Source organism: Euphorbia lathyris, chromosome 7 (assembly GCF_963576675.1).
Source record: "Euphorbia lathyris chromosome 7, ddEupLath1.1, whole genome shotgun sequence".
In the NCBI taxonomy this organism is placed as follows: Eukaryota; Viridiplantae; Streptophyta; class Magnoliopsida; order Malpighiales; family Euphorbiaceae; genus Euphorbia; species Euphorbia lathyris.
The window spans coordinates 65,389,692-65,459,784 of record NC_088916.1 but is presented as its reverse complement, the minus strand read 5'-3'; the positions used below and the strand labels follow the sequence as shown (position 1 = coordinate 65,459,784).

Below are 70,093 nucleotides of genomic sequence, written 5' to 3'. Positions count from 1 at the left end.
GTATCAATTCAGTCCTCAAGTTTTTGACAACTTAGCCGAAATGCAATCAGTTTTCATACTTAAAATTTGGGCTAAATTTTCAAATATTGCAAACTTGAGGGCCAAATTGAGCTAAATTCATCCTGCCTGCCAACTTTAGGGGCCATTTTGTCCCTTAATTCGGTTTGTAATATGATATGTGCAAATGCATCTTGTTCCAGACTTTGACCCCTGCCATATTGGAAATGTTTCAGGTGGGAGACATGCTTGAGCTTGGGATTTGTGAAGCATTCAAGGTTAAGCAAGCCGTTCTACTCTCTGCAACTGAAGCTGCTGAGATGATTCTGAGAGTGGATGAAATCATTACTTGTGCCCCAAGAAGGAGAGAAGATAGAATGTGAGAGAGTAATTGGATTGATTTGTGTTGTACTTCTCTTTTTTCCTTGGTAATATATTGCACTGAGATTTAACTGCCAAAGATTCTGTCCAAATTTTGTTAGCAGCAGTTGTGTTTGGGAAATGAAGCCCTGTACTATATTGCAGGGTTCTAATCTGATTGTTTATGGTAATCTTTACTTGGTTTGGGTTGGTTTGGTTTATTTAGAAATATTGCACTCTGACACGATTTGATTTCACGGTTACGTATGACGGTTCATGTTAGCCGATCCCGAATCATTTCGGGACTAAAGCTTTATTGTTGTTGTTGTATAACACTGTCGGCTGATGTTTATTGATGAGCCTATATTGACCAACGGAGTTTTGGGTCATTTTAATTGCAAATTTCTTAAGAATGTTAAGCAATGAAATGAAATTTCAAGTTCAGAATTTAAAAAAGATGTGAAAGATATTTTACCAAGTATTATCTATAATGTTAAATTCCATTTAAATTGTATATTAATTGGTTAGTTTATTTTGATCAAATCAAGTCGTATGAATACAAATAAGGATAATGATAAATTTGATAATGTATTGTTGCCTTGTTTTTTGCTCCACTGCAAGAATTGTGTCTAACAGCATTCCAAAGCTAGCAACTAAGGATTGACCTAGGACTATCTAATTCGGTTAGGGAAAGAAAGCCTAAAGCTGCGGGACCGGGAGCCGGGGATGCAGAACACCCTATCAAACAAAGCAAGGATGTGATTAAGCGCAAGGTGCAGGTAATAGACTTTTTTAGAGAACTTCCCGGCTGGGGCCAAGACTTGATCGAAAAAATCGAAAAAACCCGGGTTTTAGCAACTTTTTTATCTAATAGCATCGATATTGGTTTAACTAATCAAGTCTTGTAAAAAAACATTTAATGACCGCTTTGAAGATTTGACTAATCTAAAAATTAGTAATTTAAAGTTTAAAATACAAATTCTAAAGAGTAACTTCAAGCTTTCTATATCTACTTTGTTCAGGGGCGGATTTAGGGGGGTCAAAGGGAGCATTTGCCCCCCTACCTCAAATCCTGGATTTGCCACTGACTTTGTCATCCACAGTTAACAACTATTGTTCATACGGTTGACAACAAAGATACCTGATCCATGAGTTTATCTTCTCTGGCATTAGTATCAACTAATTCTTGGGAGCTCAGACATGACAACGCTTGTCAAAGCTCCGTAAAAGCTGAACTCGGGGGTAATTAGCACCGGTGGTCATAAAAGTTTGGACAATGTTTCTAAAATGTCACAAAAGTTTAATTTGTCTTAATAAAATCACTTAAGTTTGTTTTTGTCCCAATAAAGTCACTTTGAATGTTTTTCGATCATCTTTTCACCGAAATTACTCACGTGACATCTCAACGTCACGTTAGTGCCACCTAGCATGTTAAAAAAATATAGCTAAAATATTTTAATTGATAATTCTACGTAGGTTAATTTATGATTAAAATTTTAATTAATAATCCTTATTTACTTATTTACTTGAGTTAATTTATGATTATTTTTTATTATTATGTCATATGGTATTGAAACATGTGATTAGATACCACGTGAGTAATTTTAGTGAAAAAATGATCGAAAAACGTCCAAGGTGACTTTATTGGGACAAAAAGAACTTAAGTGATTTTATTGAGACAAATTAAACTTTTATGATCTTTTGGGGACATTGTCCAAACTTTTGAGACCACCGATGCTAATTACCTCCGAACTCGGTTAAAAAATCGAGAATTAACATGGGTTGAACAAAAAAAACATAACATTCGATTTGTACACTTGTAGTTGTAGGTTGAAACTAAAGTCCTGTTTTGTTGCTTAGTTGAAACACAGGTAGACCACGGTTACTGGGTATGGGGTTTAGGAAGAAAATGGAAGAGCTAAAATGATTTGGACACATGGCAGAAATCCAATGGTTGCTAGAGTTCCACGCGATATAAAACTCTTTAACTCGAATATTGAACTGCCTTTAACTCGAGAACACAGTGTATTTATCTACTACTTCTTGCGCACTAGTATTTCTTTGAAGATATAGTTAATTAATGATTAAACATTTCTAGGGTTTTATCGGGGTACAAGCTTTGATGGAAAAAATTCACTTTTTCTAATCACTAAAATGGAGAATCCAGATTCAAAAACCACCACAATCCCACCACCACAAGACGAACCGGAGCTTAAAAGACCCAGAATGTCCACCACGACCACCGACGATGAAGCAACCGCCGCTGACGGTTCAACCACGACCAGGAAGGAAAGATACAAGCGTCGCAAAGTTGCGATATTCTTCGCGTACTGCGGTGTGGGTTACCAGGGAATGCAGAAAAATCCAGGCGCCAAAACTATCGAAGGTGAACTCGAAGAAGCCCTCTTTCACGCAGGTGCCGTCCCTGAACAGGACCGTGGCAACCCCAAACGGTATGATTGGGCTCGCTCTGCTCGTACTGACAAAGGCGTGAGCGCCGTGGGACAGGTAGTTTCCGGCCGCTTCTACATCGACCCTCCTGGACTTATTGAACGATTGAATTCGATCCTTCCGTCGCAGTTTAAGATGTTTGGGTACAAGCGAGTGACGGGGTCGTTTAATTCGAAGAAATTTTGCGATCGTAGGAGGTATGTGTATCTGATTCCTGTTTTTGCTCTTGATCCATCTTCCCATCCTGCTAGGGAGAGTGTTCTGGCTAGTTTAGGGTCTGATAGTGAGCTTGCGAAGTGTTTTGAGTGTTCGGAGAGAGGTCGGAAGGTGATTGGTGCGGTGGGAAAGCGCAGTTCTGAATCGAAGTTTGTGGTTTCTGGAACAGACATTTCGTCGAACAATGGAGATGCAACTTTACAATCTGGAATTAGTGAGGATATAGACAATGCTGTTGCTGATAGTATACATGCTGATTCCATATGTGATAGTAGAGAGGAAACTGCAGTTTGTGTGGACAATGAGGTAGATGGAACTTCAAAATCAGAAGCCATGGCCAAAGATTCGGAGGTTGTTGCTGTGGAAGATGAAATTAATGGAGAGCAAGTGAAGAAAGGGAATGCGTTCATTTATGGGGAAGAGCAGAAGGAGAGGTTCAATAGAATATTGAATTACTATGTAGGAAGTCACAACTTCCATAATTTCACTACTAGAACTAAGGCTGAAGACCCGGCTGGGGTCCGTTATATTATTTCCTTCAATGCGAAGACCATTGTCACAGTTGAAGGCATTGAGTTCGTCAAGTGTGAGATTATAGGGCAGAGTTTCATGCTTCATCAGATAAGAAAAATGATTGGTCTTGCTGTTGCAATTATGAGGAATTGCGCCCCCGAGTCGTTGATAACAACTGCATTACAGAAGTAAGCACACATTCATCTTTATTTCAGTTGCAATTTGTATATTTCTCTAATTCGTGTCTGATTGAAATCTGTAGGAATGTGAACATTACTGTACCTACAGCGCCTGAAGTTGGGTTATACTTGGATGAGTGCTTTTTCACATCATATAACAAGAAATGGAAAGACAGCCATGAAGAACTTTCAATGAAAGATTATGAAGAAGTGGCAGAGGACTTCAAAATGAAGTATATATACTCTCACATTGCATCAACAGAACATAAGGAAGGAGCTGTAGCCCTGTGGTTGCATTCCCTAAACCACCGCAATTACCCTGATCTGCGGATTGGCAACCAGGGAGATGTGGATTGCGAGATAAGTGCTCCAGTCGAGAACATGACTGAGCAGGGAGATAGTGAAGGCGAGAGGAGTGCTGGAGTGGAGAACATGACAGAACAGGGAGATAAAGATGGCGAGATAAGTGCTCGAGTGGAGAACATGACCCGCCAGGGAGATGCAAATGGCGAGATAAGTGCTACAGTGGAGAATATGACCGGCCAGGGAGATGCAAATGGCGAGAAAAGTGCTCGAGTGGAGAATATGACTGATCAAGGAGATGCCAATGACGAGAAATGTGCTTGAGTGGAGAACATGATGACTGAGCGGGGAGATGCCAATGGCGAGAAAAGTGCTCTGGTGGAGAACATGACTGGTCAGGAAGATGCTAATGGCGAGATAAGTGCTCAAGTGGAGAGCATGACTGACCAAGGAGATGCCAATGCCGAGATAAGTGCTTAAGTGGAGAACATTACTGAGCAGGGAGATGCTAATTGCAAGGTAAGTGGTCAAGTGGAGAACATAGCTGAGGAATGTAGAACACTGTAGTACATGTCTCACTACTATTTATTTTGATCTTCTGAATTAATTATTCACTTTCAGAAAAACCTTTCTGATTTAGATATCGTTACAGACATTTTATTGGTTAAATGTTACTACATGCTTTACTAAAATGAAAATGTGAAACCATGTATGATAAGCAGGCCCAAAGAGAGTAATAATTAATTTATATTTGACATTGAATCAACTTTTCATTTTGAAATTCTAATATTAGATTTTGACTTTGTAAATAAGTTATTAATTTTTTAAGGTTTTATTATGCATACCTTCAAACTTGACACAAATTGTCACTCTGAACTTTGTTGTGAGTAACTGTTTACACACTTCAACTTGGCAAATATTTTACGTGAATTGCTATTTACCGCTCTTTTATTACCACTTACCGTCCTCTTTTATATATGTACATTTTCATTGGCGTTGTCATCTATGGATTTCCCTGGTTGTGTGGGAAATTGCATATATTTTACTGATGATTACTCGGTTGCTAATTACGATGGCCATTTTGGTGAATATGATTTGGGCATTTTCAAGTTATGGGATGGAAGCTTTGAACCTTTCCCTTGTTATCTTCAGGCTTCTCATTCTCGGCTACAATGGCCTCCTCCTCTTTGGGTTTCTCCCAATCCATGCTGATTTCAGGTCTTTGGTATGTAAATCTATATCTCTTTCATCATTTGTATATATGTGTATGCAGTATTATCACCAAAAGCTTTAGCAGCTTGTTGCATAAACTTCTTTTCTTTTACCCATTTTTGGACTGTAAATGTTTGTGTTAATGTAATACTAGTCTGGTCCAATACCATAGATATTGTCCGGTTTGCTAGTTTGTGACATAAATGTTGATGATACTGATTTCCAAGACTTTTTGTGTGTTAGAATATTGTATTCATTCTAAAATTCCTTGTTTTATGCATATTGAATTGTTCTATTATTAAATTGGATTCCTGCAAATTCTTGAATGGTTTGAGGGTGAACGATAACTATAAAACACATTTCTAGAAAATCTTGAAAAATATGAGAAATGTACATTTTCATGTGGACATTGTTCAGGCTAATTTGTGATGCTGAATGTTGTTTCTGTGATGTGGGTGCCTAGTTTCAAACTGAGACTGAATGCAAGGATAGTCTATTATGGGGGCATTATTTTCTGCAGGGGTAATTTTCATCTGATTATATGCAATGGTGAATAGCAAAACTATCCATGATCTTCAGAAGTCCCAAGTTTAGATTTTGGGGATATGTTGTAGATCTTTTGTATTGAATTAGGGAGTTAGGCATCCAACTTTTCAAATTATGTCATAAGATGATTGAAGATTAAATTATTCTTAGTTCACAAATTTAAATCTAATTGGTTTCAAATAATGAATTTAATATATTTTTCAAATCTAAATTTTAAGATAAGGATAACTTGAAAAAGGAGTAATTTTTTTGAAAATCTAAAAATGACATAAATGAAATTTTGTTTTTGCTAAAAATTGACAAATAAAAATGAACTGTCTGTGACTTTTACAGTTTATATATAGTTCTTGAACCAAACATATTATACATGAAGATGAAGAGTTAGTTTTGATATAATTGTAATATAATAGTCTAATTTAACAATATCTACTTATTGGGACCACGGCTTTAAATGTGAATATGTTTATTGAAAGCACATCTTATTGATTGATAAATTATGAAAATAATTTATAGGCTTAATATATAGAGTCTTCTGAATTCGGTCGAGATGACTGATTGGTCACCTGAACTCGCAAAATGTCTTGTGAGGTCCATGAACTTCCTTAAAATGATATAAGTAAGAAAAGATTAGGACAAATTAAAATGTATATCATTTTAAACAAGTTTGAGTGATCAATACATTATTTTAAACAAGTTCAGGAGTGACATGTCACTTTTTACAAATTAGGTAACTTTAAACAAGTTCAAGCTACTAAGATATTTTTTAAACTATATGTTGAAGACCTGATTAAGACAATTTCAGGAGTTCCTGGTGAATTAAGGCATAAACTATATGTTGAAGACCTGATTAAGACGGGATGTCCTACGAGCACAACTGATTGAGACTTAAAAAAAGGCCCAAATAAAAGATTTATAGAGAATAAGTAAACAAGTTAAAAGTTTTTTTTTTTATGGGTAAAAAAGTTAAAAGTTAAAATTAAAAGATCAGTCTAGATCTCAATAGGAATAGAATAACATGAAGATATATCGTAAGTAATTATATATTTGAGGGTGTCCGCTATAGTTACTTTGTTTTTTTTAAAGTACCGTTATTTTATGTTGTGAATTAATTTTATGCTCCATCATCCAATGGTGAAAACACACAAAGTAACGGTACTTTGTAAAAAACAAAGTAACCATAGCGGGCACCTATATTTGAGGGTTAAAGGTTAAAGTAGGACTTGAAATTCCAATTAGAATAAGATTTAAACTCTTTGACAAAAAAATCTATAATAGGAGAATCCCTTTTGTTACAGGACACTTTATGATTTCCTCTATTTTTAGATCTCGATAGTTAGATATCACATTAACATTTATATATATATATATATATATATATATATATATATATTTTTTTTTTTTTTTTGAATGAATATTTTTTTTTTCTTTTGAAACAACAGAAGTTCCATTAAACATAGGAACAAAAATCCTTACAAATAATACTCTAATCAACTAGGAATAATTGAAGACGAAAACAAACTAGTAGTGGAGAGAGTATGCCGCGTTATAAAATGGACCGCGTCATTTGCTAATCTCGAAACAAACGTCACTTTGAAATATGGACGTTGAAGAAACAATTCTCTACATTCTTGAACAATGGTTCCAAACTCTGTTAAGTCACATGTAGATGAGCAAATATTATCAACTATATATTTGACATCGCTTCAAACCACACATCTCGAAGATCAAGTGTATAATCCATTGAATACTGCTTCTAAGAGCAATGGCTTCTGCAATCTTCAGAATTAAAACCCCGAACTCGTCACCCATATATGCCCTTCCTGCTGTTGTTCTGAACTACTGCCTCAACCCCACTCTTCCTTGCTGCGTTGAAAACCGATGCATCAACTTTACACTTCAAATGCCCCAGCTCAGGTGGACTCCACATAACCATTTCCCCGGCCCGTCCAGCAACAGACCTCCCTGGCCGTCCAGCTCCTGCCTGCAACAACATTTTATATTTATTGGTGGTTAATAATGCATCTTTATCAATATCGTTGTTAAAAAAGTGTTGTATTAAAGAAGAAAAGAATGTAGTTTATAATAAGAAAATGAGTAAGTTTTGTTGAGTTGACAATTTTTGTTCGGGTTTTCTTATAAGGATAATAGTCTGGAACTATTATGGGTCAGGTGACCCACGAATAGTAGGAGCTTTGATGGATGTTGTCCATCAATATAAGCATGATATTATTTTCCTTTTCAAGATTTGCATCTTTCTGAATTGTTTAGATGCACTTCGAATAAGAATTAAGTTACTGGATGTGTGAGTGCCGACTGCGAAGGAATGAGTGGCAGTTTAGTCTATTCTGATTTCTATTGGAGATGGTTAAACTTCTAAATTCCGATCTACATTTTGTAGATGTGGAATTCAGTTTGAGGGGTAGTATGCCCTGATGGTTTACTAGGTATATTTGAAAGACCTTGAGATGGTTAAAGGATAAAAGTTTGGATGTGATTGAGATTGAGTCGGATGTCACAGTTGTTGCTCATTTAGTTGAGTCAAGTTTCTGATCTTCATATGGTGTTCTCATTGTTGATTGTTTTTATGGAAACCCTAAAAGATCGAAAAAAACAGGAGTCCTGACATTTTTTTCGTCATCTTTCAATCCATCACGATTTTATATTATTTGACGAAAGATAGAGATGTTATGAGAATTATAGAAACTTTTAGTTGGCTCAAAAATTATAGTTTAAATAGTTGTTTCTTTCATATTGATACAACAATAATTATTGAGCATCTTAAACAATATCCTTTATGGTCTGGTCTTATTTTAAAGCACTACAATTCTTTTATTCATGTTCGTATCAAGTTTATTGATCGTTGTGCGCATAGTGACCCACAAACTAGCTAAACTGTTTATTAAATGGCAAGACGACTAAACTATTAAATTTTATTTGTCGACTAAACAAGCGGGGAACACTGAATGTGAGCGAATAAATGAATTCGTTTGCGCAATTGCAACCTTGGACGGAGAATATTACAGATTGTAGACGATAGAGATATGGGAATGGGGAATTTGGGAAAAAGCGAATCAGCTTTTTGAAATGGGAGCATAAGAAAAGACTCTCCATGTTTTATTTTAACGGTTAATTGGGGCAGATCATTCTAATCAGCCAATTTGACGGCTAGAATTCATAAGTAGGTGTAAATGGAGGGCAATTGCTAATTTCTGATCGGGAGAGAGAGATTGTGAGATAAGTATACTTTCATTTCACCGTAACAGGAAAACCTAACTTAACTACTAAGCGACTGCGCGGGAAAATATTGGGGCATGATGGCAGGTGGATATGCAATAAATTTAGGCATTTTGGGCCTCATTTATTTACTGGACAAATGGTATTTTGGAGACAATATAACCTTTTTTTTTTTGAAATAAGTAATTTTTCTGTGTTTGACTATAACATTCAAGAAAAATGGAAAAAAATTTAGGAGTAATTAATATTTTTAGATGGGTAAAAAACATGAAGTAAGAGTTTTAAAAATTTGGAAAAATATTCTCAATATAAAACATTTTTTTCATATATATTTTTGGTGACTAATCTAAAATAGTCCGTTAGATTTATTTTCCTAAACAAATAAACACTGAAAAATAAGTAAATATTTTTTTTTGTAGAAAAAAAGGCTGGAGCTCAATTTACTATTGTTAGCCCTCAAACTAGAGTGCAGTTTAAGACTCCAAGTTTGCCATTAGAGCAGCTCCAACACTAACTAGCTTATTGGTTCTCTAAAATAATATAAAATATTAGTTTAGCCAAATTTAGCTAGCCAAATTTATGTTTTGCTCCAATCATACTAGCTATTTGACTCTCTATTTGATTATTTTATTATTAAAAGTGATTAAATTTAAAGAAAAAAAAAGAAAAAGTAAAAAAAAAAGATACAAAGAGAAAAGAGAAAGAATGAATAAAAAAAGAAATAGCTAGCCAAAGAGACTAGCCAAATTTAGCTAGTGAAAATGAGTAGCTATTTATTTTAGAGAGCCATGTCACCTTGTTGGAGTGGTCAATCTCTAAATGGCTAGCTAAATTTAACAATTTAGAGAGTCATGTCACCCTATAGGAGATGCTCTTGAAACAACTTTAGAGTGCTAATGTCTTTGAACGATTTCTTTATAATAAAATGGCAATCGATTTTAATATGTTTTATCCTTTCATTAAATGTAGAATTGCTAGTAAGATAAATAATAGACAAATTATCATAGAATAAAGGAACATGTTAATGAAAAGATAGGTGCCGAGCTTGAAAAAGATACACAAGTTAATGTATTTAAGCTTCGATTGAAGCCATTGATGATATATTTTCCTTATGTGAATGATGTGGAGACCGACAATTGCTTACTTTTCTCTTTTTTAGGAAACTAAAGATTGTCCCAAGCTTAAAGCTTCAATTCAGATTTGGTAGAATAGAATAATCCTTTAGCAGATTGCAAAATCCGTCTGGCAGCTTGAAGATGGAGATCAACTGGCTTTGCTAGAAATTGACTTAAAGTGTTTACAGAGAATATGATATATGATTTTGTTGTTGTCAAGTAAAACAATTTGTCTATCAATCTTCTATATTTTATAAGTCTTCCAAAACACCCCTCTGATCCTCGGGCAGCATCAAAGTTACATCCATTGGTGTAGAAACATATTTTGCAGCCAGTAATCACGCATCATCTAAAGCTCCAACCCTTACTTCCTTGTTGTTACCTTTATTCCTTCACATGAACGAGCACTTTCAAGTCTAAAAATTTCTTTAAACAACCTAAAAATTTAATTTTAAACGCATCATCCAAAAGAACTTTAAGATGATTAATATCACCAACATTATTTCCTATTATAATGGTATCATTTACTAAACTAATAAAATAGTTAATAATGACCCATTAATTCTAGTAAAAAGAGAATGATCAGTATCACATTGTTTATACCCATAGTTAAAAAGAAAAGACATGCAACCTATCAAACCATTAGCTAATAGCCTCTTTTAAACCATACAAAGATTTTTGTAATCTGCATACTGATATCATGCAAAAATGACATGGCGTGGATGATGTCATTCTCGTCCTCCTTAAAGTTAAAAGACACGTGTAGGAACTAGCAGCCCAAACACAACGAAAGCGGCCCGAGTTCAAATGACAGCAGCTAAAGATCAACGATGGAGGCCCAAATATGCTTATAGAGGCCTAAACACGGCTAATGGAGATCTAACCTTCAATTACAAATGAATTCTATGAGATAAAGGATTCCTTCCAGCATTCAGACTCCTTGTGAGATAAGAAATCATAGTTCCATAAGGATTCCTAAACAAACATATAAATAAACATGTATTAACATAAGATACAGTACGTTAACTACTATCTCACAACTAAATTTTATTATACATTTTCATGCCACCTTATTTATGTGTCCGTTTTTATTTTTAACCATATCTAACGTATCAAAAAGTAAAAATTTATTGCTAATATTTCGAACTAAAATCAATTTTAACTCTATCCAATCGAAAATTTGTAGAAATTAATTTGAACGTTATTTGACTGTTATATCGAATTTAATTCTATCCCATTGAAAATTTGTACAAGTTAGTTTGAACATTATTTAAATGTCATATCGAATTTCCAAACAAATTTATCACCATACTAAAATTCTTTAGTGTGTTTTGACATTTTATCTATAATCGTGTTAATAATGCGGTAAGCATTCTAGACGTTTATAGTTTATAAATGTGTTTTTTTTTTTATGAAAGATAGAACTTGTATTAAACTAATTGGAAATTAGGATTGTTACAAGCAGAAATGAAATCTGGAAAGTTATCCAACAAGATACATGGGAACATTAAATCACTACCCCATTTAGCCATCCTATGGGCCAACTTGTTTTGTTCTCTCACAACACTATTAAAACTAAAGGCAAGCAAAGCAGATGCTGTATGCTTGATATTTTGCACTATAATGTCAAAGTAGCTTTTATCCCTAATGCAGCTAATTGCTTTGATAACTTCCAAACAGACAGAAACAAAGGCCACCTGCTGATAGCCACATTGTTTTGCAAAGGAGATGCCGTTTAAGATGGCGAGTAATGCAGCGTGAGTTGCTGACCAACAACGTCCAAGCGGACATGATCCACACATCACCACCACTCCATCATCTGACCTAGCCACGAAACCAGCGGTACTATACTGGTTCTGTCTATTAAACACAACATCACAATGTATCTTAATAAACCCAAGGGGTGGAGGGCTCCAAGGATCCATGCCAGTAAGACTTCGCTGAGCATTATGATGAGGGGGAGAAGACCATGAAGCAGTTGTGTTGATGCCAAGGAAGAAGGCAGATTCAGACAGCCTCACCCCTTCATTACTGTACTTGTTATGATCAAACCACACCATCCATAGGAATAAACAGAATTGACGAAACTCATAGCTGATAAGGGTGCGTCTAACTTGATCTATCCATTCCGCACAAGTATTCCCCTCAACTTTGTAAACTTTAACCATTAAGCCAAGTTCCTTCCATCTTAACTTAGCAATCCTACAAACTTTAAACAGGTGAAGGAGAGAGCCATCCGTTTTACCACACAGTAAACATCTGGCATCCTGTAACACCTTTTTATTTCTGAGATTTTCCATTGAAGGCAGAACATTATGGCAGACACCCCAAAGGAAGTGAATGACTTTTGGGGGAAGATGGAGGCGCCAAAGATGAGTCCACGGAATATTTTGGCCATGAGAGTTACCAGCCAAATTATCCAAAACACCATTTCTAGACCGAGCCGTGTAATACCCCTGCTTGACTGTGTAGCTGCCATTTTTCATATCCATCCAAACCAGAGAATCATCCCGAGCAATAGGACCAAGTGGGATGTTCAGAATCCATGCCGCATCCTCAAGGAAAAAGCAGTGTCTTACTAGTCGAACATTCCAAGAGCGGGTACCATGATCAATCAGAGAGGAAACATATTCTGAGGGAGGATCATGGCGGAGAGTAAGCGGTCGAGAGCAGGGGATACCAGGAACCCAACGTGAGCCGAGGATCTTAATATTTTCTCTTGTACCAACCCGCCACACTCCCCCTTCTAATAAGATTTTCCTTACCGAAAGTAAGCTCCTCCACACAGAGCTGTCATAAGCTCGCGCTGACACATTAAACAGAGAGTAAGATCTCAGGTATTTGCATCTGAATATAGTCGTACAAAGTGAATCCGGACGGTTCACAAGGCACCAAACCTGTTTAGCTAGCATGGCTTGATTAAAGGAAAAAAGATGACGAAACCCCAAACCACCATCCTTTTTATCAGCACACATCTTGGTCCACCTCATCCAGTGAATGCGTTTCCTACCCTCGTAAGAACCCCACCAGAAGGAAGCCATAAGAGCTTGGAGTTCATCACTGAACGACTTTGGCATGAGAAAACAACTCATTATGTAGAGAGGGATAGCTTGAGCTACAGCTTTTATAAGAACTTCTTTCCCAGCACGAGATAAACATCGTTCATTCCACCCCTTTAGCTTTTTCATAAGTCTATCCCGCAAAAAGGAGAATATGGCCTTTTTCGATCTCCCGATGACAGTTGGCAGCCCTAAGTACTTTGGGAAAGCATGAACTTCTTTGACTCCAAGGAGATTGGTTAGGCTCTGTCGAGTATCATTGCTCACGTTGGGACTGAAATTGATCTCAGACTTATCATAATTAACTTGTTGACCGAAAGCACGTTCGTAGATTTTCAAAATATTCCTGAAATTGCTACATTCCTCAGCCGTTGCCTTGAAGAATACCATAGAATCATCGGCGAAAAAGAGATAAGAGATGGCTGGAGCACTAGCACTAACCCTGAAACCATGTAAGGAACCGTCGACTACAGCTTTCTTAATCAATGCTGATAATCCTTCCGCACATATTAAAAACAAATAGGGTGAAAGTGGATCTCCCTGACGGAGACCGCGACTCGGTTTAACATAACCTTTAGGAACCCCATTTATAAGGAAAGAGAAAGAAGCTGACGACATGCACCTGACAATAGTATCAATGAATTGAGCAGGAAACCCTATAGTTCTCATCACAAGTTCGATAAAAGACCATTCAACCCGATCATAAGCTTTACTCATATCAATTTTCATAGCACTGACTCCATTATTACCTTGTCGCCTATTCTTCATAGAGTGGAACACCTCGAAGGCTATCAAAGCATTATCTGTGATAAGTCTACCCGGCACGAACGCAGATTGAGTTTGGCAAATCAATTCATCTAGAGTAGGTTTGATACGATTAGCTAGAACCTTAGAAACAAGTTTGTAGGTGACATTACAAAGGCTAATAGGGCGGAGGTCTTTCATGGAAGTCGGATTTTGGGTCTTTGGAATCAAGGTAATGTAAGTATGGTTCAGCCCTGGAGGGAAGTCATTACCTTGAAGGATGCCAAGAACTAATTCACATATCTCACTGCCAACAATGTCCCAGTAAGTGGAGAAGAAGATAGCTGGCATCCCATCTGGTCCCGGAGACTTTAATGGATGCATCTGATCAAGAGTTGCTTTTATCTCATCAACAGAAAATGGGGCAGCTATGACTTCAGCAGCTTCGGGAGTAAGCCGAGTATGAATGGCATCCAAGACTGAGGCAGGGCACTCAGGATTTGAAGAGGTGAATAGATCATCATAGAAGGAGACAATAATATCCTCAATTTCTGTTTCTGTTTCACACCACTCTCCTGCCCTGTTTTGTAGCCTAGAAAGACAATTTACTTTTCTCCTAGAGCTTGCCCTTGCATGGAAATACTTTGTGTTACGATCCCCCCTCAGCGAGCCATACTGCACGGGACCGTTGACGCCACATTATCTCTTCTTTTTCCTCCAGAACCAATATTTTACGAGTCACCATAGACATTTCATTGGTGATACGAGGGTCTGGGGCTAGGGACTGCAGAGTGGTAAGTCTTTCTGTAAGCTTTCGTAAATGGGAACCAATGTTTCCTACCACTTCCCGATTCCATCTTTGAAGGTTTTGGGCACATTGTTGCAACTTAGTAACTGCAGACGTGTTGAGTGTACTTGGAGCAGGAGCCCAAGAATGTTCAATGATCTGTTTACACCTTTCCTCATTGATCCACAAAGCTTCAAATCGGAATGGACGTCGCCCTTTTAATGTGATGCCATTTGAATCAAGCAACATGGGGGAATGATCAAAATTGATTCTAGCCAGATGATGAATGATAGAGTTTGGGAACATAACATCCCACTCAACTGTACGAACGAAGCGATCTAGTCTCTCCCAGATAGCATCGGCTCCGCTACGACCGTTAACCCAAGTGAATGAGGACCCTTTGAATCCCATATCAAATAATGCACAGTCTGAAAGACATTCCCGAAAGGCTTGCAACATTCGGTTGTTGACGTCCCTCCCCCCTTTTTTCTCAAAAGAATACATGATCTCGTTAAAGTCTCCAAAGCAGACCCACATAAGATGTTCTCTCTTGCACAATTCTCTGATCAGCTCCCATGTTCTATACTTATTGCAAGATTCAGGCCAACCGTAGATTCCAGAACCCCTCCAGACTAGTTGCCCATCTGTGTTAGATACCCCGAAGTGGACACAATGGTCAGAGAACCCCAAAATACTGATCTTCAACTCTTTGAGCCACATTAGAATCAGACCACCCGACCGGCCTACCGCAGCCACTAAGAACACATTGTAACCAGGGAATCTCCTTTTGATACCTTCTGTATGTTGGGGACCTAGTCGAGATTCCATGAGAAAGACTAGGTCCGGGCAATGCTGACTCACGGTGCGAGCCAATGTTGTGAATGTTCGGGGATTGCCCAGCCCCTGAACATTCCAGCTTAGGATTTTCATAATTCTGGGCGGAGCTGATCAACAGCTTCCGCCGAATCCGATGAGTGATGACGATCAATACCTCCACACTGTTTCTTCGGTAAAGATTTATCATCGTCTTCTGCCAACACATCTTGCTCATTATTGGAGAATTTCCTCTTCCCAGCTATAGCCTTGTTAGAATTAGACCCTTCAAGTTGTTCCGTTGAAGTTGCCTGTTTGAGATTTCCAGCCTTGACACCCTTGTATTTTTTAGGCTTTTCAGTATGGAGTTCCTCCACTCTTTTGGAGGAGCTATAAGAGAAGGGTATTTGTGTGCATGGGGTACAAAAGATTAGTGGAAATGACTATGTCATGCAAAGAATCTTTAAGGTAGGGGCAATTGACATTTTTATCACTAGTTGGTTTGGTAGAACGTACCTTTGGGACGTGGCCTTCTACAGATGATGAAGGGACAGCTGTCATATTTCCATCCGTAATTGCAAAGGTTGGAGGGGCCTGTTTTAACTTAAGCTAAACAAGTGTAGAGGGCTCATTAAAAACCTTTTGGCTCTTTGGGTAGGACATAGTTGGAACTTGTACCTTGTTCTGCTCATTACTGCTAAGGTCGGAAGTAGTCGCACCTCTAGCCTCCACATCTTGCTGTATTTGATGCTGACTTGGAAGAACAGAAGTGATCTGCATACACACTCTTTCACTAGATAAGTCAGGCCCAGTGATCTCATTTGTTGTCTTCCCGACACTATAGTGGGGCTGAGTAGTAAAACTTTGAAAAAGTTGTCCTCCTACACATTTCTCGGGATCAGCTGTCGCCTCAACAGTGCTTTTGACTTTTTGAACTCGGTTACTATTCCAAACTATTCCGGTGGCAGCACGGCGTAATTCATCACTAAACTCCAGCCTCTCACCGCCGTCCAGCTCCATATCTTGTGCCCCATTGATTGCTGAAGACGTTAGTTCGACGTTCAGATTCGGTCCGTCGGACCTAGGACCTTGAAAGAGTTGTCTGGCGACTCCTTTAGATGACCCGGTCTGCTCAGAAACGGTTTTACTCGAGTTAGCATCGACTTTAAAGGTCCTCAACTTGAGAGGAGTAGCCCTGAGCGCCTGACTGTATGGCCAATCTTCTTCCTCAAACTCTTCAGGGGCTTCTACACACTCCTCATGAACATGTCCCAACTTTCCACACCAGTAGCAGAAATTTGGCACTCGCTCATACTTGAATGAGACCCATGTAACTTCTCCTCGACCATTCTTGATCTTGACCCCCCGTAGAAGCGGTTTGTCAATCTCCACCAGCACCCTTGCACGAACGAAGTTACACCATGAGTCAATAGCTTCCTTGTCAACTTCCTGCACTATCCCTACACTGCTAGCCACTTTCACAATGGATTCTGCATCCCTTCTGTTAAGAGGTAAATTTGTGATACGCACCCAGAATGCACATTTGTTTAATAACATATCATCTAGATGTTCATTCCCTTAAATACAGTGCAAGATTACCAAGTTCCTCTCAAAGTGCCATGGTCCCTCCCGAAGCACCCTGTCCTTATCTCGTTTCGCCTCGAACTCACATAGGAACAAGCCGTTACCAAGCTCTTTTAACTGGAAAGCCTTAACCCTCCAAGCCACCATAAATGCTTGGGCCATTCCTCTAAGATTGAGAGGTTTATTCGCCATCACCCTCCCAACCAGACTCGGTTTCACAGAGGTGCCAGCATCCCGTTTCTGCTCCGAACATAGATCAACAATCTTATCCTCAGGATCTGTCAATTTAATTTTGGCCATTTGGGCTTCAATATGGGACTCTATGACTTAAGTGGAATCAGAAATTAAGGTAAGATCAATTTAGCTTTGGTAAAATTGGGAGGCGAAGATAGAAGGGAAAGGAAGGTAGTAAGATTCTGGAAGAGGTAAATGTCTGGAAGAAGAAGAGAAGAGGAATTAAAATGAAAAAGAAAATGAAGATTGAGGCCACCAGGGTAAGATCCTAACACACAGCAGAGCTGAGGGAAGGAGGAGAGAGTCCACAAGGGCAAAAATTAATATAGTTTATAAATGTGTTAGTAATACCTAAAACCAGCTGGTAAAAATTTCTCTTATAGGTAAGAATAAAATGTAATGTAAAAGTGGCGGGAAATTGGAAGCTGATGCATCTCCTCCCTCGAAGTCGCTCTTTCTACAATTCCCTTGTTGAATATACCCACCAAAAAAGCCTCGAGAAAGGCAGAGCAGTTCACGCTCAAATTATAAAGCTTGCTTCTTCTTCCTCTTGCATATACATTGCAAATAGTCTCGTCAATTTTTACGCCAAGTGCGGCCATCTAACCAAAGCAAGGCTTGTTTTTGATCGAATTTGCGACAGAGATGTGGTTTCATGGAATTGCCTAATCAATGGTTACTCAAAACAGGGTTCTTCAGGCTCCTTCTCCTTCATCATGGAACTTTTTCAGCGAATGAGAGCCGAAAATACTCTCCCAAATGCCCACACTTTTGCCGGTGTTTTCACTGCAGCTACCAACTCCTGCAGCATTTTGGGTGGCCTTCAGGGGCATGCTCTTGCCATCAAAATCGCCAATTTTCATGATGTGTTTGTCGGAAGTTCTCTTCTTAATTTTTATTGTAAGGCTGGATTGCTTGTGGATGCTCGCAAGGTGTTTGATAAAATGACTGAAAGAAACGCGGTTACTTGGTCTACTATGATTTCTGGTTATGCAATTCACCGGCTCTCCGGAGAGGCCTTGGAAGTTTTTGAATTGATGCGTGTTGAAAATGAGGATATGAATGAGTTTGTGTTTACTAGTGTTCTTAGTGCTGTGGCTGTTCCTGAATGTATTGATGGTGGGAAGAAGATACATGGCCTTGCAATTAAAAAGGGGCTTTTGTTATTTGTTTCTACTTTAAATGCACTTGTTACAATGTATGCTAAATGTGGGAGTTTAGATGATTCTCTTCAATTGTTTGAGATGTCAACTGATAAGAATTCTATTACATGGTCAGCTATGGTTACTGGTTATGCTCAATTTGGGGATTCTGATAAGGCTGTGAAGCTCTTCTCTAAGATGCACTCTGCTGGAATTTATCCCTCTGAGTTCACCCTTGTCGGAGTACTTAACGCTTGCAGTGATATGGCTGCTGTTCAAGAAGGAAAACAAGTGCATAACTATTTACTGAAGTTGGGATTTGAATCCCAAATGTACATCATGACAGCTTTGGTTGACATGTATGCAAAATGTGGTTGTACAGAACATGCTCGGAAAGGATTTGAGTATCTACGAGTAGCTGATATCGTCGTGTGGACGTCTATGATTGCTGGGTATGTACAGAATGGAGAGAGTGAAGAAGCTTTGAACTTGTATGGTAGAATGCAAATGGAAGGGGTTTTGCCTAATGAGCTGACAATGGCTTGTGTAATAAAAGCTTGTTCAGACATTGCTGCTTTAGAACAAGGCAGGCAAATACATGGTCATATGATTAAGTATGGATTGACTTTGGAAGTTCCGATTGGAAGTGCTCTTTCAACGTTTTATGCCAAATGTGGGAGTCTAGAAGAGGGGAATCACGTCTTTTCAAGGATGCCAGAGCGAGATGTACTCTCATGGAATGCAATGATATCTGGACTTTCTCAAAACGGGCATGGTATCGAAGCTCTAGACCTCTTTGAAGAAATGCGAGTTGAGGGAACAAAACCGGACAGTGTTACATTCCTGAATGTTCTCTCTGCGTGTAGTCACATGGGAATGGTGGAGAGGGGGTGGATGTATTTCAACGCGATGTTTGATGAATTCGGTATACTTCCAAGAGTAGAGCACTATGGTTGCATGGTTGATCTGTTGAGTCGTGCAGGGAAGCTCAATGAAGCAAAAGAATTTATAGAGTCAGTAACCATAGACCATGGCTTGTGCTTGTGGAGCATTTTGTTAAGTGCCTGTCGAAACTACCGTAGCTACGAGTTGGGAGCCTATGCAGGGGAAAAGTTAATGGAGTTAGGGTCAGAAGAATCGTCTGCTTATGTGTTATTGGCAAGTATATACTCTGCGTTGGGCAGGGCAGAAGATGTGAAACGGGTGAGGAGCATGATGAGAATTCGAGGAGTCAGTAAGGAGCCTGGGTGTAGCTGGATTGAACTTAAGAGCCATGTTCATGTTTTTGTTGTAGGAGACCAGAAGCACCCACAGATTGGGGAAATACGGGCGGAGATTAAGAGATTAAGCAAAGAAATGAAGGATGAAACTTACCCAGCTGCTTCTGATTTAGCTCTTATGTCTTCATGAAGTTGGTATGGTGCATTTCAAATAATTCAATTCATTTGCTAGTCAATAACGATTTCTTTTTTCCTTTTTTCCCCCTTTTTGATGCTATAGGCACTCATTATTCAATGATCATTCAATTTTGACCCTCATATATATACATCTTTGAGGAGCAGACTGCTGCTTCTTTTATTCGTGACTTTCTACTCAGGCCAAAATGACGTTGTTTTGGTCATCGAGATGGGCAAAACGACGAAACATCTTTCTCATGTGTTGGGGTGCAATTGCACCACTACAACAGATTTGCTCCAAGTGGTTTGGAACTCCTTTTAGAATGGTTCCTAAGATCCTGAATGTGACTTTCCGGAGAAGAGGATGGGTTGGCTGATGGTGGGGACCTCGGAGACTCCATGGAAGCGTGGCGGACGGTGGCTGGTCGAGGAGCATAATGTTGCTTCATTTCCATTTTGTCTTCCTACCCAAGCTAAAATAACGCCATTTTGGTACTGGCATGGGCAAAAGAATTATGAGTCGAACATCATCTTTCTCATGTGTTGGTTGCAATTGCAGCACCCTAATATATATGTTCCATGTACTCCTCTCATAATGGTTCCTCACGGCCTGTAACTCCTCTCGTAATGGTTTTTGACAGTCGGGAATGCAACGGTTCCATGTACTCATCATGTCTCTGTCTCTCTAGGTTTAGAAGCAGAGCAAATTTTGAACCATGCTGGTTTTTCATTGGAAATTTTCTTGTTGCAATGTTGACGCTAGGGGTGTTAATGAGTTAGGTTAGCTCCCATACTATTCGAACTTGCTCGAGTTCGGCATTGGCTTGGGACATTAATCAGTTATCGACTTTAAGCCTTTGTTTGGGAGTTGGGAGGTTAATGGAGGTGAGAGTTAATGGAGGTAATGGAAAGGGAAGGGAAGTGATGGAAAGGAAAGTTAAAAATTAACCTTGTTTGGGAGTTTATAGGATGTAAATGAGGTTAAATGTTTAACTTTGTTTGGGAGTTTAAATCTGGAGGGGAAGGAAGGTTAAATTTACTCTGCAGAGACAAGAAATTTTAAAAAAGTTTACGTTACTCCCGAGGTTAGAGTTTGGAGGTTAGAGGAAGTAAAGATTTAACCCCATTAACCTCCATTGATTCTAAAAAAATAACTCCCAAACAAAGGTTAACTTAATACTTAACCTTCCATTACTTCCATTTACTCCCATTAACCTCCTCCCAAACAAGGGCTAACTCTCAACTAATCAAGGCTTGTAAAAAACATTTAATGACCGCTTTGAAGATTTGACTAATCTAAAAATTAGTAATTTACTTTACTTGTAAAAAATTAGTAATCAAGTGATTCTGAATTTGGTTGACAAAGACCCCTCGTGCTATGAGTCATTTACTTTATGTGATAATTTGCTTACAGTTGCTGCGCTGCACAGGCTAGATCTTATGCCTTTTAAGAAAATCTACGTGCATGATAAATTGAATACAGTGCAGCTATTGGTGCTAGGAAATTGTTGGATGTCATCAATGGAGCTATCTTCTATGTATTATTTGAAGGAAATCTTAGCTTGAGTTATAATTTTAATCCATGCTTCAGATATTTCAAAAGTTCAAGATGATGAAGTTGGTGATGGAACAACTTCAGTTGTTGTTTTGGCTGGGGAGCTTTTGAGGGAGGCAGAAAAGCTAGTGGCAGCAAAGATTCACCCCATGACAATCATTGCTGGTTTGTTCTTAACTTTGGACTCCAGTTTCTATTTCTTCTACATCTTTCTCTTCTCCGCCCCCACTTTCTCTATCCCAATCCCATTATTATATCTCTTTGCTTTTCTCATCTTGGGTAGTTTGTGGTTTTGCATGAACTCATTATTTAGGTCAACGATTGTCTGGCAAAATCAGAATTTATTGGGTCTTCCAATTATTTTTTTTCTAAAAGGGTACTGTGGCTATGTCTTAGTCATGTCATGTTTTTGGAGTGATATATCTGGTAAATGTGTTAACCAAAAAGAAATATCGCCTGTTTTTGAAACTGCTTTGAACAAAAGAATAATAGGAGTTAGAAGGTCCTATATACTAATACGTGGTTGTGGCGGATATGAAGGCCAAAGTTAGTGAACCTATTTCTGTTTTTCTCTCACTCTGATGCTAACCTATCACATTGGATATCTTAAGTGCCATTTCTTGTCTTTTTATTTTCCTCTTTTTTCTTTTAGTGTAAAATGCCAAGTATTCGACCATGCTGTCTTAAGTGTCGTTTCTTGTCTCTCTTTTTTTCGCTTTTTTCTTTTAAGTGTAAATGCCAAATATTCAACCATGCTGTCTTAAATGCTGTTTATTGTTTTTTTTTTCTCTCTTTTTTCTTTTTAGTGTAAATGCCAAATATTCGGCCATGCTAAATAAGAATAAACCTTTGCTTGTGTGACATCATATATCACAATAATTTCTGTTTGATTGTCAGGTTTTCGAATGGCTTCAGAATGTGCTCGCAATGCTTTGTTGCAAAAAGTTATGGATAACAAAGAGAATGAAGGTCTTCTCAGTCACTCATGAAAATTGTTCTTTCTAGTGCCATTAACATATGCTGTTTTTGAGTTGATCTGAAATTATAGAGAAGTTTACTTCATTTTTTGTTGTTACATTTACATTATGACAAGCATATATGAATTGCATGTGTTTAACTACTGAAGTTTTGGCTTTAATTGTTCACTCACTTGGACTAATCCCTATCTGATGTATGTAATCATTGGAAAATGCAGAGAAATTCAAGACAGACTTGATGAAAATTGCAATGACTACCTTGAGTTCCAAAATTCTATCTCAGGATAAGGAACATTTTGGAAAGCTCGCTGTAGATGCTGTTTTGAGGCTAAAGGTGAGCAATGGATAATCATTTCTTACTTCTATGTAGTTTCGTTATTATTTTCTAACTTCAGAATTCATGTGAGGCAGTAGGGTGAATACTCCCTGTTTCTTTCTGTTTTCTTGTGTTTATTCCAAAATACTACCTGAATGCTTAATTTTATTCTTCCCTTGTAATTTATTGTGCATTGTTTTGTTTTAAATTGCCTGCATGGTGTCAGTTTGACAATGTAACATGCCCCTCCCCTCTCCACTTTCAACTACTGATCATTTGTATAAATTGGATATGCAGGGCAGCACAAATTTAGAGTCTATCCAAATCATCAAGAAGCCTGGGGGGTCACTTAAGGATTCTTTCTTGGATGAAGGGTCAGTCTATGAACTTAAACTTCCTAATTATTTATAGAGATTTTTCATGGGTTGTCAAATATACATCCTGGTTTTAGTCCATACTCCTGTTTGCTAATTGTCACAGATAATAACAAAAATTATTATCGAGCCACCTATTAAGCTTTTAGGTTAAATTGTTTTTTGACATGGTATCAAAGTGTTTTAGACCAAGTGGTTGAGGGTTCAAATCTTGACAATGACAACTCCATTTGTTACTGGAATTTCAACACATGACGCTTCAAGCCCAAGCTGTATTCATGTGTCTCAGAGATAGTAATAAAAGTATTATTGGGCGTTACCTGTCAGCTTCCTTCACACTAATATTCAATTTCAACTTCTTGTTTTAGTTATTTGGCAACTTTTGCTTGTAAATCTATCTCTTTCTTGTAAATGCTGTCTTATGATATAAGAAGTAAAATGAACCCTTCTATCTTCCCAAAACCTATTGATATCGTATATGATATTCAGTAACTTTAATTTTTTAATTTTTGCTCCAGATTTATTCTTGACAAGAAAATAGGTGTTGGGCAACCAAAGCGCATAGAAAATGCAAACATTCTGGTGGCAAATACTGCAATGGACACAGACAAAGTGAAGATATATGGTGCACGTGTTCGTGTTGATTCAATGTCTAAGGTTGCTGATATTGAAGCAGCTGAGAAAAACAAAATGAGAGAAAAGGTGGATAAAATAATAGCCCATGGGATTAATTGCTTTGTGAACAGACAGTTGATTTACAATTTCCCAGAGGAACTTTTTGCAAATGCCGGAATACTTGCAATTGAGCATGCAGATTTTGATGGAATTGAACGTTTGGGTTTAGTAACTGGTGGAGAAATTGCATCAACATTTGATAATCCAGAGTCAGTTAAGCTTGGGCACTGCAAGCTTATTGAAGAAATCATGATTGGTGAGGATAAATTGATCCACTTTTCAGGTGTTGCACTAGGTCAAGCATGCACAATAGTACTGAGAGGTGCAAGGTATTTTATCCAAGCTTTTCTTTCCAATATTTTTGTGCTGCTTATGTAAAGAATAAATGTATGATGTGAAACCTTTAGCTTAGTTGTAAGTGTAACTGCCAGTTTTGGGACCAGAAGGTCAAGGGTTTGAGTCAAGAAACCAGCACATGCTAAAGAAAGGAGAAAGGCTGCATATGCTTGGTGACACCCCCCAGTTGTTAACAAGTGGGATCTCATGTATTAGGGGGTGGCACGTCTTTTTTTTATATATTAAAAGATCAAAAGATATTATGCTAATAGACTTGGGTATTCTGATCATCTTGTGGTTGTGGCTCACCCAATATGTTCTGAAGATGTTAATTTTTTAGCATTAGTGCTTTTTTTTTGTTAGGACTAATAATTACTTCTGAGTTCTGATATTCTAACTTTATTTTCCTTTGCTTTTGTTATTTGTTCTGACTGATTTAGAACTGTCTTTCTTCTAGCAGAAAACATCTTTTTTCTTTTGTTTATTTGTTTACAGGAAGAGTAGGAAAAGCAAACTTCATAGGATGGGACAAATAAGTCCACACTTGCTTTTGCGGCCAAAAATTCCATTTTCTTTTCATTTGTTGGCTGATTTAGTTCAATTCGCGAGATAACCGTATTAACTCAATACTTGTTAAATATTGGTTCAGCTAGCAAGATGGACTATTTGGTCCAAAAATGAAAGGTGGAGGGGTATTTGGTCACAAGTTATTTTGAACTTATTATTCCCAGTTTGCTAAGTTTTAGAGTGTTTTTTGTACTATTGTCCCATCCTGTCTTTTTGAAATTCACATGTTGCTTATTTGCTTATAACTCGCCATGAAGCAAATGTTGGGCTTTGGAGACTTATAGATCTACTTCAGCGATCCAACTTGTCATAGTAAAATATCCGTATAAATATAGGGTTTCTTGAGGAGTAAAATATAGCCTCTTTCTTTGTAATCCGTATCTCTAAAATCATAGTAAAATATCCTGGCTTGGTAGTGCCCCCAGATGTAGTCATTCAAATTGAGTGGCGAACTGGGTAAACAATTCTTGTGTGTTTGTTTGTGTTTCGTGTATCGTAATTGCATTGGTTCCTAACAGCAAATATGATTCCTTTGATAAATTTTATTGGTTGTAATTTGAACTTGGTCAGTTTTTACTAGTGTGGATTATTCGTTACATTTAGCGATTTACTTTGATATGAATTTTTTTTGATGGTCTTTTAAACCTGATTTGTGATACTTCCCACTTGTCAAAGAGATCATATATTTTTTTTATTACAGTTGCATATCCATGCAAGTGTATGCATGAACTTTGAGATATTTCCATTTTCTTATGCCTTTTTTAACTTTATAATTGAATTTCCACTTATTTAATGCTTCCTCTGCTGTTAATGTCATTACATATTGCAGTCTCATGTCCTTGATGAGGCAGAAAGATCTCTGCATGATGCCTTATGTGTGCTGTCCCAGACAGTGAATGACAGTAGGGTTTTACTTGGAGGTGGATGGCCTGAGATGGTGATGGCAAAAGATGTTGATCAATTGGCCCGAGAAACTCCTGGAAAGAAGGCCCATGCTATTGAAGCTTTCTCAAGGGCACTTATTGCAATTCCAACAACTATCGCAGATAATGCTGGTTTAGACAGTGCTGAAATGATCTCACAACTCCGAGCAGAGCACCAGAAGGAGGGATCCAATGCTGGGATTGATGTCCTCATTTTTCTGTAAGTATAATTGGGCTTAAGCATGCATCTGCTTTATCTATATGCACTTTGTGATGGTGCAATGGCGGCACAGTTGCCACATGCATACTCAGGACTGTCCCATATAAAGTTGCACTTTCTTTTGACATTCTGAATGTTTAGACTTTAGCATAGGTTTACTTCTGCAAAGTAAATCTTTCAATGTTGGTATTGTGTAGAAATTTGATGGAAGCCAAAATACTTCATTACTGATCATTGGAGCATTCTAAGGCTATGTTTGTTTTAGAGGATGAAAAGGAGGGAGGATGAAGGTTGCAATATTTAAGGGTTGTATTTAGACACAAATTTGATGTAAATACATCCCTTGAAAATTGTCCCTTCTATCCTCCGTCCTTTTCATCCTTGAGAACAAACATAGGCTAAAATATTGAGGCAAAGGCTTATAATGAATTAATGGTTAAAATGACACCTAAACTCGGGAGATAGGATCGGTTCACCCCAAATCAAATTTTAGGTATCAACTCAGTCCTCAAGTTGTTGACAACTTAGCCGAAATGCAATCAGTTTTTCATACTTAAAATTTGGGCTAAATTTTCAAATATTGCAAACTTGAGGGCCAATTGATGCCTAAAATTCTATTTGAGCTAAATTCATCCTGCCTGCCAACTTTAGGGGCCATTTTGTCCCTTAATTCGGTTTGTAATATGATATGTGCAAATGCATCTTGTTCCAGACTTTGATCCCTGCCATATTGAAAATGTTTCAGGTGGGAGACATGCTTGAGCTTGGGATTTGTGAGGCATTCAAGGTTAAGCAAGCCGTTCTACTCTCTGCAACCGAAGCTGCTGAGATGATTCTGAGAGTGGACGAAATCATTACTTGTGCCCCAAGAAGATAGAATGTGAGAGAGTAATTGGATTGATTTGTGTTGTACTTCTCTTTTTTCCTTGGTAATATAGTACTGCACTGAGATTTAACTGCCAAAGATTCTGTCCAAATTTTGTTAGCAGCAGTTGTGTTTGGGAAATGAAGCCCTGTACTATATTGCAGGGTTCTAATCTGATTGTTTATGGTAATCTTTACTTGGTTTGGGTTGGTTTGGTTTATTTAGAAATATAACAGTCACTGACACGACTTTATTTCACGGTTTCATGTGATGGTTCATGTTAGCAGACTCCGAATCATTCCGGAATTAACGCTTTGTTGTTGTTGTATAACGCTGTTGGCTGATGTTTATTGATGAGTCTATATTAACCAATGGAGTTTTCGGTCATTTTTATTGCAACTTCATTTGAAGAATTTTTCATTTGAATGAAAATTTTAAGAATGTTAAGCAATGAAATGAAATTTCAAGTTCAGAATTTAGAAAAGATGTGAAAGATATTTTACCAAGAATTATCTATAATCTTAAATTCCATTTAAATTGTATTAATTGGCAAATTTATTTTGTTCAAATCAAGTCATATGAATACAAATAAGGATAAGGATTTATTTGATAATGAATTAAATTCATGATACTTTCTAATTATAAAATGTATGGTTTTCTTGTTTTATTGCTCCACTGCAGGAATTGTGGCTAATGGCAGAAAAATAATTTTTGGCATAAGGAATTGTTGCCATTTTTTATTTAATCCAGCTGAAATACTGAATCCTGTTGGTAATTCCGGACTTACAAGAGGAGAGAAAAGCATAGGAGATACTATGTACATTTGGTAAGAAGGAAAAATACAAAAATATATTTCGAATAAAACAATAATCAGATTTAACATATAGAGCAAATTCATGTGGACGTACTTATTGTCCAGGTACTATATTTATCAAGAAAAATAATTATCATTCCTATCAAAAAGACTATCGAAATTTAAGGGTTGTTATACACAGCCTCAAATTTCCACCCCTAGTCCCGTGAAAGGACGAAAATGCCCTTTCATGGGTTAAGGGTGGGAAAATGCTATTTCTTTTGCTCTTCCGACACGAGGGCGTGTGGCTATCACGCCTCACCTTGTGATCGGGCGTGTAGCTATCACGCCCGACCACACGGTGAGGCGTGGGGCTATCATGCCCGACCACACGGTGAGGCGTGATAGCCACACGCCCGCGTGTGGGGAGGGTAAAAAAAATTAGTCCGCTATTGAATTAAACCCGTAAATACATGTTACATGTTCAAACTACACAATTTTAATTAAAACCCGTAACAATAATATAAGTTCATGAATAAATATTAACTAAAATTAACAAAATAAAATTTACAACAACTAAACTTAACTAAAATTTACAACATAAAAAATTTAGTTAAACTAAATTAAACAAACAAAAAATTACAAAAATTTAATTAAATTTAACTAAAAATTACGGCATTTTAACTCGGATTACCCTTTAACAAATAAAATATAACAACATAAAACAAAAAGATAATAAATTAATAAACATAAGTACATATAATATCAAAAGTGTTAAAATGTAATAAGTTCTAATAAACTCATCGTCATCCTCACCCTCGCCATCACCACGAGCTGCAGACTGACGAGCTGCAGACTCTCGCAGTACTCGGGCTACCACATCCAAATAGTCCTCCTCAGAATCGCTATCACGATCTCGGTCATCATAATTCGTCGCCGCCTCTGCTCCACGAATATCGGGCTGATCCACAATCGGACCCCCTCCGCACCTGCTCCGCCGCAGCCCCTCTCCGCCTACGACCCGATATATCAATATCACGCATTCTCGTATGCCGTGGTGTATCCTCCTCCTCGTCTATATCTAGACGACGAGCAGATGACGGGACGGATTTCCCCCGATAGTAGGCCGCTCCGTCTACAAAATTACACTAAATTAATCTAAAAATTTAACATATAAATTATAATCAAATTAATATCAAAATTTCACATATAAATTAAACCCCAAATTAATCTAAACATTTAACAATTTAATTAAAATGTAAATATAATTTTTTTTTTAAAATATTTCAAAAACCCCTCGGGCGTATGAACATCACGCCCGAACCATAGGTCGGGCGTATGAACATCACGCCCGACCTACGGTTCCGGCGTATGAATATCACGCCCGACCTATGGTGCGGGCATGAGGCTATCACGCCCGAACCACAGGTCGGGCGTGATATTCATACGCCGAAACCGTAGGTCGGGCGTGATGTTCATACGCCCGACTGCGATTCTGGCGTTTTTGAAAAATCGCCTACAGATTCCATTTTTAAGCTTAAATCAAAAAACAAAAACGGTAAATCTTATCATTTTTGCTTTCCCTTTACGGTTGTTGTTACGCTCCATGTTTTGGTTCACAAATTAGTCCGGATTTGATCAAAGAGTGTATAGGGTGTTTGAAAGGTTTTGTGTTTTTTCAAATTTTGGGTAAAAGGTAGTTCGGTCTTTTCACGGGACTAGAGGTGAGAATTCATGGCTGGGTATAGTAATTCACAAATTTAACTACACAATTATTTTAAAGGCAACACATTTTTATTTTATTAGATTTTATGTATTATATTTCATTATTTCTCGCCTTTCATTTAGTGTAACACCATTCATCCAGTGTAACGTTTATTTTTAGTTTTAAGAAAGGTAATTGTTTCATTTATAAATAAATTACACTCATTAGTATTATTTTTAGCACAATGGCTAAAAGAAAATGGGTAAATTACACTCATGAGAGTATTTCTAATGGTGAAAAAACAAGAGAGACTGATTTGCAAATAAAATAATGTTGTTGAGTGTCTAACCAGTGGAATGAATGAAAAAAGTTTGTATAATTTTGGAAGGTGTCCAAATTTAGATACGGACCTCTTTGCTGATTTCAGATGTTTCTAAGAATGACTTTGAATCACTTTATGATTTTTCTTTAAGCCTTGTTTGAGAGTTTGGAGGTTAATGGAGATGGAAGTTAAAGGAGGTAATGGAAAGGGAAGGGAAGTGATGGAAATGAAAGTTAAAAATTAAAATTGTTTGGGAGTTTATAAGATATAAATGAAGTTAAATTTTTAACTTCGTTTGGGAGTTTAAATCCAGAGGGAAAGGAAGGTTAAATTTACTTTGCAGAAACAAAAATTTTAAAAAAAGTTTATGTTACTTCCATTAACTCCCAATTCAGAGATTAAAATTTGAAAGTTAAAGAAAATAAACATTTAACCCCGATTAATCTACACTTACTCTAAAAAAAATTCCCAAACAAAATTAACTTAATACTTAACCTTTCACTACTTCTGTTTAGCAACTCCCAAACAAGAGCTAATAAAGATTAATATTGAATTATTATTTATATTTTTGGACAGAAAAAAAGTCTAGAGCTGCGAGTCGGTCACTGGACATGGTTTATTAAAGCGATCGTAATCGTCATAACACCTGACCTCGATAGTGCTTCCACGCCTAATCATCCAATCCACCCCATCGCATCCATTTCTACGTACACTACTCATAATTTGAAGTTCCATTTCTGATCTCTGATAGGTTTCTTCTTCCCAGAACGCCTCTAATGGTGCAGAGTTCTAAGTTCGATCCTGATCGTGCTCTTGCTCACAAGTATCCTGAGGTATTGTTTTCTATTCTCTATTATAGAAACAAAATATTGATTTTTCTCTATTCACAAGACTAAATACGAATTGTCTTTATTGGATTTGTGCCTTTCTGCACTTTCTTCCTGTTCTCTTGAACGTTGGAGCAGACGACGTACTCCTACACTGAAAGGTAGATCACTTATTTTATTTTTTTCTTTGTTCAATTTTCCGCAATTTCTTTCCAAATCGATGTGTCCGCTGGGCCTGATTTTGTTTTATTTTTCATGAATAGAGATGCAGTGATTTATGCCTTGGGTGTGGGAGCTTGTGGTAGGGACGCCATTGATGCTGATGAGCTTAAATTTGTGTATCATGAAAATGGGCAGCAACATATCCAGGTGCTTATTGCCTATTTAATTCTTTGGATTTTGTGTAAATTATAATTTCAGTGTTGATGATGTACAATAAACCATCAAAATAGAAATGATGTTGTCACATATTTCATTTTGCTCATCAATTTTTCATAATTTGAATTTATGAGCTTTCAACCATTACTTTCTTTGTACTTTGTGTAGTCGACCATTGAATCAGTTTCAGAACAACCATTCAATGAAGATGGCATAAGATGTAACAGATTTTCCTTATATAAGAACTAACTTTTATATCATTATATTTATGGATTTGTAGGTCTTGCCAACATTTGCTGCACTGTTTTCACTTGGATCAATGGAAGATGGATTAGATTTGCCAGGATTGCAGTAAGTGGTCATTCCCATTGGATAGTTAGGGTTTGGATTTGTTAATGCCCAGAGAGGTCAATTTAGGATGTTATGTTATCTCCACAAGAATTGCAGTGAACACCTTTATCATTTTTTATATATTATCGTAATGTACTGTACCGAAGTGTTGATTCATGTTCGTGTCAGGTTTGATCCGCGTCTTCTACTGCATGGACAGCAATACATAGAAGTTTACAAGCCATTTCCTTCAAATGCATCTGTGAGTGTTATTGTGTTGAAGTACATGTTAGCTTTAGCAATATAAGTCATAGTAGGCATGCTATATTGATATTGATTTTCCTAATTTTGTCATATTACTGGATAAAATATCTCCAAGTTAGTTTCAGTTCTTATTATTGTTTCCTTTTTATGTAGCTAATTAACAAAGTCAGCCTTGCTGGATTGCATGACAAAGGTCTGTACTCATTAGCTGAAACTTCCTATGAAAATCTTGTTTCTTTGTGCATTTAGTTTGATAGGAAGCTCATGGCAGCATAGGTGAAAATTGGGAACTCAACATTTTGTCCTGAACTTACATGTAGAAATAGCACGAGTAGTGGTGTATCCCTTTGTATTATCATGTTATGCAGTTCTATCAGGGCCTAATTATATTAAGAGATTCAAGTGAAACACAGATCTTGATGTACATCTGCATGGAAGTTCACACCAAATGTAGAAATACTGTTGACCTTAAATTGTGATAATGATTTCTCCTAATAATTCAGGTAAAGCAGCTATTCTCGAGATCGAAACAAAAAGTTATTTGAAAGAGTCTGGTGAATTGTTATGCATGAACAGGTCAGTTCATTCTTGAAATTTCTGATCTATTTACCATGTATTTGATCTCATATAAGATGGTATTCTTTTGTGCTCTGCAGGTTAACTGCTTTTCTTAGAGGTGCTGGTGGCTTCTCAAACTCAGGTCACCCGTTTTCTTACTCTAACTATCCAACCAACCAGGTCCCAGTGGTTAAAATCCCCAAAAAGCAACCTTTTGCAGTATTTGAAGATTCTGTTCAACCATCTCAGGCAAGCAGTACAGATCCAATAACTGCCAGAACTAGAATTGGGAACATGGATCTAGAGAGGAAATATGTTATTTCTAATTATAAAATTCATGATAATTGAGTGTGCTACTGAATATTTAGTGCAACGTTTGGTAGGCAGTAAGAATAAAAGTTTCTATGCGTGCTTGAAAAGCTTTGTTGCAGTATTTGAAGATTCTGTTTAACCATCTTAGGCAGGCAGTAGAGATCCAAAAACTACTGGATTGAGAAAATTCGGAACATGGATACTGAGAGGAATTGTATTATTTCTAAGAACAAAGATTCATGATCATTGAGTGTGCTACTGAATATTTAGCACAAAGTTCGGTAGGCAGTAAGAACTTAACTTTCTATGCTTGCATGAAAAGCTTAGTTGCTACCTGTGTTGTCTCTGCTGCTTTTGGCCTCTCATAGTTCAATCTCTTTAGCTTCTAAATTTTTTATGTGTCTTACCTGATAGAGTTGTATCTTATTCCTTATCCGTCTTAATAGAGTATAACATACTTATTGTTGAGTTTCATGCTTTTTTGTAGGCATTGTTGTATAGGCTTTCTGGTGACTACAATCCTCTGCATTCAGATCCTACAATTGCTAAAATTGCGGGGTAGGTGTACATGTCAATGTATTTTTTTTCTTGTTTATATTATGGTGGCTGTGATTTTGCTTCTACGGGTTATGATACAAAGGTCGGAAACTAAAGTCAAGATACGTGTTTATAGTCAGGAAAACATAAGAGGAAATAGAGTGAAATTTTAGGACAATCACTTCTACTGGTGATAGATGTTCACTAATATATCCTTTATTTCGTCCTGATTTCATCATCCTTTTTATTTCATATTCAGAGCTCATTAGCTCGAACCAAACATGCACAGTTTGATCACATCTTCTCGTGCTGATGAGGATCCACATTTTGATGTATTTAAATGGCTTCTATATGTAGCTATGCATATGTTATAAGGGTAAAACACACCCATGGCCCCTCAATTTTGGTGTTACTTGCATGATGACACTGAACTTCAAAATCAGACATAAAAGTCCAAATGATCGTTGACCACATGAAATGCTGATAAATCACACTCATTTTAGTAACATGATGGCCCTCAACTTTGAGGTTACTAATATGATGACTCCCAAGGAGTATGAATTTCTTGTGGTTCACCAGTATTTACCCTGCTCAACGGTCAATTGGACTTTTATTTTAGTATATGTTAAGTTCAGGGATTTCTACATCCGATTTTGAAGTTTAGGGGTCATCATGTTAGTAACACTAAAGTTGAGAGGCCATTGATGTATTTTACCTATGATATTGCAATTTCGAATTGTTTATTTCCGTGTTCACTGATCATCCTTTTGTTGTATAGACATTGGTCTTACCTAGGCTCGAAAAATCAGTGAGAAATTTTCTGATCTGGGTTTACTGTCTCATGTTAAAGATTCTCTCGTCCAATATTGCATGGGCTATGCACACTTGGATTTGCAGTTAGAGCAATCACCAAGTGCATCTGCAGAGGAGATGCAACCAATATTAAAAGCATATCAGGCCGATTCCTTTTACATGTGTATCCTGGTGAAACTTTGGTCACAGAGATGTGGTTTGAAGGCTTGAGGTAGAATTACTGAATTAGCAAATCATTAAAACACAAGGATTATATTTTTAGGTATTACTTCAATGTTTACTGAGATAGCTGTTGTAATATGCAGGGTCATCTATCAAGTAAAGGTAAAAGAGAGGAACCGGGCGGTGCTGTCGGGCTTTGTAGACATTCATCGGTTAGCATCATCACTGTGAAAAATAGTTTCACGGATAATTTCAATAAGTGTTTTTTATTCTCCTAATATGTTGAAGACTAAAATAGTTGAAAAGAGAATTATCACCGTTAAGTTAAGCATGACGTGTGGCGTATGTTGCACAGACACTCTTTGTAATAGCTTTACTGCGTCGTGTTCTGATGATTTTGGAGGTTCTTTTCTTTGCTTTGCTTAGAATACATATCATATTAATGTCAACCAAGGCCGGTCCTGACAATTTAGAGGTATTGGCAAAATAAGCAATAAGGATCCTTTTAATAATAAAAGGCTATACAAAATTTACTAATTAAAAGGTAAAAGTTGGGCAGGTCCTTTAATTTTTTTTATCAATCGGTTTTCAGAAATAGGTACTCTTATATGATTTTATCACTATTTATATTAAAAAAAATAACTTTAATATATATAAAGTTAAAAAATATTTTTTGGACCCCCTTCGGTCCTAGGCCGGTGCATCCCGGACCTAGGTTCAAGGCCGGCCCTAATGTCAATTAATACATTGGAAAGAAGAATGTTTAAGCCATCAAGTTTTTTCAAATTTGGTTAATTGAGTTCCTATTTGATACATTGAGTCCTTGAACAATTATGTTCGCACATTAAGTTCATTCTTGAGAATCTATCTATATATATTATAAAATAGTAATGATGGAAGTGAGATGTCACTTCTTACTGATAAAAATATAATATATTAATTTTAGTTATAATCTTATATTTATTTATAAAAAAAGATTATTTTATTCTTATAATATTTAAGAATTTTACAGAATAAAAATTAATCTTTAAATTTTCTTTAATTCCTTCCATATCTGAAAATAATAATAATATCAAATTAATAAAATTAGATAATAACAAAGTAGTAAAAGATAATTAAATTATATATAGATAATAATATAATATTATGTATTATCAATTAATATATATATATATATATATATTATAAAACGGTAACGATGGAGTTGTATATATTAGTTTTGAGGAAGAAGGTTATGGATGAGTTAGATGAAGTTAAGAGGTTATTGGTGGCGGCGGAAGAGGAGCGGAAAAAGGATGAAAAGGACATTGAATATGTTTGTGGCCTTCGCTCCTATTGTTATGGGAAAATGATCTGCATGGCTTTCAAGAGAGATCATCTGGGGGGTGGATCTATCTAAAGCCAGAAGTTGAAGTTTCTACCTTGGAGGAAGCTCGTTACTATAAATTCGCAGATGCTTCGACGGTTATTTATAATGAGATATTCGGGGCCACCCTGCCTTTAATTGAAGTTGTTGAGGATTCATTGGATGGGGAGGAAAGGACTTTGGAAGTAGAAGCAGATGTAAGTCCCTTTAAAGATGAACATGTTATTCCTCCCCAACAAGATGCATGTGTGTTGACTTTCCAAAATGATATGGCTCCTTCTTCTCAAGCGGAAGTGGGTGTGATTTTAAAATAAGGTTTTCTCCTTTTGTAATAAGCGTCCATTTTTTATTTGTTTTTGCAGCATACAATGGGTTTTATGAATTTTATTTTTTTTTAGTACTTGCATGCTTCTTAATAAAGAGATTTTAGGATATAGGTAGGTGGCTAGCCTATCTTTTTTATTTTTCTAAGTTTTTCCCTTCGTATATTTGAGGAAGAAGGTTCACCCTTAAAAGGCTTTTAGATTTTTCTTCCTATATTTGAAGAATAAGGTTCGCCGTTAAAGGCTTTAGATTTTTCTTTCAATCTTTGAGGAAGAAGGTTCGCTTTTAAAGGTCCTAACTTTTCTTCCTATCTTTGAGGAAGAAGGTTCATGTAACCCCTTTCTAGGATCACATGATATCTCACGCAACATCAGTTACAATTTAAACACGTGCTTACAAGTCTTAATCATATTCATTCATAAAACTTATATCCTTTAGTTTCCATTTTACTCTTAAGTTATTCTCATTTTATGTCAACTTCAATCTCATATAAATATTTACTCACTAAATATATGTTATCCTTTACATATTATGCATAGGAAAAAGAGTTTACAATTTACAAAACATGTTTAAGTTTGTTATCCTACATAAAGGATTTACAAAACAAAATACAACAAAATACTCCAAAATGCATAGGCGAGAATGAATTGATACTGTCGGTGCAACTCCACATATCATATAAAAGTATGTTGCCAATGGATGAGTTGCCTACTCAATAAACATATTACACGTATATAATGTAAAGAACACAGATCACAACATATCATCATTACTAAGTTAGCATATGCAAAAGAAAGTTAGTCACTTGTTTCACTTATTACAGTAATGATTATTTTAGTAATTAAGGTCTTGCTATATTTAGATAATATATGTAAAACGGTTCTCGGGCCCAATCTATATCACAACTCACTAAATTTTGGAATACAACTATCTGTGCTACGAAGGAGTTGAACTCAACTCACGTAGTCCACTACAGATGTAACTCAACACATGTACTTCCGGTTCACAATATTCAAATAACACTCTCAACTAGGACCATTTCACATATCCATCTAAGCAAGCTCATATTTTTTTCTTATCTAACCATTATTCAGTTCAAGTATGTGCACAGGGCTCAACATTCACATTTGTATTCATAACATTGCAACTTACTCAATCATATAACTTTCGTATCTATCTCAACATATCACAAACACTTAACATTATTTACACCATTCACATCAAATTGAACCACATCTCACACTCAACAAGTCAAAAGCCACAATACATTCATTCACATATATAAGCAATATGCTTACCGTTGCACTCGATTTGATCTATTTTACACGATTGGGTGTGTGTTCAATTGCACCATGTCCTTCTAATGTCACATAACATTTATAAATTAGTCCCAATGCAAACTTAATGAAAATGTAAAATAATGCATGCTATATGATTTTTACAAGACACTAACCCCATAATATTCATGCAATCTAATTCTTTTGTCTTAGATCCTCACATGACCTACTTGCACACATTCTATCTTAACTCTCACTATCCTAATCCAAATGCCCTCTTTCTTTAACCTACTGAAACTAGACATATATGATTATAACATATCTAAACTTCACATTAATATCACTTCTAAACAATATATGACATGCAAAATGATTTTGTCCTGTTTCTAGCCAAGAAACAGAATACCCAGCTTTGCATCTACCATAACACACTTAACCTAGATCACAATAAACACAATAGATTACCAAATCCGTTTATAGACATAATCTTCAAGTCGCTAGAAACAATGTTGTATAAAAAAAATCCCAAATTCTGACCTTAAGGTCTTCAAAATGCTACATCAACATGGATGCCTCATATGATATTCAATTTCGAGGCAGTCATGCTCTATCAAGACCAACTTTATCTATATATTGAATTAAAGTCTCATATTTTATAGAGAGTTTGTTAACATATATATGAAAATAGTTTATTCTTTATGTATTTCCAAATTTGAACAGTATCAAGATGAAAAACATTTCACAAGATGACTGAAAACAGTACCGTATATTTCTATCTCGGACACTTGATGCATACCTTCCGTTTAGACAGCCTAAAACTAATTTAAACAACACCAAAATTTAACAAAATCAATCATACCACACCCACGACAAATCCTATCATCATATCTAGGGATTTCAGAATCCCAAACCCATAAAAAAGATGTTAAAACAGTGTACTAACCTTAAATTAGTGTCTTTCCCCTATTATTATTTCTAACTTCACTTGTTTGATTTGCAAATAGAAGAGTTTTCTTTGGAGAGTGTTAGAATATGAAATCAGAAGGTTTTCTTTAGAAGTGGTAAAAAATTTGAGTAGAAATAAAAAGGATTGATATAACAGTAAAAATAATTTATAAGCCAATTTGAATCAGGACCGGTCCTGATATTTTAGGGGCTCCAGGCAATATAAGAGATAATGGGCCCTTTATAAAAAAAAATTGCACTTAAAAGTCTAAAATAGAAATTTGATCCCATTTTAGACCTAAAATATCATATTATTTAATCAATTTTTAGACCTAATTAGTATTGTAACTAAATTTATGAGTAAAAAGTAGTATATATTCAATAAAATTAAAAAATTTGGACCTTAAAACCTTGGGCCCCGGGCGGCCGCACCCCGGGCCTATGCCCAGGGCCGGCCCTGTTTGAATAAAATCGATGAATTAACGGGAGAAAGTCATTTTGTTTTTCTACTTCCCACCGCAACACAAAAGAAAAAAAAAAAAAAAAATCAAACAGTTAAAATTGTACAGCGGTAAATTATTACCAAGGAGAAAATTTACAAGCACAAACGTGGTATTAAATGGGCGGTGAGGATTGCGTAAGCAGTTGAATTACTAATTTTATTGAACGGTCAAAGATGTATTCAGTTGCCTATAGACAACCTAACACTTCTTCTCCACTTCTCCAACTTACGACTTCCCACTTCCTCAGTCATCAACAACAACAGCCAAAGAGCCAGAGCACCGGCGACTGCCTTCAGTGTCAAAATGTCCGGCGACACTGAAGCTTCACATGTTACCTGTGTTACTGATGCATTGCACGTCGCCGCTTCTACCCCAGACGTACAAATAACCGTCGGTGATGATGATGACATGCTGCTATTTCGCCAAGTTGTCCGTTCCTTGCCTTCTCACGCCGTCAAGGACTTGCTGTCCGCTGGGGTTCGTGCACTTAATTCATGTTCTTCGCGTTTTTACTCGACGATTCTATTCTAATCAGTATATTTTTTCGTTTCTTGCGGCTTTCTATGTTCAATTTTTTTAAAAAAAAAAAATCTGTTTCAACTCTTGTCCCGTTGATTTCATTGTTTGATTAAGAATACGACCAGTAATCCAGAAATTAATTCATCCTTTTGTTTAATTGCTGAGACGGCCTAAATGAATTTCATCTGTTCCTTCTGCTAATGAATGAGAAGGCTTTGCTACTTTGTTGTGTAATTGTGTTCAGAAAGGATTGATAGAGCTGCGAGAAATTACACTTATTCTTGTGATTAATTTGGAATTGATGGTGTTTTTCCTCCATAGCGCGACATGAATGTCATCTAGGTTCTGAGTCTATGCTGTTATTCTATTTCAGGTATGCATGAGGTGCATCTTTCGGTTACTCGGGATTCAAGGACAAGTTTATTTTGGGTCTCCTCTCTCAGCATCGGTCATGCATGCTCTTCTTCGTGATTTAACTGATCCAGATGAGCATATAGAAAATTCTAAGCTATTGGAAGCTGAGCCAGAGCCAGGGGTATGCAACATTTGCTTAGGCATCTTGCAGTTCATTTACTGTGATGACAATGGAATGATGGTGAAAAAACAGAGTGCTACTAACTTGGCTCTATCGATTACTGAGCATATAAAGCAAGAGGGTCGTCAGATTGATGGCTTTTCTCTTGAAGTCTCTATACCACCACTTATCCAAGAAAATGAACAAATTGTTTGGTAAGGCCTGTTTACCCTGGAACTTCCAAGAAAATCAAAAGCAAAATGCTGCTACTAATAGTTTGATTCTGCATTTTGTAGTTCGTATATGAAAAAGAAATACAGAACAGAGCTGTGGTTCCAGGAACGTCTTTCAAAATGTCTATCTACAAAAGATGCCTTGAAGTTGGCAATAGTAGATCCCCTTGAGAAGTTGTTGGTAAGCAACTGTAATATAATATGGTTCTTTCTTTCATTTCTGTTATGTTATAGCGTGAATAGACAATATAGGAATAGGAATATATTGTATAGTGTGACTAGACAATATAGAAATAGATGTAAATATTCAATAGCCATTAATTAGCCTTAAATTATTTTCCTAGTTTAGTTTATTACTCTTGTAAATACATGTACATCCTCTAATACAATTCATTTGGGATTTCTACATTCTTACATGCTTCCCTAACTTTTAGGTTTTCGTTTATCTATTTCCCAAGTGTGCAAACGTTTTTTGTGGATCTAGGATTTCATCTCTTTCTCTAAGCACCTATTTTCGATCGGTGCAAATCTAACCAGGGAGTGAAGCTCACGTGCAAGCCATCTTTTATTGACTCGTGGAGAGAAAGACAAGCTATGATGTTTTGCAATTTGACAAGACTCGTAATCTAAACTAGACAAATTCTAAAATTAAGGACATAACTTCTTCAAACGAGGCAGAGATGGATGCCCTAACCAACGATGCTCATCAAAAGGGGTGGATACACTAGAGTAGGCAATAAGTCTTCTAACAGTAATATCCAATACATAGAGACCTCTAGATTTCCGTCCAATACCCATAATCTTCTTCGCAATAAGATCCTAAAACAAACAGTGTTGAAGGAAAAATGAGACGGAACAGTTAAGAGAACAAGTAAGCTTACTCGTAGAAATTAAATTGAAAGTAAAACCAGACACATTAAGGAAAAATTAAAGAGAAAGTGAAGGTGTTGGGTTAATAGTGCCAGAACTAATAATAGAAGAGTGTGTTCTATCAATTATGATAACATGGGAAGAAAAAATAATAGAGTGAGTGACAAGAGAATAGTTTAGAATTACCTAACCCATTTTGAAGATGAAGAGAGAAGTGGTGGAGAAGAACATTGTGAAGCTAGATGAGGAGGATGTAGCATCAACAATGGAAAAGTGAGCAAATCGATTCCTTTGGGACTTGTTTTGGCGTATTCCTTCGTCTCAACCCTCACAACCATCTGGATAGTGATGACCTCTGTCACTATTTCGCCATCAGATCCAACCTTTGAGTCCTGCCAAGATAGTGATGACCTTCATATTGCTCTTCGTGAAGGTAAACGGTCTTGTACATATCCTATTTTCTGCTTTTGTTTCCTATGACAAATTAATTATCCTTTCCTTCATGTTTTTTCATTGCTTCACTTGATTCTACTACTATTCTTAAATTTGTCTCGGAGGCCTTATCACATATGGGCTGACGCAATGCAATGGTCGACGAAATGAATGCTTTGGATGCTATTGGTAGTTGGAATTTGGTAAATTTACATGTTGGAAAGAAATTTGTTGGATGCCGATGGGTGTTTGTTGTGAAAGTCAATAGCTCAGTTGCTCATTTAAAGGCACGCCTTGTTGCAAAGGGCTATGCTTAGACTTACACAACACTTCCTCTCCAGTGGCTAAGATGACTTCTATCAGTTGGATATAAAAAATGCTTTCTTGCATGGAGACCTTCAAGAAGAAGTTTACTTGGAGCAACCACTAGGTTTATTGCTCAGGGGAGTATGACAAGTTTGTCGTCTCCGCAAATCTCTATATGGGTTGAAATAAAGTCCTCAAGCATGGTTTGAGAAGTTCAGCCAAACAGTTGAAATGTTTGGGATGAAGAAGTGCAAATGTGACCACTCTATTTTTTATAAACACTGGGTATCATTCTCTTTGTCGTCTATGTAGGAAGTGACATTTCAGAAATCTCATCTCTAAAAATCCTTTCCATGGCCAGTTTCATACTGGCAGATATCTTCATTAAGACATGACATTTCAGAAATCTCATCTTCAGAACAACATTTTCATTAACTGGAAGTGCATATACAAGGGAGTGACATTTCAGTAAGAAAGGAATCTTCTCAAAGAAAATATGTTCTTGATTTATTGTTAGAAACATGAAAACCTGGAGCTAAGTCGTACAGTGCAAATGTCAGGTCTTAAAGAGGAAGTGACATTTCAGTAAGAAAGGAATCTTCTCGTCTCAAAGAAAATATATTCTTGATTTATTGTCAGAAACATGAAAATCTGGAGCTAAGCCTTACAGTGTTTCGAATTTGCACCTATCGGAAGGAGAGCTATTTGAAGATCCTGGATGATATAGGCGTTTGGTGGGAATCCGTAACTAGATTTGATATAGCCTATTCTGTCATTGTCGTAGCCACTTTACGTTGTCTCCCACCATTGATCATTGTACTTATGTTACTTAAAAGGGACTCTTGGAAGGGGATTACTTAACAAGAATCATGGTCATAACTAGATTGAATGTTTCTCTGATGATGCAGACCGTGATAGGAGATCCACTACTTGCTACTATGTCTTTGTTGGAGGAAATTTAGTTTCTTGGAAGAGCAAGAAGCAACATATTGTACAGAATCTGAGTATTACTCCAACAAAGTTATGGTGTGTAATCAATCAGCTCTTCATATGGTTTCCAACCCTGTATTCTATGAATGTACCAAGCATATTGAAGTAGACTGTCATTGTGTTCGTGATAACTTGATAAGCTAGAAGAGAACATAATTTCTACGACCTACATCGGAAACGATAAGCAACTCGTTGGGAGTGTTATGTTATAGTGTGAATAGACAATATAGGAATAGTGTGAATAGACAATAGACATTAATTAGCCTTAAATTACTTTTCTAGTTTAGCTTATTACTTTTGTATAAATACATGTAATCCTCTAATACAATTCATTGAGATTTTTACATTCTCTCATTCTTTGTGTTGCAATTTCAAATCACAATATTATCCATTCCTCTGTCTTTGCAAGAGCAAGGTTGTCCATTTAATCCTTTTGAATAGGATTTCCTCTATCTAATGGATATACATGTGTTACTGGATAGATTAGAAAATGCAATCAAGTCTATCTCCAGCTAATCCTCATTTAATAGAAGCTTTGCAGGTTGTGAAATCTGGCCCCAGCTCTTGCCGTATTCGTTTGACATACACCCAAGCTAAGCCATCATGTAATGCTTCTTCAGTGGAGAGAGGTGAAAGTTGCAAGAGAAGAAAAACTGGTACGTGAATTGGTTTATATGTATAGCGGATGCTGTTGTTTCTATTTGAAAAGTTATAAATGTCTTCTAATCTATATCCCATTAATATATGGTCCTTTGCAAGTAGCTTAGTGCTTATTTCTTCTATATTGGTTCAAGTCGTGGTTGCTCGTGTAATTTAACCAGTTTATGCAGGCACTGATGTTGATTTGGAGTCCATTAATGATCAGTTGGTGAATGCTAGCGATGAAAAGAATAATGTCTCTAATGCTGAGAGTTTGTCACGTACAGAAGATAATGAACATTCAGGGTTCTGCATCTTCCCCAAGGATAAGGTAACGTTCTGCGAGGTTTCTGTTGCATCCAGCCTCTCTACTTGAATGGGGTTGCCACTTGTCATTAATCTAACTAATTGTCCTGAAGTACAATACTCTGAATTTGAATTGCATAATTCTGAGAATAATATGTAGTGTGTTAAACGGTTGGTCTATAAGAAATGAGGGCCACAGTTTCTCTATTGTCTTTCTAAATCACTATAGGCTATTGTACTTTCTAATCACTATAGACTTATTGGGTTTGAGTTTTATTTCCAGGTCAATGTTCCCTGCCACTTGGTATTTTCTTGCTACAGAACTCCTATCTACTTTGGTGGAAGATATATGAAGGTAAGGTGATAGCTGTTTTGAGAACTCTTATCATGTTTTGAGTCATGATATTGCTCCAAGTATTTCTTGTATATACCTTCTAAGTTGCTGTTTTCAGAATCTTATGATTCGCGATTCAATTCAGCTCTATTTTGAGCCGAATTTATAGGATACATCTAAATTTAACAGAATCTTACTATTCGCACGATTCAATTTGATTCAACTCTATTTCAAGTAGGATTTATAGTGCAAGTCTAAATTATAATAGAATCAAGTTGTGAATTGTCAGAATTGGTGGTGAATCAGCTGAATCGATGGAAGGAAGGAAATTGTAGTTTAAGAAAATTAGAGGTCTCTAATGAAGGAAGTAATTAGTGGAAAAGAACCAATCAGAAATTAAAAAAATAAGAAATAAAATTAATTATAATTAATCCATAACAAATCAAAACAATTAATGTAAATGGCTTTTCAATTTCAAATCAACATGCACCATCTCATCCGATTCAAAAAACTTCAACAACACTAACTACTAAACTACTCTCCTCTAGTCCGATTGTTATTTATCAAGTTATCAACTCAAACTAGTTCCATTCCACCAAGTTGACAACAAGGCAAAAAAACAGAGTTGGAAACTCAAACTCACCATCTCCACTAAGTTATTAAACAAAGTTCAATTTGTGAATTAGTTTTATTAGGATTGCATTTGCATTAGATTTGAATTTTAAACACTTGGTTGATATGATCTCTTTTTTATATTAAAATTGTATTTCTAGACTAATATTGATAATATTCTAAGTTCAACATGGTAAATATTTTATTTATTTTTATAATATTATGAATTTGAACTGCGATTCACGAGTATGTTTAGGAAGAGAGTGAAAATCTGTTGGTACAATTTGTACTACTCCTAATCAATAAAATATCATGTATCATGTATGTATGTTTGCTAACTTAAAAAAGTACAACTGTACTAGCATTCTTATTGCCATCATCATGAAACGATAAGAGAAGTAGTACAACTTTGATGTGTAGTACATTTCAGAACAGAATAACTTATTATATAGATAAAGCACCTAGATAATTGGAAATCACTCATCAGATCTTGATCTCTATACCCCTAAATTTCTTGAAATATAATTTCCTTGCATCTTGTTTACCATGTTAATATTTTTGTAAACAGCAGCTCTCTCGAAATGGAGTCAATTATTTGGCACCAGTGGTACTCTGTTTCAAATTATAAGATTCAATCTTGTTCTTGATTCATCGTTGTCTTTATGCAGTTTTTGTTGAACATTACTTTATCTGTTGTAGTTCTCAAGAAATGTGAGTCAAACACGTTGGATTATCGATGATGAAAGAATGGGGGAAGCATCCATTGAGGTACTACCTGAAACTTCTTATGATCATTCCTCTACAAGGATTAATATAGGCTTACAGGTTTTCTGCTTATTCAATATAGGAGATAATAGGTGGCAACATCCTTCCAATTTGTCATGGTGACAGTTACAAGTTTCATGCAGCTGGCAGAGAGGATATTGATGTACAGAAGATCTTCTCTCTTGCATATGCACTTTCATTTAGTGAAAATTTGTTTTGATCCATTAAATTATCGTCTCCAGGTTCGAATGCTAGGGTCGGGCAGGCCTTTCCTGGTTGAAGTACAAAATGCCCGTCAAGTGCCAACAGAGACCCTTGTTAAAGAAATAGAAAAAAAGATAAACAGCTTAGATAATAAATTGGTAAGTTGCTTTCCAGCTTCAAGGCTGTCTTCTCTTTTGCTTATTTTTTTTTTACCATTGGAAGAACTGTGTCCCGGATGCAGGTTGGTGTTAAAAACCTCAAGATGGTATCTGATCAAGGTTGGGCTCTGATGCAGGAAGGGGAAGCAGAAAAGCAGGTGCTTTGTTTTTTCTTTTACTTCTAATATCCCCTTGATGTCTTGTATTATGGTGTTTTATATATATATATCTATAAAATATCATTCCCAAGAGAATCATTTGTTGAGCTCTTAAATTAAATTTTTTGAGGTGTTTGGGTTAAAAACCAATTCCAAGAGACTTTTACTCACTCCTCAAATCACTAAGAATCTTCATTCTCTCTCTATTATTGAGGAGTCTCTCTAGTCCTAGTCCCTTCCTGATTTCATTTTTATTAATAATTTATATATTGAGGAGTCTCTCTCCTCTCATTATTGGTAAATATAACAAAATTTAATAATTTTAATGATAAAATAATAAATGAGGAGTATTATTAGAGATAATATGTATTAGTCACTCCTCAAATCGCTAAGAATCAATTGTTTATATTATTTTTAGAAAGTGGACTAAGCGTCTCTTGGAGATGCTTGAAGGGATCAAAAGCACCCTAGTCGCTGAAGTAGAGGATGGCATCCATGTGCTGCCACATGGCAAAAAAACCTTAAAATGCAAAGGAATGGATTAAAACAATAATAAAATCAGATTTTAAGGGTTTTTTTTTCCACGTATACGTGCTTCCCTTCAAGTTGGATTCCTAGAAATTATTAGGAGGTCCAAATCCTCCACATGAAAAGATGTGTGCTGGGTCCTCCATTTGACATGGAGGACCTGAACCTTCTAATAATTTCTCTGGATTCTGACACATCACGTACGTGGTTGCCATGTCAGCTTTCCAGTGGAGTAAGTCTCATGATCCGGTTATAGTGGTTTTATTGACATAGATGTGATATTTAGTGATTTTATTGACTAAAAACGATTTTGGTGACCACCGGTGTTAATATCCTCTACTCTGAGTGCTTTTAACCCATCATTATGTAAGATAAAGAGATTGGACCTGCCATTACTACGGTACTTCCCTTCCTGCAGAAGCAATATTGTGCACTAGTTTGGATTTCACGTCCGCTTGTCGATGAAGACGTGGAGTCAATAGCTTCTCTCGAAGAGATTGTGAGTTGTTTTACTTTGTATCCTTATTTTTTTCTTTTCTAATCTAACTATAGCAGCAATACATTCTAACAGAAAGATTCAACCTGATTTCTTGTGATTTTTGTTGAATTTCTAGACTTACACCAAGTAGGTCCTGTACCGAGATCTTATTTCGATGTTTTTTTTTTTTTTTTTTTTTTTATGCTCGTGTTAACTGCTTAACTTGCTGTTCTTCATTCCTGTGCAGAAAGTTTTGCAGAGAACCCCGGTGAGGGTACTTCACCGTCGGAGTCCACTAGATCGTGAGAAGATCATACATTGGTTGGGCATCTCCAATGTTTAGCGTTTTGATATTCTACTTAATCTTTTGGTCTTTCTTTACAATGTCTAACAGTTTCAGCTTGCATTGAATTTTAGGATGAAAATAGAGAGGATCACTGGGAGCTGTCAATATTTTCTTTTGCATCTATGTACACAGGTAAGCTCATTACAACACCTGCACACACATATTCCTTATTTACCCATTTATGTACATTATTGAACTTCAGATTCTCCCTTATGTTTTTATCAAACCTGATTAATGAAGTATATGATTTCAAAGCAATATAAGTTTTTTTTTAGCTTCTTTTCATACATGGAATGAACAAGCAATTTTATGGACTGTAATTCTAAATGTGGAATTTTAAATTTGTAATTGAAGCGGTTCCTGTGAAATAGCAATGAGCAAGCTTCAAGTGCCCCTATAAAACGTGAAAAAACTTGTTGCTATGTTTTGGAAAGGATGTTTTAGAATATTTTCCGGTGTCCGGTGTCCGTTTCCATTTCAGTTTTTGTTTCAGTTGCTGCATATTTGATGTTTTGTATATGGAAAAATCGGGAAAACTAATGACAATAGTTGATGTGCAGGCTGGTACATATATTAAAGAATTTGTTCACGGGGATCTAGGACGTACACAACCAAGGTCAGCATTCATCAATCTATATAGCTCATTGGAGTTTTATATCATATATAATAGGGTAAATTTCAAATAAAACCCTTGTGGTTTTACTAATTTTAAGATAAAGGACTGTGGTTTACTTTTCCTCAAAACGAGGATTGAGGTTTCACACTTGGATTAATGCTATTTAAACCATCTTTAACGACCTAAAAATGAAAATTTTCAAGAATTAAAGCTGTTCAATGTCATATTTTCTATGGAACTACATTTTCGATTTTCGAAAATCATCTTTTTTGAAACTATCTCTCTCTAAACCAAACTTCATCTAAATGATCTCAAAAAAAAAAGTTAGAAGAATTAAAGTTGCTTAGAATATTAGTAGTTCTTAAAATATGTCAATTTTTAAGTCGCAAGGGTGATTTTAATAGTATCAATCGAAAAAGTCCTTATTTTGCTAAAGTTGAAAACTTCAATCATCGTTTTGACAAAAAGTAAACCACAGTCCTTTATCTGAAAATTAATGAAACCACAGGGGTTTTATTTGAAATTTACCCTATATAATATTACATAACTCTCTTTTCTAATTTACACTTGAAAGTACAAGGATTCCCTTTTCAATTTCGTCAAAGTTATGTTTGATTTTTTTTTTATTTAGTTGTTTTATTTAGTTGGTACTGTTTTCGTAGAGCCGAAACAATGAGTTAATTACATCCATGTCACAAGTCTTAAATTCTTTATGAGAAAGAAATCGCGGTTTTACTTGGGAGTTAGTGAATTTATTAGCTGTAAATTATGAAACATTCTTCTAATGTCTACATTAGGGAGTAATTATTGCAGAAAATTAAGGAGCATTTATAGGAGAAATGCTGAGAATTAGTCGTATGCTCCAATATTGAATACCTTTAATTGTTTTGAATCAAAATATAAAATTTACAACCATAAACATTGACAGTTCTTGTCTGGTAACTAATAAACACGGGTGCCACATGGATTATATGTCCTCAAAATTTTGCGAGATGGAAAATGTTAATATAAAAAATCCAGTCTTTTTTCCTCAAATAAACTTTCATCTCTTTTGCAGCATTGGATCAATTCTAGGATGCAGGGCAGAGATCCTACAACTGGATGTCACGGATGTGAAGATGGACTGTTTCCTTGCTGAATGAAGTTCCCTCAAGGGTTTTAACTGTTGTATTAGCCTCATACATCCACAATTTTGACTTGGGTTTTACTGTTTCAGGATGTTTTTTCACTTCATGCACTCTAAAGTTAGTAGTATTGTCAATGGGGCAGGGATTTTCCGTCCTCGACGGAGATGGAAAATTCCTGAAAAAGTTTTTACGGAGCGGGATGGAGAATTTTTTGTCTCCAAAGTTGGGATGGAAGGAGAAATACCCTCTCTGTCCCACATGGATCCTGCGAACTCTGCAGATCTCCAAAACTATTAAAAATTTATTTATCCACTAATTAAAAATTTAATACATAGTATTTGTATTGAATTATTGTTTAGTGTAAAAAAAAAATCCCTACAGAGATTTCCATAGAGACAGGAAGAGAATTTTTTGCATAAGAAATTTTGAAAAATATTCGGAAATGAAGATAGGGGATGACAGTACAGTGAATTATTTTCCATTGCTGCCCTATTTACAACCATAAAAGGTGGGTCTATTTACTGTGTGCGAAGGGGTAAGTTAATGCTCCACCATATTATTTGTTTGCGCCTATAATATATACCTGAAGTATGAATACATTTCAATTTTAGTTCTAAAATTGGTATTAAAATTGGCAAATAAGTACCCCGATAGAGCTGTATAATATATATCTCAACCCAAGTATGAGTCGGTCTCAATTTCAGTTCTAAAATTGGCAAATAAGCAAGTAAATACATTGATGGAGCTGTGAATTATGCTACGGAAAAAAAATCAATGTTCTGTATACCAGGTCTATAATTACCCTCCTTTTAAATAGTTAAAGAGAGAGTTTTTGCTTAAACTATTTTCGTTTGTTACATGGGGAGATAACAGTTTAGTCACTCCAAACTGCTCCTAAAACCTTTGCCATGAATCCATATCGATCTGCTGCTTCGTCAATCTGCAGAGCATAGTTAAAGCACAACAGTAAGAAGAATAGTACCTCACAATTGGAAGAAAAGAGTTGCGATTTAGAAATTACCATCTTTTTGGTTGGACGCCCAGCCCCATGTCCCGCCTTGCATTCAATGCGACCTATGATTGGATTGGTCTGCGGGCTATTCTCCAAGCTCGTACACAAAACGTGTTGCATGGTCTGAAAGAAAATGCAACATATGTTTGGGATAAGGTAAAAAAATACACTTAACATTAACATTAACAAATCTATACTAACGTCCTTGATTGCCAATGTTAGGTTGATCTGACATCATTAAAAAAAAAAAAGCTCTTTTGGGTCTTAATCATTCACTTTTTATTCGAGAATTGTTTTGTTTGCCTTTTCCAATAGCCGGATACTAAATAGAGAATTGCTAGTGTCCAACAATTTTTTATGGCTTAATACATATGAGGACCCTATGTATTTGGCCAAATAATCTGGTTAACCCTCCCAACTTTGGAAATGCTTCATTAGTCTCTTGAATTGAACTTATTTAAAGTGATCTATTTGTCCTGAAACTTGCTTAAATGACTTATTGACTTCATGAACTTGTTTAAAGTGACACGTACTTCAACTTGCCCAAATCTATTTACCCTGCTACTTCGGACTTAGGAAGTTAATCATCTCACTTTAAACAACGTCAAGGGGTTACTTGGACGTTTTCAAAGTTTGAAGGGCCAATCTACTTTTCCAGCCAACTTGGAGGGACTAGGGATGTATTAGGACATTTATTATCCATGAAAAGCAACAAAGATAAGCAAATGCAAATGATTATGTTAGCAGAACTTCTTTGAGAACTAACCGCCAATAACTTTAGCGAGTGTAATGGCACAACTCGATCATCATGATCAGCAGTCAGAAGCATGGTGGAAGGATACTGACAAGATTGAGTAGGATGCTGCTCCCATGGCCTCCGCACATTGTGTAACGGTGAGTATCTAAGAAAGCAACACAGGCAGATTGAAGAACTGAATGTCAGAAAAAATCCAGTTCTCTACTAAAAATTTGCTAATGCTCAAAAGGAAAGCAGGAGAGGATAATATAAAATCCAATCACAACTTGCATTCTAAACTGCAGTTGCTACTAAACCTTCATGCAAAATGTTTTATAGGTTAGAGCCATCCTAAAAAGCAGTATCCAGACAACGCGGAACCGGCAAAGTTACAATTAAAAAAATTATGTTATCTAAATGCTAGGATCCAGTACACATAGGAGTGGCAATTTGTGGAAATAACCAGATTGTCACGATACTGTTATCACCATTCTTTGTATTTATATTATATATAATTATATGAACTATATAGTTAACATAACACATTTTGATACAATAATCCAAATTGCCACCTCTTTCACTCTCACAATGATAAATGATGAGCAAACCTCTGTTTTCATTGTTTCTGAAGGAATACAAAATCATTACTGCAATAGGTCCTATAAAATGTTACTCACTTAATTAGCCAATGGAACTCCTCCTCCTTGTCCGAACAGCCATAATCAGAAGTCCATGCATGGCCTATAAAACAATATCTGATCATAAGATGATGTAAAAGAGATACTTAGTACAGCCAAATGATGTCAACTAACCTATGGTGAACTTGTGAAATCGCAGCATATCCATAACACCAACATGAGCCAAAGCACAGCCAAAAAGATCCGGTCTCTGCCTCAGATAATATAACAGAAATAAAATCAGATGAATAATAAAAGACAGAACCATAGTGCAATTAGCTAAATGAACCAATTTTTCCACCTGATTTATGGAAGCACCAATAAGAAGCCCACCATTGCTTCCACCTTCAATGCACAACTTACTTGGCTGGGTATAACCAGAAGATACAAGATATTCTGCTGCTGAAATGAAATCATCGAAGCAGTTCTGCTTTTTTGCAAGTGACCCTGCTTTATGCCATTCTTCTCCATATTCTCCACCACCGCGAATGTTTGCTATACAAAAAACAGCACCTAAATGCCTCGTGAGTATAATACGACTAACACTGAATGATGGTGTCAGATTAATGTTAAATCCACCATATCCATATAACAAACATGGGTGTGTTCCGTCCAATTCTATGTTCTTCTTAGCCACAATAAACATTGGTATCTTGGTGCCATCCTTGCTAGGAACAAAAACCTGGAAACAAAGAACCCAGTCAAACGGTTGAGACATCCAGGTGCATAACCATATAGACACAAAAGAGCACATATAAGCAAGGAGATCGGCAAAAGCTTTAGAAGAAGGGAGTAGAAGATGCTATATCTCCATTCTAGTTAACATTACCATAATGTAAAATGAAGACTATAATCACCTGATCCACGTGGAACTCCGTGCGATCGAATCCTGCTACACTAATTTCACGGATTATCTTCATGTCTGGAACTTGAGAGTCTAAATTGCATTGATATATTATTCCAGGGGTAAGAAAACTAGTGAACCCAATAAACACAGTACTGTCCTTCCGTCGTGCAGATATACTATAGACAGAGCCAATATCAATTGGTAGTTGATGCAGCAGGGATCCTGTTTTCAGATCCCTCACCTGTAGAACATATTTCACATCGCTCAAGTAACTTACAATCATTTGATCCCCATTCACAGCACATGCTGATTCTAGGACATCCTTTTCAGCTTCTGGGATAACATCTGTCCAAATATTTGGCTCCTTCAAATCTACCCGGACTAGCTTATATCTAGAAGCATCTTTATTGGTATGAAAAGTGAACAAGGTGTCATCATTTGCAATGGCATTATACTGTGCATCAAAGTTATCAATAAGTTTAACAAATGGGAGCAGGCCACTTTGTCCTCTAAAACCTTCAAGACCTTTAGGAAGTGCAGACATATCACAGTAGTAAATTTTGTTGACTGGATCACAGCTTTCACTGATATACAGAAGAAGATACTGCACAATAAAATTAATTATGAGAGATATATATTACTTTTTCTGCTATGTACTATAAATTAAGTACATCCTGGACTGAACTTGTACAGAATTCATGTAGTCACACGGGATTCCTATGAACATATTGGGATGCAAAAAAAGTTAATTAACCAAACAACTCAAAAATCAAGAACACAAATAAGAAAAGCAAGATTCTAAGGCTTAAATTTAATGAATGCATATTCTTCAATATCTATTCGATGCAAGTCTTTTTGATGCATCAATATGGTGTTTGATATACAAGAAACAGCAAAAATAAAAAAGAACTTATACTTCAATCAAAACAAGAAGCCCGCAAGTCAAGTAAAGAGGCCAGATTTTAGTATCTTCCCTAAAAACTGGTGTCTCAATTCTTTGCATGATGAAGAACAAAGCCTCAAAATGATTTTAGATAAGTAGACCCCTTTGTCAACCAATGTTTAACAAAGGCATAAATATAAAAGATACCTCACCTTCCCATCATCCGTAACAGAACCTCCAAACATGTATTTGGGGTTCTCAGGATCTCTCCAGCATAGTATATCTTCAGATTGATCCGTGCCTAAAAAATGATAGTATAGCTCATGATAAAGATTAGAATTCGTCTCTGTCCCAGCATCTATGTTTTCTCCCTTCCTACAGAAAAAACAAATAAAATTTCAAAACAAGGAATTAAAAAAAATGTAACTAATGCCATCCTTAATCTTGCACAAATAAATCAGGCAGATACTAAAGAACATAGTAATTCAAACCCTATTAATCATCTCACTTCACCTCAATAAACCAGAATTCATAGCTGACCGCAACATTACAACTCTTAATAATCCATTGCCATAATAAACTTAAAAATCTAGTTAATATTTTAATGAATAGTCCCATTTAACTCTGTCTAATTCATTGAGATTTTCAGATAGATATCTGCTTCACATTTTAATGGATGTATATAGTATATAAACTCTGAAAGTACACAAATGTCAAGAGTTCTAGATAGACATGAACTGTTAACACATAAATACAAATGGAACAATGATTACATACTTGGGAGCTGGATAACGGCTATAGAAAAACCCTTTACTGTCATGGGTCCAGCTTATATCCGAAAACTTAACCTGTTACAAAATATATCGTATAAGAAGGAGTTTAAAAGGCTTAATACATAATTGCACGTTTAAACTTAATACTTTTTGTCATTTGGCACCCCTGTACTTGGACCAACCGGATACCTAAACTTGTCAGTTTTAGATCTTCAATACCCTTAACTGGTTTTTCAGTCTTCAAAGTTCACGTGGCAATGCCAAGTCAAACTTCCACCTAAACATGTTTCATGTCATGTCAGCAAATAAAGCTCTCCCGGTCCAAAACTGCCAAGTTTAGGTGTTACTAAATCCAAGCACAAGTTCATGGTGTCAAACCATAAAAAAAGTGACAAGTTTAGACGTGTAATTATGTATTAAACCAGCTTAAAACAATCAAAACTATCAAATATCTCTATGATAATAAAAATGCAGCAAACTCTTACCCAAGCTAGCGTTTCAGCTTCAACTCCCTTATCCTCAACACGCATGACTTTAACTGTCACCCAATCACTCCCGCTTGAGCTAAGCCCGTATGCCAAGTACTTGGCATCCTCGCTAATAGAAATCCTGTTAAGTGAAACAGTTCCATCCTCACTAAGCGCATTAGGATCAAGTAAGACCTCTGGTTCTCCATCCAAACTATCCTGTATCAATCATAACAAATTGAAAACTATTTCAAAAAAACACAAATACAATTAAGCTCTATTATATCAAATTGAAATTCTAGATTCTAATCAGCAAACTGCTAACCTGCACGTAGAGGACATTTTGGGCTTGAAGTCCAGTATTATGGAAATAAAAATACTTATCCCCTCTTCTGAACGGCGGTTCATAGCGAGGATGATCAAACAGCTTCGTGATTCTCTGATGAAGCTTTTCCCTTATGTCACAAGTCTTCAACACGCTATCCGTCAATTTCACCTGCTTCTGCACGAACTCTTTCACTTCCTCAGCCTCAGGATCTTCAAGCCTATTAAAATCAGCAAAAAAACAAAACATCAAACACATTGAGGGATCCAGGAGAAAAGAAAAGTTCAATTCGAAGTAAGCTACCATCGGTATGGATCGGAGACTTTAACGCCATGATAATCATCAACCACGGATTCATCACGGCGAGTTAGAGGATAGTTTAAGGATCCAAGAGCAGAGAGTGAGCCCATTGTAGAGCGCGAGAGAGAAGAAGAAGAAGGCGTAAACGTTGATATTGTTTTGAAAGTTTGATTGCGCGAAGAAAACAAGAGAAGCGGTGTGGAGACAACGAGATTATGAAGGAAGCGCGGAAAGCTAGGAGGGGAAATACGAAAAAGGGAATGAGGTGCGAATGATAACATAATGACGCCGTTTTGGTCCCGGAGGACTTGGGTTTGTTGAAATTGGGTCAATTTGTGATGCCATTTCGCCATTTCCGTTCCAATATGTCGCCATTGTGTTCGAAATTTTCTCGCCACTTTTTTTTCTTACATGATATTTTCTTACTAAATGTGGATAATACATTCAGATTTTGTTATGTAATCATGCAAAAATTCATAAATAATATTTTATGATATGATGAATCTCTAAGATTTAAAGGAGCTTCTAATATAAGAGAAGCATTATAAATTAGGAAAAAAAGAAAGACTTGAAAGGTTGAATTTTCCATGATATATAACATTGACAATGTAGTTTCTTATATGTTTATGTTTTTTTTATTGGGATAAGGATTAAATTTGAGTTTAATATTTTCGAGTAAATATACATTTGCTTCTACCATACGAAACGGTATAAATTTACTTTTAAAGTTCTAAGCAAGATTAGTTTTACTCTTATTTAATAAAAAAATTTGAACAGATTCGTTTGACAATTATTTAACTGTTATATCGGATATTTCAAATAAATTTATCAATAAACTGAAACAGTTTTTTACATTTTCGACTAGTTATTTATAACTACTAATATAGTAAACATTTTAGATATTTTTGGTTTGTCATTAGACTGTGGGACGGGTTTTTCTATACCATGTGCACTAACATTCTTAATCTTTTAGTTACTGCAAAAATTGTTACGAGGGAGAGCATCATCTAGGTGTTTTTTATAGGTAGGAGAAGTAATTCCGAAACTATTGCGAAGAGTGTAGCATAGGCTACAACAAGGATGATTTACTAAAGTATGGAGCGATCATTAACGAGTGCAAGGATCTTCTTAAAAACCAGTCAGATTGCACAATATCTTTTATTCCTAGGTTAACAAACGGTATAGTCCATGTTATTGCTCAGAATGTCTGTTCCTATGCTAACAAGTTTATTTCTTTATTAGCTCCTAGTTGATTTTGTTGCCCACTTGAAAGCTTACTTGGTTGCAAAGGGTTATGCTTAGACATGTGACATTGATTATTTCGACACACGTTTTCCCCATTTGTCAAACTCTCTTCGGCCCGTTTGTTTATTTCGTTGGCTGTTGCTTATAATTGACACTTCATCAACTCAATGTTAAAAATGCCTTTTTAAATGGTGATTTGTGAGGAGGTTTACATGGAGCAACCACCTGGATTTGTTGTTCAGGGGGAAGGTATGTAAATTGAAGAAATCATTGTACGGTCTAAAACAATCTCCTCGTGTTTGGTTTGAAAGATTCAGTGTTGTAGTAATTCAATTTGATCTTCGTAGAAGTGCATATGATCATTATGTTATCTTCACATCATCAAGTTTTGGAAGAATTCTTTTAGTAGTGTATGTTGATGATAAAGTTGAAGCATTTTCTAGTTCTTGTTTCAAACAAAGATTCTATGACCATTGAAGTACTTTTTGAGAATAGAAATTTCCCGTTATAGCAAAGGAATTTGTCAAAGTTAAAGGAAATACTATCTAGACTTATTGACTGATGCTAGTTTAATTGAGATAAAGACTTGTAATGTACTTATGACACCAAATGTGAAGTTAAAAGTTGAAGATGATGATTTACTTAAGAAGCCTGAAAAATTAGAAGAACTTTTGGAAAATGAAACTACCTCATAATTACTCAAGTTGATATAGCATTTCCAACGAGTCTAGTAAGTCAGTTCATGTCCTTTCCTAGAACTTCACAAATTGGGATGCGATCAATCATATTCTGAGATATCTAAAGGGTGCTCAAGACATAATATGTATATCAAAACCATGGTCATCACAATGTAGGCTTCACAAATGCAGATTATGTTGGAGATCTTATAGATAGGTGCTCTATCACCGGATATTGTGTGTTTGTTGGAGGCAATCGTGTATTTTGGAAGAGTAAGAAGCAAAGTGTGGTTTCTAGATCGAGGACTATATGTAAGCTTGTATGGCTATGTCATCTACTTGGCGAGATTGAGTTTACTCTGACAAAACCAATGAGGTTGTGATGTTATAATGAAACAGCTATTTACATACCAATGATAATGTATTCAATGAAACGACTAATAACACATATACATTTGTCATTTTATTTGGAAAAAGTTAGAAAATTGTATAATCTCAACTCCACATGTCAGAATGGATAAACCAACTAGCAGACATGTTCACTATTTATGAGAAACTCAAATAAAATGATTTGTACCAAACTAAATATGATTAATCAATAATGTTCACCTACACATGATTAAATCTTAACCTTGGAATGTTTTGAATCTCCATCCGATGATTCTAGTAAGCTTTGATCTAACGGTGAATGGTCAAATTCATTTTATTATTCAGGGTCCAGATAAACACTATTATTCAAAATTAAAGGGTATGTAATTGTATAGTTAACATATAGTTGACTTTCCTTGTGCTAAATCATAGATTAAATCAACATAGATACTATTTCCTTGTATGTTATCCTATATAAATAGATAGCATGTAACAAGGTTTCCTAATACTTAAGAACATAGACAATTATGTTTATCAAAAAAAAAAAAAAATAGACAATTACAAAGTTTATTCATCTCTATTTGGTCTTTACGATACAATTGCTTTTGGCAGTCAATTGAGGTATTTTTTTTATACCGATTTATTTGTCTTGAATAGAAATTAACACTTTAATAGAAAAACACTGAAGCTAACAATAATAATAATATTAATATTTTATATCTAAAAAACAATAATAATAAAAAACTGAGATTTTAATTTAGAAATTGTTTGGATAAAAAAACACGTTAATCTCATTTGTTTTAAGGTTTAATTAAAAAATATAGAAAGTGAGAGCATATAAATTGAATTTTGGATAGTTTTTCTTCCGCCTCCAAAAAAAATTGTGGTACAGTTTTTTTTTTCCAAAATTACACTTTGTTTTTTATCTTATTTATATAAATAAAATAATATAAAAATAATTTTATATATAATTACGTTATTAAACCATCGCTTACCTTACCGCTTACCGTACATTATCCGAATGCAACAATACAACTCACTTATTTCGCTCTACAATCGTTAATTACATTTTATCCAAACCGGGCCTTAAAGATGAACACAGCAGGCGGCAGGTGCTTCTTCTTCTGTGGCCAAAGTCCAGTGTCTAACTCAAAATGAAGTAAACACATAGGAAAATTATCTCATTACTGTGCTGTGCTGCTGCGGAAGTTTGCAAAATAGAGTTGCAAATTCTCGCCAAAAATGGCGAACATATGCTCTTTTCAAGTAAGTATCACATCTTTTTACCGTTATTTCTAAATGAGCTTCTGATTTCGATCGGCTTCCTCTTAATTAGTTGAATCTTTGTTTTCTATATTTGAGAAATAACTTCTAACAGCTTTTTTGTTGAAGGTTTTTTACATATTTGTATGCCTTGCTAATTTAAGGTTTATGCTGCTCAGTTTGTTTCTTGTTATCTTTATTCTGTTTTTTGGTAATTAAACTTTTAGTCTGTATGCTCGCAAATCTTCTGGTAATGGTATTTTAATTCCTTTTTTAAGTGGATAACTGAACTCAATTTTGCTGGCAGAAACTGTACGAAACCTTTACGGCTAATCACTTCATGCTTCTTGCTGCACAAAGGGCTAAAAAGCTCAAGGTTAGCAAAACGAATTAAGTATATAAATAAACTGGAATTTTTCTACTCAGAATCGAAGATTTATTTGTCTTTCTTACTTCTGACGGAGCTTTTTTGAGTTTACAGGCGTCGAAATGATGAAAGAACAATTTGCTAAACTTCTGCTTGGAGAAGACATGTCAGGAGGAAGGAAGGGAATTTCTCCGTCTCTTGCCATTTCCAATGCAATTACAGATCTGTCTGGTAACTTAGTTTTAATTTTGGGTTATTTGTATCTCAAATTCAATCTGTTTTCTGTGAATTCATTTTGCACATAATATGTTTGTTATATTGCTTAATCCAAAAATGTAAAAAGGGTTAATGAGATTTTATGTTTCAGTATGCATCTGCTGATGATGTTGGGGTATGTTTTGACAGCTTCTGTATTTGGGGATTTACGGAAATTAGAGCCATTATCACCAGAAATGAAATCAATGTGGCATAAGGAGATGGAATTGCTTTTATGTGTGAGTGATTCCATTGTAGAGTTTGTTCCATCGATGCAAGATGTTCCAGGGGGAGGAGGAGGAGCCTTTGAGGTTATGATTACTCGGCCTCGTTCTGACTTATTCGTGAAGCTTCCATCACTCAAGAATTTTGATGCCATGTTGCTTAGCATTCTTGATGAGTTCTCCGAATCCGAGTTTTATTACATTGATGATGTAGTTACTGATAGTCATCAAGAGAAGTGGTGGCTTCCATTTCCTAGAGTTCCCCGGAATGGTTTGTCTGAAGATACAAGAAAGAGTCTGTATGATTTTAAGGAATCCACAAATCACGTTCTTAAAGCTGCCATGACAATTAATTGCAGAGTGATGGCTCAAATGGAAATCCCGAATGATTACTTTGAGAGTATACCTAAGGTATGGGAATTCCATGTTTAGATGGTTGACATAATTGTAAGATTCTGTTGGGAAAATGACACATTAAATTATCAAAATATTTACTAGTTTATGGTAGATGGGAAGAAAATTCTTAGTTTAAGGTGAATTTTATTCACTCTACCGGTCATATTGGCGGATGTGTTGCGTCCACCAATATAAAAGGCGTAGAGTCGGAGAATACTTACTCCATGATTAGAAGAAGGGACAGAGGATAGCTGACCCTATACTTTCCGCAAATGAAAGAAGCTGACACATGTCAGCTCCGCCATTGTGGCAGGCGGACAGCTTTGTCCGTCTGCCTCAGTGGCGTATAGGGGCGGATATTCTCTGCTCCTTTTCTGGTTGTGGAGTCTGATATTCTTTGACTTCACGACTTCATATTGGCGGACACAACATGGCTGCCAATATGACCAGCAGAGTGAATAAAATTCACCCCAAACCAAGAATTTTCTTCCCATCTGCCATAAACTAGTAAATTTCTTGATAATTTACCCCGGACGTGTCATTTTCTCAAGTTCTGTCAAATAGATTAAGAAATTCATCCAATTTATAGTGAACTGTTTCGTTTTCCCTGAAACGGAGGGAGTAATGTTTATCTCATAACTCTATTTGATGTTCGAGTTTTGGTTTTGATGGCATAAACTAATGTTTCAGAGTGGAAAAGCTTGTCTGGGCGAGGACATATATAGACAGATAACTTCACAGCAGTTCTGTCCAGAAAGTCTCCTAGATTACTTGGATCTATCATCAGAATACACCACTTTGGAAATAGCAAACAGGATAGAAGCAGCTTCACATATTTGGATGAAAAAACACCAAAAAGTTTTGAAGGTTCAAGAGAAGTCGTCACGGAACAAGGTCAAGGTATATGATAATGAAGTAGAAAAAGGTAAGGTTCTAGCCAAAAGGGCTGATATCATGTTGCATAAACTAAGGCTGAGATTCCCTGCTGTCTTGTTGACTAATTTGGACATGAAAAAGATCCAACATAACAAGGTATATTCTATATATATGTATATATATGATACTTATCATCAAACTCTAGCTCAGATCATAGGTTCTGTGGCTTCTGTTTCTGGAAAGCGAGCCGAGTTAATGAAAGCTACATTGTTTTGGTGCAGGACATAGGGCATGCTATCATTGAGAGTTATTCAAGAGTGATTGAAAGCTTAGCCTTCAATATGTTGGCAAGAATTGATGATATTCTATGCGCGGACGATGCAGCCAAGCAACCTGCAGCAGCAGCAGAGTTAGCAAGTCTGTATTATCACGGAAGGCTTGCGGATGCTGCAGTTATAAAACAAAAGCCAATGTCATGTAGCTCTTCTTTTCCTAGTCGACCCAGTATTTCCGGTGATCCTTCTGATGGTAAAATTAAAATCCTCAATGGAAAGATGCATAATGTTGGGAAGAAGAACAAATTAAAGCACTTGCTGGCTAACACAATTTGATTGTGAAAAAGAAAGTATTATTCTAGTAACATGAGAAGCTCGGGAAATCAAGCGTATCAAATCGAATCCGGTAAAATGAGGTTGAGGTGCTTAATGTATGAAGTTAAGAGCTATCTGGTTTTGTTATTCTGATAGATGGCAAATGTTAATGTACAAAACAGCATCTTGGCAATGAAATATCTCCATATACCTCTCCATATCTATTATACTTTATAAGAAACAAATGACTTGTCAAAAAGTCAATCACACCTATACTTTCAAAACGTCTTATTTACCCTTTGAACTTGTTTAAAGTGATTTATCGATTCTTTAAAATCCACGGACAAGTTGAAATGTGCACATTTTAAACAACTTTAAGGAACTAATATATCATTGTAAGTAAGTTCAGAAGGTTAATAAGTCAACGACTTACTTTAAGCAAATTTAAAAGATAACTAGGACTTTCTCAAATATAAGAGAGCGGAGCTAAACGTGTATTAAGCTGAAACAAAGGGATTTAAATCTATATGCAAATTAAAAAATACAAAAGGTGCAACCATTTCATTCTATGATACTTATTACATTTTTAACAGCAATAATCACTGTTTACAACAAATAAAACCAACATAAACTTGGATTTTTCAAGGCAGGCAAATGTTTGGATGCTCGACATTAGTTGATTTATTGGGTCTGGCACTAGACACTGTTTTGGCCCAGAAAGAAGATTTTTTTAATGAAAAATTAGAAAATATTAAAATTTAAGCATCCAAATTTGAGGATTTGAGAGTTTAAATGGTTTAAAAGTATATCATTTTAGTCCAACAATGAAGCTAGCTAGTTAAAAGTCAGATATATATACCTAATGTCCGATATATAGCCACTTGAATAACTCAAAGCTTACCATATCCTCGGATATTACACCAGACCAATCAATTGATGTTTTTTTTTTCTTTTATATTTTTTTACACTAATCATCTTCCGTTGAAGGTTAGTTATCGTTCGTTAAAGTACACGACTAACTTGTTAATTACTCCAGTTGGTGTTAGCTAAGATGCATGACTAGTATGTGATTATAGTTATTGAAGTATATCAGAAAATCAAAGAAACAAGAAGAAGAAGAGAGAAGAGTTGGGGAGAACGAAGAGACAAAAGGAGGAGTGAAGAGGAAGATCACACAAACTGAACACATTAAAGCAATCTAATAATGTAACACCCCGATCCAATACCATGTAGATATTGTCCGCTCTGGCCCAATTTCAACACATTGGGCCTCACGGCTTTAAAACGCGTCAGCATGTATTGGATTTACATCTTACTAATAAGCCCCAATCACTCCATCTCAATTTCCGATGTGGGATTCAGTTCATTCCTGCCCCCATCGCCATCTCTTAGGCCGCTCCTTGCTCAGGTCTTCTTACCCCGGCGCCACCCACTCCGGACCGGGTCGTTACAGGCCCACCAGCTTCTGCCTGGTTCGTCCCCGAACCACACATCGTACGTGGAGAGTCGGCTCTGATACCAATATCCTTTGCACCGAATTGATGACCTTCTGGATCAATTGAAGGGGGCTTGCTATTTCTCTAAGATTGACCTGAGATCAGGCTATTGGCAGTTGAGAGTGGCTGATTCTGATATTCTAAAAACTGCTTTCCGTACAAGGTACGGTCACTTTGAATTCCTCGTAATGCCATTTGGACTTACAAATGCTCCTGCAGCTTTTATGATAATGATGAACAAGACCTTTCAGCCATACTTAGACCAGTTTGTTGTCGTTTTCATTGATGATATACTAGTTTACTCACGGACGGAAAAAGATCATGAGCACCATTTGGGGATAGTGTTGCAAATCCTAAAAGAACATCAGATGTATGCAAAGCTCAGTAAGTGCGAATTCTGGATGGACCAAGTGGTATTCTTAGGCCATGTGGTATCTGGTGAGGGTGTTAGGCCTGATCCCTCAAAGGTAAAGGTAGTTATGGAGTGGGAAGCACCCAAGAATGTGACGGAGGTGAGAAGTTTTCTCGGTTTGGCTGGTTATTATAGAAGGTTTGTGGAAGGTTTTTCACTAATTGCAGCACCTTTAACTAAATTGCTGAAAAAAGGAGCTGTATTTTAATGGAATGAGAAGTGTCAGGAGAGTTTTGACGAGCTGAAGAAAAGTCTGACATCAAATCCAGTTCTTGTGCTACCATCTGAGGGTGGAGGATTTGTTGTGTATACAGATGCTTCAGGTCAAGGATTAGGATGCGTTCTCATGCAAAACGGGAAGGTGATATCTTATGCTTATAGGCAATTGAGGCCTCATGAGAAGAATTATCCTACACATGATTTGGAGTTAGCAGCAATAGTTCATGCTTTAAAGATATGGAGACACTATTTGTATGGGAAGACGTTTCAGATTCTCACCGATCATAAGAGTCTGAAATATATTCCCACTCAGATGGAGCTGAATTTGAGACAAAGAAGATGGATTGAGCTGTTAAAACATTATGACTGCACTATAGACTACCATCCGGGAAAGGCTAACGTGGTTGCAGACGCCTTAAGTAGAAAGAATTTTGGTATTTTGGCTAAAATGAATCCTTTACAGGAAATGAGATCCATGAATGTTCAGCTGAGAGTTGATGAGGTGACTGGACTTATGGCTACCCTACAGATGAAACCAGACTTAGGGGAGAGAATTAGATTGGTATAGATGCAAGATCCATTCTTACAGAGAATGTATGAGAGAGTGAAGCAAGGAAAAAGACCATACATCACAGTTGAGGAAAATGGATTATTGGTGATGGGAAACCAAATTTGTGTCCCAGATGTGGACAATTTGAGACTAGAGATTATGGAGGAAGGACACAATGCTCCTTATGCTATGCATCCTGGTATGACTAAGATGTATAGGAATTTAAGATCCTATTATTGGTGGCCTGCCTTAAAGAAAGATGTGGCAGAGTTTGTTTCCAAGTGTCTGACTTGCCAATAAAGTCAAGATTGAACATCAAGCTCCTGCTGAGAAGCTGAAGCCGTTAGCTATTCCAGAATGGAAGTGGAAACGGATTACTATGGACTTTGTAGTTGGGTTACCGAGGACTAGAAGGAACCATAACAGTATCTGGGTGATTGTGGATCGATTGACAAAGTCTGCTCATTTCTTACCAATGCAAAAGACTGACCCAATGGACAAATTGGCCAAGATGTACGTTGCTGAGATAGTGAGGCTACATGGTATACCCGTCTCTATTGTGTCAGATAGAGACCCTCGATTTACCTCTAGATTTTGGGGTAGTTTGCAGTTAGCTATGGGAACAAAGCTAAATTTTAGTACTGCTTTTCATCCTCAAACAGATGGGCAGTCAGAGAGGACCATTCAAACTTTAGAGGATATGCTGCGGGCTTGTGTACTTAATTTTCAGGGAGATTGGGATATGTACCTGCCGTTGATTGAGTTTGCTTATAACAATAGCTTTCATAGTAGTATTGGTATGGCACCATACGAAGCACTTTATGGGATGTTGAGGGTATAAGACAGTTAGAAGGACCTGAGTTAGTTCAGGAAACAATAGAGAAGATAGATGTGGTGAAAAAGTGCCTTAAAGCGGCTCAAGAGCGACATAAGGCTTATGCAGATCAACACAGGAGAGAAATGGAGTACAAAGTTGGGGACCAAGTATTTCTGAAAGTATCTCCATGGAAGGGGATAGTACGTTTTAGTAGACGGGGAAAGTTGAGTCCAAGATTCATTGGACCTTATGAAATTACTGAACGAATTGGACCTTTGGCATATAGGTTAGATCTTCCAAGTGAACTATCTCAGATTTACAATGTCTTCCATGTATCTGTATTAAGGAGGTATAAGTCGGACCCGAGCCATATGATTCCTGAGCCGGAGATCGAAGTTGTAAATAAGAATCTAACAGTCAAAGAAAGGCCAGTGGAAATTTTAGAGAGACAAATACGGAAGCTGAGGAGACGAGAAATGCCTATGGTAAGAGTAAGGTGGAGTCACAACAAATCGCTTAGAGAAGCAACTTGGGAGCTGGAGGAAAACATGATGGAACAGTACCCGCATTTGTTTGAACATGCTGATATGTAAATTTCGAGGACGAAATTTCTTTTAAGGAGGGTAGAATTGTAACATCCAAATATCTATTTAATAATATTAATAATAAAATATAATAATAATAATAATAATAATAATAAAAAAGAATAACTTTGACTCATTCAAATATTATTATTATTATTATTATTATTATTATTATTATTATTATTATTATTATTATTATTATTATTATTATTATTATTATTATTATTATTATCATCACATTATAGGTTTTGGGATAATATTAGGTATGGGTAAAACTTTATTTTGAGTCTGGAACTGGAACCGCCGTTTACGTGGTAAGCCACTGCAACTTAGTTCTTTTTTCTTTTTACTCTAATATCTTTCATAACTCTTTATTCCGGGCACCATTTGAGATAAAAATCACAGCATTAAATTCCTTATCACGTAAGGAAGATTTTAAGACCAATATTGCTATTTTTCTGGTCGAAAAGTGTGGTGATCGGTGCGTGTATTTTTCACCGACAAAGTGTTAGATTCCGACCTTTTATGTGATTTTAATAGTGAAAGGAGTGTATTTTTGGACTCTTCTAAACGTTGGCTATCTTGTGGTAGTCTCTGTTCGTGTTTTCGACCACTCCGGCGAATTTCCGACGACCGACCACCATTTTCCGGCGGAACTCCGGTGAGCGTGTCGGTCAGAATTTTAATCCTTTCGTTTAGGTTCCAGTATTCATAATAGTGTTTAATTCTTAGTTTATTAGGAGAATCGAACTAATTAGACCAATATAAAACCTTATTTGTTTTGGTGGGGGTTAGGAGCATTTTGAGTATACATGTGCATATATATTATTGTTTCAATAATAATTAATTATAGAAATGCATTTTACGTTTATAGGAGAGCAAGCAACAGACGAATTAGAACCCGAACAACTTGATTAGCTATTGGACAAAAGGTAACATGATTTCTTATAATTATATATGTGTATTAACACTTAGTTGAAATTTAGATATTATTTCACGATTGATATAGTATGTGTTGTGCTATTAAATTTACATGTGAAGTATTAGTAGATGGAGTGCAAAATCCAGAATAAACAAAACATGGATATGGAAGTAGTAATTGTACATTTTGAGTGAAGGTAATAACCTTTAGAGTCTAAATTAAATAGCTAACTTAAGTGTATATGTGCAATGGTCTGGAGGTTCGTTAAATTGTGGTTTGGGTTTGGTACTGTGTCTTGCGAGATTAGCCGATAGCAGTACCGTTATGAAAGTACTTATATTATGAAGTCTCCAGGTTGTGTGTCTTGCAAGAGTAGACGATAACACATACCTATTTTGATGCTAAACACCAAAGGACCATTAGACATATTTCACTTAGGTTTAGCTAAGGTCCTTAAAATAAATATAATAACTTTAGGATATTATGTGTAATAAAGAGTTCGGTTTGTGATGTCACTTATTTAATCTTAAAGATTACTTGATTGATCAATTATAATATATGTAAACTGTATGTGTATATGTATATATAAATATTTGCAATTATGTTTATTGAGTAGGCAGCTCACCCCTTGCCATGTTGAAATTTTCAGGCTAGGTTCAGAAGTTCTCCTTTTGCTAGATTTTCAGGTTTACCCTGTATTCAGGCTGACCAGCACAACAGTCTTATTCCCATTAGCAATTTCATAGACATTCATTAGGTTTTATTATATTTTTGGACTGGATTAATTGCTTAAGTTTCAGTGAATATTATTGACAGGTTAAATTGTTTGGTTGATTATTTAATTCTTTGGTTATGAGATTTTGATAGACGGTAATAAATGAGCCTTTATGTAGTTATGTTGGTGTTTTTGCTTAAATTATGATAGTTGCTTGGTTTTCTAAGTGACCCGAAGCGGGGGTTACAAATAATATGTCGGCAAAGACCCTTTGGTTACCCAAGGGCATTATAGTCTTTCAGAGACTCCGGGGACATTTCAATATTTATGCAACCTTGGTAGATTCTAGAAGAGACTCATTACTCTTCAATGCACCTCATCACACCAGATAGTGTTGGGGTTTAGTATCCTATAGACAATTGTCCTAGGATACAAACTTAATGTAAATGAAGTGTTCTTTATATCATTTGTTTTAATGAGATATGTTTTCATAACTATATAAAGGCAATCCCTTTTAAGAACTAAATAAAGTCTAATAAAAGGAAATCCATAAGTTTGTTTAAAGTGATTATAAAGTATTCATACAAGCATGAAGTGAGACGAAACTTTATAATAAACTAATAAACTTAAAACCACCCCAAGTCAAGTAATATGTTTAGGATTGACATATCACTGCTGAGACTTGCATGTAACAGTGTCTTCTGTCGAGACAGAAAGCTGATCTCACAAGCTTCATATATACAGATATCTGGACAGTTACGTGGATCCAATGAAAAGGAGTTCATTAGGATTGGGGACCCGACTTGAGATAACAGGATGGGTAGATTCATCCTTGTCACCTGTTCATCTCATTGGTATTAATAGGTATAAGTAATCCTCAGACTCAAAGGAATGTTAATTAGTAATTCTGGATTACGGAATGTGACGCTTTGATCCTGTTGTAACACGATCCATAACAAAGATGACTCTGGGGTGTGAACGGCAGACGTTGGGTATCACAGGAAGTAATTGCAGGATAGTTATACATTGGATTGAGCATTTATCACTCCCGATAAATGGGAGATATGTCCATGGATCGCTTGTGGAAGACTTGACTCTAAATCCTTGCAAGGTGATAGCTTAAGACTTGAAATACAGATTTCACTTAACCTATCTAATTGGAGTTGACTCGGCCTGTACAAGTAAAACGAACGTCTCGCTATATGTGACTTGACATTATCCATGGTCATAAGATTCAGTTCAAGGATGTAGTTGATAAAGGATCGAATTATACTGTAACTAATACGGAAAGGTCAATGACAGAATCAACCTGTCTTCTTATAGCTTTGGGGGAATGTTTCGGATTTTCTAATCACATTTTGCGTACTCATTCCGTTATGCAAAGATTAAATATAATTCTGTGAAAATTAATTTAATAGTTGTGTACGGCTAGAAGCAATAAGAACCTAATGGGTCACACATAAGACTTGGAACCCAAAAGAGAAACGGATGTTAATTAATTGATGGAAGCCCAACTGAATCCGCTAAGGCCCAGTACATGGGGTGGGGCGATTTTATGTATATATAATACATAAACATTTAATTTGATTTTAAATAATTCTAATTAGATTATAATTATGAATTAAATTAATTAAAGGATAAATAAGTTAGGAGTTTTAATGAGATTAAATTGCACCTATTATTATCCTATAAGGTTACTATTATTATCTTTATATTTAAGATATAATTATAGATAATAAATAAGAATTATATTCCGAATTAAATTCTTATTCAGTAACCTAATTCTATCTAACTAGGGTTTAGATACAAGAGAATATAAATACCCCCCATGTGTAATTTTCGAAATACACATACTAAGCTGGGAGAGAGAATTTCGACCCACACCATAAGGACGAGATTATCCACCGTTTCCTTCCGTTCAATTGATTACATCTCTTTTCTCTTTATCCTTGATCTTGTGTTGATTAATTAGAGACAATCTATTTTGGTTGCTATATACGGTTGAATTCTAACTTGATCTTCAATTGTTTGTTTTGTGCTTGGGAACTCGAAGTAAGAGTTGTGGGCACTTCGTTTGCAACGGTAGATAGAACTTCTAAAAGGTATTTCTTTCTATCCCTCTTTATATGAAATTACGATTAACGGATCTTGGGTTAATGGAAATAGGTTAAAATTTTTATATTTCCGCTGCCAAACGTTAGCCTATTTTCCTTCAGATAGCCTCACCAACAAATCACCACCATTCATCACACAAGGCCATGATCAATGGCTGTGATTAATACATTTGTCCTTTGTCCTTTTATTCTTTAGCTTATCTTTTCTTGCTCTCCACACCTATCATTAGTATATTAATGTAATAGTTAGTCTTTTTTCAATTATTGAGAAATACAAGAATATTGATTTCTTACCTCATTCATCTTCTTATGGTATCAGAGCAAATATCATTCTAAAGGTTCCACCTTTAAACCATTATGGCTGCTCCTTTGATTACTTCCAGCATCCCCTACCATCTGTCCAAAAATGAGACCCCTGCCTTGGCCTTGGTGTCTTAAATCCTTACTGGACCAAACTAATGTTGGTCCCGTGTAACGTGACAAGGTTAGTTCCAAGGGGGGGGGGGGGGGTTAGGAACTATTTAAAATTTTCACGTTAAGGCTGACTTATATTTTTAACAAAGACTTTTAGCACAGTGATGTTGAGCAAGATCAGAGGCAAGCTTAGTTAACTGCTAACTAAAGCTGCTTCTATCGTGAGTCAGGAGATAACACTTAAGTCTATTCCTGAACTCAGCTCTCAGATCACACAACTCAGCTTATGTTCTTTTTAGCGTTTTACTAGGCAATACACATCAAGAAATATAAATGAGTAAAGGGTTAGAAAGATATTACTCAGCAGACTTATCCTGGTTCGGCCTCCTTGCCTACGTCCAGTCCCCGGAATCCTTCCGAGCTTTTTGAATCCACTACTGAGCTCTTTTAGGTAGAGCACAAACCTTTTACAATAGCTACTGAGTATACAAGAGTACATTCCTTTATTCTTCTACTCAATACTATCTCTACTGCTGAGTGCTATAACCGAGCAACTCAACTTCTTCTTTCTAAGCTCTAGAAATGATAAAATGTTTGTTCTAACAAAATGAAGAACACTTTAGATGAATAAATCAATCTAGGCTTTTACACAGGGATCAGAATTGGTGTAAGAATTGCTTTGCTTTTCAAGACAGAAACTTCAAGTTGCTATTGGGTTAGTGTTTCGATTTGGTGAAGATCTGCATCGAATGAAGCATTTGAGAGACCTATTTATAGTGCCAGCTGAGACTCCAGTCATTTCGAATTTCGAAATAACCGTTAGAGGGAAACGGCTTCCTGTCAATTTTGCTCGGTCAGTGCTCAGCGTCTTCGGCCAATAAGAATGTTGCATCTTCTGTCTTCGTCATGGATCAGTTGCTTTTGCTCAGGCTCATCAGAGTGTCTCCACATTTACAGAAAAGTCTTCCAGACAGCCTTCTGCTTCGTCTGAAGATTTCCTTAAGTGGAAAGACTTTGTCTCCAAGTTGTTTAGGCCAGCTGCTGACCTGACTTCATTGTCTACTTGACTCAGCAGCTTCGTCTTGAAGCAATTGAGAACTTCCTTCTCGATTCTTCTAACTGCTGGGCTGAGCTTTGTTCTGCTGGGCCGCAAGGCTTGTATATGTTGACTGGGCTTTGACCTTCTCTTATGGGCTTTTGGACATTGATCTTTTAATGTCTTTAGTTCTTATAAATCAATTAACTCAACATTGAACAAACACATTAGTATGAATAAATCAAAGCATTTAAATTTAATGTGTTGGAATATTTTATCATGGGAAT

At 36.2% G+C, this 70,093-nt stretch overlaps 8 protein-coding genes and 1 long non-coding RNA gene across 13 annotated transcripts in view; 8 read left to right on the top strand and 1 right to left on the bottom strand.

The window, feature by feature from the left end:
- LOC136235464 (T-complex protein 1 subunit beta) overlaps positions 1–548 on the top strand; it is a 7,901-nt gene extending 7,353 nt beyond the window's left edge. Inside the window, exon 12 of the mRNA XM_066025155.1 lies at positions 234–548. Coding sequence (XP_065881227.1) covers positions 234–380 — 147 coding nt within the window. The 3' untranslated portion in view covers positions 381–548. The remainder of the gene's footprint in view (positions 1–233) is intronic.
- Positions 549–2,370: 1,822 nt separating this feature from the next.
- On the top strand, positions 2,371–5,487 carry LOC136235667 (uncharacterized). Of its 3 annotated transcripts, none has more exons than XR_010691850.1 (3): positions 2,371–3,725; positions 3,800–4,538; positions 5,130–5,487. XR_010691850.1 is itself a non-coding variant. In XM_066025507.1 (2 exons), the coding sequence occupies exons 1-2, from the start codon at positions 2,512–2,514 to the stop codon at positions 4,341–4,343; spliced, it is 1,758 nt and encodes a 585-aa protein (XP_065881579.1). In that variant the 5' UTR covers positions 2,371–2,511; the 3' UTR covers positions 4,344–4,737. The 3 variants fall into 3 exon arrangements, 1 of the variants encoding a protein (XP_065881579.1); XR_010691849.1 differs by having other exon boundaries at positions 5,172–5,485; XM_066025507.1 differs by lacking the exon at positions 5,130–5,487 and having other exon boundaries at positions 3,800–4,737.
- Positions 5,488–16,907: 11,420 nt separating this feature from the next.
- Positions 16,908–26,907, top strand: LOC136201462 (T-complex protein 1 subunit beta-like). The gene is made up of 8 exons (XM_065992127.1): positions 16,908–17,040; positions 21,478–21,606; positions 22,339–22,410; positions 22,637–22,752; positions 23,032–23,108; positions 23,627–24,112; positions 25,516–25,829; positions 26,575–26,907. The coding sequence occupies exons 1-7, from the start codon at positions 17,013–17,015 to the stop codon at positions 25,580–25,582; spliced, it is 975 nt and encodes a 324-aa protein (XP_065848199.1). The 5' UTR covers positions 16,908–17,012; the 3' UTR covers positions 25,583–25,829; positions 26,575–26,907.
- On the top strand, positions 17,039–21,605 carry LOC136201461 (pentatricopeptide repeat-containing protein At2g33680-like). 2 transcript variants are annotated; one of them, XM_065992125.1, is made up of 2 exons: positions 17,039–19,904; positions 19,990–20,399. In XM_065992125.1, exon 1 carries the CDS (start codon positions 17,776–17,778, stop codon positions 19,897–19,899), a length of 2,124 nt encoding a protein of 707 aa, XP_065848197.1. In that variant the 5' UTR covers positions 17,039–17,775; the 3' UTR covers positions 19,900–19,904; positions 19,990–20,399. The 2 variants fall into 2 exon arrangements, with proteins under 2 accessions (XP_065848197.1, XP_065848198.1); XM_065992126.1 differs by lacking the exon at positions 19,990–20,399 and adding an exon at positions 21,478–21,605 and having other exon boundaries at positions 17,124–19,904.
- Positions 26,908–30,095: 3,188 nt separating the features above from the next.
- Positions 30,096–34,109, top strand: LOC136200834 (enoyl-CoA hydratase 2, peroxisomal). Its single transcript, XM_065991310.1, has 11 exons — positions 30,096–30,347; positions 30,480–30,502; positions 30,605–30,710; positions 31,000–31,070; positions 31,239–31,311; positions 31,467–31,506; positions 31,817–31,889; positions 31,970–32,120; positions 32,671–32,741; positions 33,571–33,744; positions 33,839–34,109. Exons 1-11 carry the CDS (start codon positions 30,291–30,293, stop codon positions 33,924–33,926), a joined length of 927 nt encoding a protein of 308 aa, XP_065847382.1. The 5' UTR covers positions 30,096–30,290; the 3' UTR covers positions 33,927–34,109.
- Positions 34,110–38,308: 4,199 nt separating this feature from the next.
- Positions 38,309–48,834, top strand: LOC136200595 (uncharacterized). Its single transcript, XM_065990972.1, has 15 exons — positions 38,309–38,587; positions 39,003–39,358; positions 39,440–39,557; positions 42,516–42,630; positions 42,805–42,944; positions 43,203–43,274; positions 44,565–44,633; positions 44,713–44,793; positions 44,873–44,992; positions 45,076–45,150; positions 46,097–46,177; positions 46,404–46,477; positions 46,574–46,634; positions 47,063–47,118; positions 48,176–48,834. The coding sequence occupies exons 1-15, from the start codon at positions 38,414–38,416 to the stop codon at positions 48,258–48,260; spliced, it is 1,677 nt and encodes a 558-aa protein (XP_065847044.1). The 5' UTR covers positions 38,309–38,413; the 3' UTR covers positions 48,261–48,834.
- Positions 48,835–48,876: 42 nt separating this feature from the next.
- Positions 48,877–54,652, bottom strand: LOC136200594 (uncharacterized). Its single transcript, XM_065990971.1, has 12 exons — positions 54,269–54,652; positions 53,966–54,185; positions 53,659–53,859; positions 53,178–53,248; positions 52,613–52,775; positions 51,528–52,121; positions 50,972–51,352; positions 50,806–50,881; positions 50,671–50,734; positions 50,024–50,159; positions 49,267–49,380; positions 48,877–49,185 (listed from the first exon to the last, which is right to left on the bottom strand). The coding sequence occupies exons 1-12, from the start codon at positions 54,616–54,618 to the stop codon at positions 49,120–49,122; spliced, it is 2,436 nt and encodes an 811-aa protein (XP_065847043.1). The 5' UTR covers positions 54,619–54,652; the 3' UTR covers positions 48,877–49,119.
- A 2,989-nt stretch (positions 54,653–57,641) lies between these two features.
- On the top strand, positions 57,642–60,741 carry LOC136234943 (rop guanine nucleotide exchange factor 1-like). The gene is made up of 6 exons (XM_066024433.1): positions 57,642–57,822; positions 58,127–58,195; positions 58,301–58,417; positions 58,592–59,076; positions 59,752–60,093; positions 60,219–60,741. Exons 3-6 carry the CDS (start codon positions 58,309–58,311, stop codon positions 60,546–60,548), a joined length of 1,266 nt encoding a protein of 421 aa, XP_065880505.1. The 5' UTR covers positions 57,642–57,822; positions 58,127–58,195; positions 58,301–58,308; the 3' UTR covers positions 60,549–60,741.
- Positions 60,742–64,872: 4,131 nt separating this feature from the next.
- LOC136201510 (uncharacterized) lies at positions 64,873–66,403 on the top strand. 2 transcript variants are annotated; one of them, XR_010673866.1, is made up of 4 exons: positions 64,873–64,919; positions 65,197–65,266; positions 65,480–65,537; positions 66,177–66,403. It is a non-coding gene; the product is annotated as an uncharacterized lncRNA (long non-coding RNA). The 2 variants fall into 2 exon arrangements; XR_010673867.1 differs by lacking the exon at positions 65,197–65,266 and having other exon boundaries at positions 64,881–64,919.
- Positions 66,404–70,093: the final 3,690 nt, after the last annotated feature.

Coding starts and splice junctions, on each gene's coding strand:
- LOC136235667 (XM_066025507.1), top strand. CDS start 2,512: ATGGAGAATCCAGATTCAAAAACCACCACAATCCCACCACCACAAGAC. Junction 3,726..3,799: donor ATAACAACTGCATTACAGAA/GTAAGCACACAT, acceptor TGAAATCTGTAG/GAATGTGAACATTACTGTAC.
- LOC136201462 (XM_065992127.1), top strand. CDS start 17,013: ATGGATTCTGCATCCCTTCTGTTAAGAG. Junction 21,607..22,338: donor CCCCATGACAATCATTGCTG/GTTTGTTCTTAA, acceptor TTTGATTGTCAG/GTTTTCGAATGGCTTCAGAA. Junction 23,109..23,626: donor GATTCTTTCTTGGATGAAGG/GTCAGTCTATGA, acceptor TTTTTGCTCCAG/ATTTATTCTTGACAAGAAAA.
- LOC136201461 (XM_065992126.1), top strand. CDS start 17,776: ATGCATCTCCTCCCTCGAAGTCGCTCTTTCTACAATTCCCTTGTTGAA.
- LOC136200834 (XM_065991310.1), top strand. CDS start 30,291: ATGGTGCAGAGTTCTAAGTTCGATCCTGATCGTGCTCTTGCTCACAAG. Junction 30,348..30,479: donor TTGCTCACAAGTATCCTGAG/GTATTGTTTTCT, acceptor ACGTTGGAGCAG/ACGACGTACTCCTACACTGA. Junction 32,121..32,670: donor ATTCTGTTCAACCATCTCAG/GCAAGCAGTACA, acceptor GCTTTTTTGTAG/GCATTGTTGTATAGGCTTTC.
- LOC136200595 (XM_065990972.1), top strand. CDS start 38,414: ATGTCCGGCGACACTGAAGCTTCACATGTTACCTGTGTTACTGATGCA. Junction 44,634..44,712: donor TGGGGGAAGCATCCATTGAG/GTACTACCTGAA, acceptor TATTCAATATAG/GAGATAATAGGTGGCAACAT. Junction 45,151..46,096: donor AAGGGGAAGCAGAAAAGCAG/GTGCTTTGTTTT, acceptor CCCTTCCTGCAG/AAGCAATATTGTGCACTAGT.
- LOC136200594 (XM_065990971.1), bottom strand. CDS start 54,618: ATGGCGAAATGGCATCACAAATTGACCCAATTTCAACAAACCCAAGTC. Junction 54,186..54,268: donor GTCTCCGATCCATACCGATG/GTAGCTTACTTC, acceptor TGATTTTAATAG/GCTTGAAGATCCTGAGGCTG. Junction 50,160..50,670: donor GAGTTCCATTGGCTAATTAA/GTGAGTAACATT, acceptor TTGCTTTCTTAG/ATACTCACCGTTACACAATG.
- LOC136234943 (XM_066024433.1), top strand. CDS start 58,309: ATGATGAAAGAACAATTTGCTAAACTTCTGCTTGGAGAAGACATGTCA. Junction 58,418..58,591: donor TGCAATTACAGATCTGTCTG/GTAACTTAGTTT, acceptor ATGTTTTGACAG/CTTCTGTATTTGGGGATTTA. Junction 60,094..60,218: donor AAAAGATCCAACATAACAAG/GTATATTCTATA, acceptor GTTTTGGTGCAG/GACATAGGGCATGCTATCAT.